The following is a 72,089-nucleotide window of genomic DNA, read 5'->3' on the forward strand; positions in this document are numbered from 1 at the left end:
TAACGTTCAAGGAGAGCTTTGATTATCCTGCGGAGCTTGAGGACCGTCTCAGGCGGGCTGCTTTCAAGGTTATGGGCAATGCTTGGAAGAACTTCAAGACTAAGCTAGTCGGCGAGTTCGTCTACAACTCGGTGAATCCAGATCCAAGAGAGAAATTTCCTTGGATCACGGAACAGGTCTGGGAGGAATTCCATGCGAAGAAGTCGACCCCCGAGTCCAGAGCTAGAAGCGAGGCATATCGCTTGCTCCAGACCAGGAACCAGCATCCGCACCGGCTTGGCACCGCCGGATATGCCGGTAAGGAAGAGGAATGGCAGCGTGAGGATGAAGAAGCATCTCAATCGTGCACACCGCTCGTGTTTGGCGATATCCCACACCCTCGGGCTAGGAACTGGGCCAGGGCCAGGTACCAGAAGAATGATGATGGCACAATCTTCATGCCAAATGCAGAAGATCAACGAGTATACGAAGCTATTGTAAGTGTCTAGTCAAACTAGATGTTCGCATTGTTTCCCATCGTGCAGTTTATTTAACCCCACTAAATTGTAATGCAGAAGAAGTTGATTGCCGAGCAACAAGCCTCGCAAGAGGCCTGCTCTCAAAGACGCGAGGACGACCTCCTCACGAAAGCGTTGGGCAACAAGGAACACCGTGGACGGACACGGGGCGTTGGGTCTTCTGTTCCCTGGAAGTATGGATTTCCAGACTACGCGTGGCAGTACAAGAAGCGGACTTCCAACAAGGCGGAGAAAGATGCACGCCTTAAAGCCAAGATCCGGGAGTCGATAAGAGCTGAGCTGACATCTGAATTCGACGAAAAGCTCGAGTCGATGAGGGCCAAGATTAGGCAAGAGATCCGAGAAGAGCAACAAAACCCCCAGGCCGCCGCTGCTGCTGCGCACGAAGAGTTAGGAAGCCCCACCCAAAAACACAGCAGTTGCGCATCAACTGAGTTGGCGGAAAATCCAACATCGGTCGACAGCACCGTCGACCACATAACGGTAACCGTGAACTTACTCAATACATGAAAGACTTAACGAATCCATATGATATATAATATTCTAAAAAAATTGATTAACCTATCGCAGGAACCAACGAGCTGCACCCTCACAGTTAGGGTGATGCCGACGTTCACGGTTCCAGCAGCCGAGGGACTTGCGTACAAGCCGACCCCAGAGACAAGAGTGCATGGAGCACAACTCAGGGCCGACTGTGCAAAAGTTCAAGTCGATTCGGTGAAGCCCGAATACGAGCTGTTCCCTCTGAAGTATCCACCGAACGACGAGGTCCTCTCACTAGGAAATGCCCGTGGTACCTTCATCCAATGGCCCAAGGACCTCATTGAGATCAGGGTTACAGCGAGGCCAACCACTGCACCAGGCGGTCGTCCACCAAAGAGACCCGCCTCTGCTCCTTCAGCCCCTCCTGCTCAAGATCGTCATGCACAATCTTACGATGTGCAGTTGCAGTACGACACGGATTTTGGGGAGGACCGAACGGAGGCCGACAGCAAGGCGATTCATGAACCCCCATCGATGAAGAAGAGTAGGAAGGCACACTCTTCCCCTCAGAGAATTACTCTCGATAAACCCGAAGCAAAAGGGAGAGGAAGGGGAGGAAAGGTGCATGCCTCGCTTCTAGCTCCAAGGAAGCTAGATCTGGGCAAGGGCCAGGAAGAGAGTAAGGGCAAAGAGGTCAAGAAGAAACACGTCGCTAAACAGGAGTTCCAACTAGGCATGCCATTGGTTGGAGATGACGTGCTTGCCGCAATGGGCACCGCTTGCAAGGACCTTCACTTATACTACATGGAGAAATCTAACGCCAAGAAGCCAAGTAAAGCTACCGATATCCTTGGAGAGCACGATGGAAAGTGTCACGTCCGGAATTTCTATCCAAAATTCCAAACGCTTACATGTGTGTGAACCCTCGTCCAGGAATCAGCCGAGGCACACAATAACAAATTGATAATAGAGTACAAATATTACTCTAATTAATAAGCGAATAAAATGTCATTACAGAGGTAGATAGTTCCTCTCAATCAATAAAGTTCTAGCAGCGGAAATTAAATAAACGGCGCAGACGGCTCCACTCCACAGGCAGCTTGACCAAGGCTACACCTAATCCTCCACACCATCAGCCTCATTGTAGAACCCTTCCTCTGATGAATGATTGCAAGGTGAGTATATGACATACTCAGCAAGCCACGCAGCAAATATGCAAGTGCACAGGATAACAAAGGATGGCATAATAGGGTTTGCATTTGCAAAAGCAGCATTTAGCAAACATTTGAGAATTTAACCAAACAGTTAAGTAATAATTAAACAATATTAATCCAACACTATACAACATACCCTGTTGTATAGGCCCAACCATTCTGATCAACCACCCCGGCTGCACAGTTCTATCTCCAAACCAGGAATGTACCATTCCAAACCAGGAGCTAATCAAATTATTACCAGTTATAGCATCTTTTACTATGATGAGAGGTGTGAGACTAATCACGAAAGACATTGTTAGACCCGCCCATAACCGCGGGCACGGCTATTCGAATAGTTTTACTCTGGCCAGAGGTGTACCACTGTACCCACAAGACACAACCCCACATCATGTCACCATGTGCCTCAATACCACCACGGTACCTCGGAAAGGAGTTGTGACAATACCCCTCGCATAACACAATCCACTGCAGCGCACCTTCCTGGATCATAATCACCCCCTTATAAACAAGGCATGGACTCCCCAGCGACCCCCGTGGGCTTATCTCCGCCACTTCTCAGTCTGGTGCCCCGCAATGAACCATGCTATACAAAAGATAAAGCCGTTGCCCATGCTGGCTTGTGGTTGGCACGATAAATGTTTCACAACCGAAACTCGTGAACCGGTCCTTAATTGCCATGAGCACGACCATCAAAACCATGTGCTCACAACCCACCATTACCAGGTTTTAGTTGGCACATTAATTAATTAACTAATCACGATTGACCATCGTGAACTATCAATAAGCCATCATGAAATAATAGTGAGTCATTAGTTATCCCATAAGTGTACTAATGTTTCTAAGCAGGGCTAAGCAATTATATCTAATATCTAGTTGAACCAATATAAATAAAGCTCAACTAGTCAAATTAATATAACCCAAGGTATCAAGGAATAAGGTAATCAAGTACGAAAGGGCCATAACAAAGAATAGGTCAATTCCACCCAATGACATTCGAAAATAGATGCAATAGTTGAATAGAAACAATAGCTTTAAATAGGATCAACATGCTCAAAGGGTTGTTTGGGATCTGTGTGACTTGCCTTGCTGGCCTTGGAACTCTTCAAACTCTTCTTCTGCGAATACGGACTCTCCGGAAACGACGGAATCTAAGCAGAAAAGAGCAAAATCACCAAAACAGCACATAAACAAGCATGAACAGTACATGTGGATATTTTTAATGTGTAGATCTCAATTTTAGAAAAATTTAGAGACTTCAACCAACTAAATCGGAGCTAAGGTGAATTAGTTATGAATTTTTAAAGATTAAATCGGATTAAAACACTTAAATCGGTTTAAATTGAATTATGACGCAATAATGAATTATTTTTGAAAAGGAAAAGAAGGATTATTGCGTCAGCGGGCTAGGGTTTGGGTGGACCGGCGCACGGGCGGCGGTTCACACGAACGGACGGCCGAGATCTAACCGATCCAAGATGGACGGCCGAGATCGATCGGGTCCACGGCGGTTCACGGCGGACGGCCTTGATGACGCCAGCGATGACGTCACCGACGACGGCGGCGGCTCGGCGGAGCGGACGGCTCGGGCGGCGCACGCTCACCGGCGAACGGCGGCGCTACGGCACGAACGGAGGACACCAACGGGAAGCGGACGGCACGGCGAACACACCGACGACCAAAACGACGGCGGAGAAGCAACGAACGGCGACGGCGACGAGAAGGAAGCGGCGGCTACCTTCGGGTTGTCGACGGCGACGAAGCTCCGGCGGGTTCCGACGGCTGCGAAGGGGCGGACGAGGACGGCGGCGACTTGGCGATGACGACGGCGGTCTTCCCGAGCGGCGGCGACAGCTGGAGCGACGGCGGAGCACGGCTGAAGCGGCGGCGGCGACGGCGAAGCTAGGGCACACGGCGCTAGAGCTCTTCCGGCGACGAGAGGCGAAGGCGAGAGCTGCGACGGGTAGAGGAGACACCGGGGGTCCTTTTAAAGGGGCTCGGAGGCGGCGGCGAAGGCCCACGGCGACGGCAACGGCGAAGGAAACCTTCGGCTTGGAGAGAGGGAAAACCGATCCGAATCGAACTCGTCTCCGACGCTTTCCAAAGCGATTTAACCAAAGATTCCAAAGGAGAAAAGGTAGAGGAGATCCCGGAGATCATTTCCCCTCTATTGATTCGGCCGGAGAAGGAAAGGAACGGCCGGATTGGAAGGAAACAGCGGCGGCGGCTCGGCGGCGGCGCGCTAGGGTTCCGGCCCGAGGAAGACGACGACCGACAAGCGGGACCCACCAGTCAGCGGCAGCGAGGGCGCGCGCGCGGCGGCTGACTGGGCCGGCTGGGCCGAGGAGAGAGAAGAGAGGTTTTGGGCCGACTTTCGGCCCAAAGCCAAAAGAAGACTTTTTAAAACCTTTTCAATTAAAATTATTTCTTAAATGCAATTCCATTTATTAAAAATACTTCCTTAGCTCAAATAAATCCCAGAAAAATCTAGGAATTATAGAATTAAGCAAAGTATTTAATGAAATTTTATCTGGGCCCATTTTATATTGGAATTTATTAATTAAAATTAGATTTTCTTTTCAAGACTTTTAAAATTAATTCTAGAAATTCCATTTAAACAACAATTTATATATTTTGAATTTTCAGGGTGTGACAAACCTACCCCCCTTAAACAGAATCTCGTCCTCGAGATTCAGAAGAACTGGCGAACAGGTGCGGATGAGCTGACTTCAATTCATCTTCTCGTTCCCAAGTTGATTCTTCTTCCGAGTGATTACTCCACTGGACTTTGCAAAAACGGATAACTCGATTCCTGGTTCTTCTCTCACTTGTTTCCAGGATACGGATTGGTTTCTCCACATAAGTCAGATCCTCTTGGACTTCTATTTGTTCAAGATTAGCTTCTTCAGTAGGTACCCTTAAACACTTTTTCAATTGCGACACATGGAACACATTATGTACTCCTGCCAAAGATTGAGGTAACTCCAACTGATAAGCAACCTCTCCTCTTCTACTGACAATCTTATAAGGTCCCACAAAACGCGGTGCCAATTTTCCCTTGGTATGAAAACGATGAACTCCTCGAAGAGGCGTGACACAAAGATACACATAGTCTCCTTCTTCAAAACTCAAATCTCTACGGCGATTGTCGGCATAACTCTTATGTCGAGACTGAGCCACTCGCAATCTTTATTGAATGATCTTTACCTTTTCTTCTGCTTCCCTTAGGATATCCGTCCCAAAAACCTGACGTTCTCCCGTTTGATCCCACAAAAGCGGAGTGCGGCACTTTCGACCATACAGTGCTTCGTAAGGAGCCATCTGTAAACTAGTTTGATAACTGTTGTTGTATGAAAATTCTGCATAAGGTAGATTCTTATCCCAACTTCCACCAAAATCTAAAGCACAAGCTCTCAACATGTCTTCCAAAATCTGATTCACCCTTTCGGTTTGTCCGTCTGTCTGCGGATGATAAGCAGTGCTAAAGTTCAGCTTAGAACCCATCTCTTCCTGAAGTTTCTTCCAAAAATTTGAAGTAAACTGACTGCCTCGATCAGACACTATCTTCTTAGGGACGCCATGCAAACACACAATCCTTGCCATATACAATTCCGCCAAGCGACTTCCGGAATAGGTTGTCTTTACCGGAATAAAATGAGCCACTTTGGTAAGTCTGTCGACTATCACCCAAATAGAATCATGGCCTGATGACGTTCTGGGCAAACCAGTGATAAAATCCATACCTATTTCTTCCCATTTCCATTCAGGAATCTTCAAAGGCTGCAACAAACCGGCGGGTTTCTGATGTTCTGCCTTGACTCGCTGACAAACATCACATACTGCTACATATTCTGCGATTTCACGCTTCATACTTGCCCACCAAAATCTTTCCTTGAGATCCTGGTACATCTTAGTACTACCAGGGTGAATGGAGTATAAAGTATCATGAGCTTCTTTCAAAACTGCATCTTTTAGATCTTTGTTGTCAGGGACACAGATTCTCTCACCCAACCATACTGTTCCTTGCTCATCCTCCAAGAAACCAATAGCTTTTCCTCTTCTCATATTCTTCTTGATCTCTTGAATATCAGGATCATTAATTTGGGCTTCTCTAACTTGATCAATTAGAGTGGGCTTCGCTTCTAAGGCTGCAACGAAACCTCTTCTGACAATTCCCAAATTTAATCTTTCAAATTCCTTACATAATTCCAATGGCAACCGTCGTCCTTCTGTAGCATTGCAATGGCCTTTTCTGCTAAGAGCGTCTGCTACAACATTAGCCTTTCCCGGATGATAATGAATTCCCATGTCATAATCCTTAATTAATTCCAACCATCTCCGTTGTCTCATGTTCAGATCCGGCTGAGTAAAGATATACTTTAAACTCTTGTGATCGGTGTACACTTCTGTACGAGTACCGAAAAGATAATGACGCCAAATCTTCAATGCATGAACGACTGCAGCTAACTCAATATCATGGGTAGGGTAGTTCTTCTCATGCGGACGTAACTGTCGAGAGGCATAGGCAACCACCTTCCCATCTTGCATCAGAACACAACCTAACCCAAGTTTGGATGCATCACAATACACTTGAAAACCCTTCTTTGGATCAGGCAAAATCAAAATAGGAGCTGATATTAAGCGACTTTTCAATTCTTGAAAACTCTGTTCACATTCTTCCGACCACTTGTACTTCACATCTTTCTGAAGCAGTCGTGTCATGGGCTTAGCAATCTTGGAAAAATTCTCTATAAACCTCCGATAATATCCTGCAAGGCCTAGGAAACTGCGAATCTCTGAAACTGTCTTTGGTTGCTTCCAATTGGTTACGGATTCCACGTTACTAGGATCGACGGCAACTCCTCCGGCTGAGATGACGTGACCAAGGAATTTCACTTCGGACAACCAAAATTCACACTTGCTAAACTTAGCATACAGTTGATGTTCTCGTAGCTTCTCCAATGCAAGGCGAAGATGTTCCTCATGCTCTTCTTTGGTTCGAGAGTAGATAAGAATATCATCAATAAAGACCACCACGAACTTGTCTAAGTATTCCATAAACACCTTATTCATCAAGTTCATGAAGAAAGCAGGGGCATTGGTAAGTCCAAAAGACATAACAGTACATTCGAACAACCCATACCTAGTGGTAAAAGCTGTCTTAGGTATATCTTCCTCTTTGATTCTCAACTGATGATACCCTGATCGAAGATCTATCTTGGAGAAAACAGTGGCACCTTTAAGCTGATCAAACAAATCATCAATCCTGGGTAGTGGATACTTATTCTTGATAGTCACATCGTTTAGTGCACGATAGTCCACACACATTCTCTGAGTATGGTCTTTCTTTTCCACAAAGATAACCGGAGCTCCCCATGGTGATGAACTCGGTCTGATGTATCCTTTCTGTAGCAAATCATCTACTTGCCTCTTAACTTCTGCCAACTCATTGGCTGCCATTCGATAAGGTCTCTTATGGATCGGAGTTGTTCCTGGTACCAAATCTATTCTGAACTCTATATCCCTTTTAGGCGGCATACCAGGTAAATCATCTGGGAACACATCAGGATACTCCCGGACTATAGGAATCTCTTCCAAAGTTATCTGGTTCAGTCTTGACCTTAAAGACTCAGATGACAATGCATGAACAGTTACAACTCGACCATCAAAGCTGTTGAGAGTTACTTTTCTGTTGGCACAGTCTATCACACCTTTATGTCTGGCTAACCAGTCCATCCCTAGGATGACATCAAGGTCTTTGGATTTTAACAAGATAAGATTGGCCAGAAATGGTACTCCTTGAATTTCTATTCTGACAGAGGGGGCTACGTTGCAAAGAGAGTGCTTGATTACTTGGGGTATTAACCATCAAAGGACGTCTAAGATCTTCTACTTCCATCCCATGATTTCCCGCAAAACTCATAGATAAGAATGAATGTGTAGCACCAGAATCGAAAAGTACTGTTGCAGGAACTGAGTTAACAAGGAACGTACCCAAAATCACATCTGGAGCATCTTGAGCTTCTGCAGCAGCGACATGATTTACACGAGCCTTGGATGCTGGTACAGCAGAGTTATTCTGGGCAGGGACAACCTTCACGCGTCGGGGCTTCGGACACTTGTCAGCATAATGTCCTGGGTCTCCACAGTTGAAACACACCACGGGCTTGTTGCCTTGCTCCCTCTTGGCAGGTTGTTGCTGTGCTGGAGCTGCAACAGGACGTGGAGCTTGATTACGAATGTTGTTGCCAGCATTGTTGTTGAAGAACTGACGTTGCGGACGAACAACAGACGAAGAACCTCCCTGTGGCATGGACTGGGGTCCTAAAGTAAGACGCGGCTTCTGATTATTTCCCTGTTGTGTCTTGAATTGAGCAATCCGACGTTTCTTCTGCTCCATGCGATTGTACTTGTCCTCCTGACGAATAGCCTTATCCACTAATTTCTGGAAATCAGGGTAATCTCCAACCATGAGTGGGTAAGAAAGCTCATCATTAAGTCCTCCCAAAAACTTCTCCTGGCGCTCTTCATCATTGCGCACATCTTCCGGAGCATAACGAGCAAGACGATTGAACTCGTGCAGATACTCCGTAACAGAGCGAGATCCCTGGGAAAGCGACCTGAACTCCTTCTTCTTGAGAGACACTACTCCCGATGGTATATGCGTCTTCCGGAAAGCAGCGGTGAATTCAAGCCAAGTGATAGGTTCAGCAGTAGTCCTGTTAAGGCGGAAGTGATCCCACCATTCAGAGGCAGGGCCATGCAACTGATGTGATGCAAATGAGACCTTCTCCTGATCAGTACACTGAAGTAAATCCAACTTCTTCTCTATGGCATGCAGCCAATCACTAGCTTCAACAGGATTAGTGGTACTAGAGAAAACAGGCGGCCTCACACGAAGAAATTCTGCTAACTTGTTCTGTGGAGGTGCATGATTATTCCCTTGGTTTTGCTGATTCTGAAATTGCTGCATCATCATGTTCATAAGCTGTGTCTGTTGAGCAAGAACTTGGGCCAGAGTGGGATTCTCTCCATTGTTGTTGTTATTGGGGTTGTTGGGACCATTCCCATTGCTACGAGTGTTCACCATCTGGCATGGACAGGGCACAAGAAGAGAAAACGGGGGAAACTACTTAAGATAGAGAATTACTTTAACTTTTATTGCTCTTAACTGAGTTTCATTATTACAAACTAAAGACTCTCACACCACTAAACTCACCAACTTCCTAACACTCAAAAGCAAACAAACACATGCAATTACATCCCACCACTGATGTAAATCACATGCGAGACACACACAAGCAAACTTTAAGCAAGCAAACTAACACAACGATCTAAGACAACGACTTAACAAGTCACTCTAGTTCTTCCAAGCATCGGAGGTCAATTGAAGGCTCATCTTCATCATCTTGAGTTGCTACCCACTCAATCTTGGAATGGTTGCGCTTGGATTCTTCTTCTTCATCACTACTTATGATGATGACCGGAGGATCCGCTTGAGCTGGGGCAACTTCTTTCTCCACCACACGAACCTTTGGCGCCAGTTGATAGCGAGGGACAAATAAAGCTCTCTTCCTTGCGGTAAGACGAATCCTGGCCTTCTGCGGCGGTGCTTCTCCCTTCAATGCGGCTAATTCCTTCTCCAAACGATCCACCTTGTCTTCTAGCTTGCAAATCTTACCACGATTCCGATCTTCACGATCTTGAGCTGCTAACACAGTCTCCGCACGACTTTCATCCATAGCCCACAACATCTCAACCAAATGTTTCGTGGTAACATCATTCTCAATTCCTTCAGTCTCAAGGTAACTGCCACGGTCACTTCCCTGAGGTTGGCGAGGATGGTAGCGATACTCAGTGTCGGCCAATTGATCACTGTAGCGATCACGGAGCTCTCCTATGGCGATCCTTGCCACCTCCTGACATGCATGGATGTAGTTTCTTCCTCCAGCTTCAAACATCACTGAGGGGACCTCTTCACTATTGCTGTTCAAGGTGACTTTGACTCGGCACTTCTCTTCATGACGATCATGAGGAATCTGGGCATAAAAAGGGGCAGTCCCAAATCCAATGACAAAGGACATCGTGCGCAACTCCTGGACAAAACCCTCAACACCAAACAGGTACTCAGGCTTGTAACGCGGCATCTAAAGACAAGTGAAAGGAGGGAGTTAAGACCTTTATCCAATTAATAGCACAAGTTTTTGGATTAATTTGAATAAAGTTAGAAAATCAAAGTAAAAAGGGAAGTAAATAAAGTAAACCAAGCTTTGCGAAATAAATTAAAACATTTGGAAATGAGGTCACAAATTTTGTAATTTTGAATAACTGGTTTCAAAAGAAATGAAAGGAAATTATAAAATCAACATGCTAAATTTATTTTATTGCAGCAAGATTAAATAAAACAGTATTGTAAAACTTTTGCTGGTAAATGAGCCATTAGTACAGTAATAGATGTACAGTACTAATAACACTGGAATAAATTTTGAATGAGAACCATTAAAAGAGATTATGAAGTGCATGTGCCATTAGTTTGGTTTAATTAAAAGAGAAAGGGAGGAGAACAGTTCTACTTTTCCAATATTTTTCAGAGGGCTTCTATGGGTAACCATTTGGCATAACCTAGGGTCAAAGAGGCTCTGATACCAACTTGTCACGCCCGGAATTTCTATCCAAAATTCCAAACGCTTACATGTGTGTGAACCCTCGTCCAGGAATCAGCCGAGGCACACAATAACAAATTGATAATAGAGTACAAATATTACTCTAATTAATAAGCGAATAAAATGTCATTACAGAGGTAGATAGTTCCTCTCAATCAATAAAGTTCTAGCAGCGGAAATTAAATAAACGGCGCAGACGGCTCCACTCCACAGGCAGCTTGACCAAGGCTACACCTAATCCTCCACACCATCAGCCTCATTGTAGAACCCTTCCTCTGATGAATGATTGCAAGGTGAGTATATGACATACTCAGCAAGCCACGCAGCAAATATGCAAGTGCACAGGATAACAAAGGATGGCATAATAGGGTTTGCATTTGCAAAAGCAGCATTTAGCAAACATTTGAGAATTTAACCAAACAGTTAAGTAATAATTAAACAATATTAATCCAACACTATACAACATACCCTGTTGTATAGGCCCAACCATTCTGAACAACCACCCCGGCTGCACAGTTCTATCTCCAAACCAGGAATGTACCATTCCAAACCAGGAGCTAATCAAATTATTACCAGTTATAGCATCTTTTACTATGATGAGAGGTGTGAGACTAATCACGAAAGACATTGTTAGACCCGCCCATAACCGCGGGCACGGCTATTCGAATAGTTTTACTCTGGCCAGAGGTGTACCACTGTACCCACAAGACACAACCCCACATCATGTCACCATGTGCCTCAATACCACCACGGTACCTCGGAAAGGAGTTGTGACAATACCCCTCGCATAACACAATCCACTGCAGCGCACCTTCCTGGATCATAATCACCCCCTTATAAACAAGGCATGGACTCCCCAGCGACCCCCGTGGGCTTATCTCCGCCACTTCTCAGTCTGGTGCCCCGCAATGAACCATGCTATACAAAAGATAAAGCCGTTGCCCATGCTGGCTTGTGGTTGGCACGATAAATGTTTCACAACCGAAACTCGTGAACCGGTCCTTAATTGCCATGAGCACGACCATCAAAACCATGTGCTCACAACCCACCATTACCAGGTTTTAGTTGGCACATTAATTAATTAACTAATCACGATTGACCATCGTGAACTATCAATAAGCCATCATGAAATAATAGTGAGTCATTAGTTATCCCATAAGTGTACTAATGTTTCTAAGCAGGGCTAAGCAATTATATCTAATATCTAGTTGAACCAATATAAATAAAGCTCAACTAGTCAAATTAATATAACCCAAGGTATCAAGGAATAAGGTAATCAAGTACGAAAGGGCCATAACAAAGAATAGGTCAATTCCACCCAATGACATTCGAAAATAGATGCAATAGTTGAATAGAAACAATAGCTTTAAATAGGATCAACATGCTCAAAGGGTTGTTTGGGATCTGTGTGACTTGCCTTGCTGGCCTTGGAACTCTTCAAACTCTTCTTCTGCGAAAACGGACTCTCCGGAAACGACGGAATCTAAGCAGAAAAGAGCAAAATCACCAAAACAGCACATAAACAAGCATGAACAGTACATGTGGATATTTTTAATGTGTAGATCTCAATTTTAGAAAAATTTAGAGACTTGAACAAACTAAATCGGAGCTAAGGTGAATTAGTTATGAATTTTTAAAGATTAAATCGGATTAAAACACTTAAATCGGTTTAAATTGAATTATGACGCAATAATGAATTATTTTTGAAAAGGAAAAGAAGGATTATTGCGTCAGCGGGCTAGGGTTTGGGTGGACCGGCGCACGGGCGGCGGTTCACACGAACGGACGGCCGAGATCTAACCGATCCAAGATGGACGGCCGAGATCGATCGGGTCCACGGCGGTTCACGGCGGACGGCCTTGATGACGCCAGCGATGACGTCACCGACGACGGCGGCGGCTCGGCGGAGCGGACGGCTCGGGCGGCGCACGCTCACCGGCGAACGGCGGCGCTACGGCACGAACGGAGGACACCAACGGGAAGCGGACGGCACGGCGAACACACCGACGACCAAAACGACGGCGGAGAAGCAACGAACGGCGACGGCGACGAGAAGGAAGCGGCGGCTACCTTCGGGTTGTCGACGGCGACGAAGCTCCGGCGGGTTCCGACGGCTGCGAAGGGGCGGACGAGGATGGCGGCGACTTGGCGATGACGACGGCGGTCTTCCCGAGCGGCGGCGACAGCTGGAGCGACGGCGGAGCACGGCTGAAGCGGCGGCGGCGACGGCGAAGCTAGGGCACACGGCGCTAGAGCTCTTCCGGCGACGAGAGGCGAAGGCGAGAGCTGCGACGGGTAGAGGAGACACCGGGGGTCCTTTTAAAGGGGCTCGGAGGCGGCGGCGAAGGCCCACGGCGACGGCAACGGCGAAGGAAACCTTCGGCTTGGAGAGAGGGAAAACCGATCCGAATCGAACTCGTCTCCGACGCTTTCCAAAGCGATTTAACCAAAGATTCCAAAGGAGAAAAGGTAGAGGAGATCCCGGAGATCATTTCCCCTCTATTGATTCGGCCGGAGAAGGAAAGGAACGGCCGGATTGGAAGGAAACAGCGGCGGCGGCTCGGCGGCGGCGCGCTAGGGTTCCGGCCCGAGGAAGACGACGACCGACAAGCGGGACCCACCAGTCAGCGGCAGCGAGGGCGCGCGCGCGGCGGCTGACTGGGCCGGCTGGGCCGAGGAGAGAGAAGAGAGGTTTTGGGCCGACTTTCGGCCCAAAGCCAAAAGAAGACTCTTTAAAACCTTTTCAATTAAAATTATTTCTTAAATGCAATTCCATTTATTAAAAATACTTCCTTAGCTCAAATAAATCCCAGAAAAATCTAGGAATTATAGAATTAAGCAAAGTATTTAATGAAATTTTATCTGGGCCCATTTTATATTGGAATTTATTAATTAAAATTAGATTTTCTTTTCAAGACTTTTAAAATTAATTCTAGAAATTCCATTTAAACAACAATTTATATATTTTGAATTTTCAGGGTGTGACAAACCTACCCCCCTTAAACAGAATCTCGTCCTCGAGATTCAGAAGAACTGGCGAACAGGTGCGGATGAGCTGACTTCAATTCATCTTCTCGTTCCCAAGTTGATTCTTCTTCCGAGTGATTACTCCACTGGACTTTGCAAAAACGGATAACTCGATTCCTGGTTCTTCTCTCACTTGTTTCCAGGATACGGATTGGTTTCTCCACATAAGTCAGATCCTCTTGGACTTATATTTGTTCAAGATTAGCTTCTTCAGTAGGTACCCTTAAACACTTTTTCAATTGCGACACATGGAACACATTATGTACTCCTGCCAAAGATTGAGGTAACTCCAACTGATAAGCAACCTCTCCTCTTCTACTGACAATCTTATAAGGTCCCACAAAACGCGGTGCCAATTTTCCCTTGGTATGAAAACGATGAACTCCTCGAAGAGGCGTGACACGAAGATACACATAGTCTCCTTCTTCAAAACTCAAATCTCTACGGCGATTGTCGGCATAACTCTTATGTCGAGACTGAGCCACTCGCAATCTTTATTGAATGATCTTTACCTTTTCTTCTGCTTCCCTTAGGATATCCGTCCCAAAAACCTGACGTTCTCCCGTTTGATCCCACAAAAGCGGAGTGCGGCACTTTCGACCATACAGTGCTTCGTAAGGAGCCATCTGTAAACTAGTTTGATAACTGTTGTTGTATGAAAATTCTGCATAAGGTAGATTCTTATCCCAACTTCCACCAAAATCTAAAGCACAAGCTCTCAACATGTCTTCCAAAATCTGATTCACCCTTTCGGTTTGTCCGTCTGTCTGCGGATGATAAGCAGTGCTAAAGTTCAGCTTAGAACCCATCTCTTCCTGAAGTTTCTTCCAAAAATTTGAAGTAAACTGACTGCCTCGATCAGACACTATCTTCTTAGGGACGCCATGCAAACACACAATCCTTGCCATATACAATTCCGCCAAGCGACTTCCGGAATAGGTTGTCTTTACCGGAATAAAATGAGCCACTTTGGTAAGTCTGTCGACTATCACCCAAATAGAATCATGGCCTGATGACGTTCTGGGCAAACCAGTGATAAAATCCATACCTATTTCTTCCCATTTCCATTCAGGAATCTTCAAAGGCTGCAACAAACCGGCGGGTTTCTGATGTTCTGCCTTGACTCGCTGACAAACATCACATACTGCTACATATTCTGCGATTTCACGCTTCATACTTGCCCACCAAAATCTTTCCTTGAGATCCTGGTACATCTTAGTACTACCAGGGTGAATGGAGTATAAAGTATCATGAGCTTCTTTCAAAACTGCATCTTTTAGATCTTTGTTGTCAGGGACACAGATTCTCTCACCCAACCATACTGTTCCTTGCTCATCCTCCAAGAAACCAATAGCTTTTCCTCTTCTCATATTCTTCTTGATCTCTTGAATATCAGGATCATTAATTTGGGCTTCTCTAACTTGATCAATTAGAGTGGGCTTCGCTTCTAAGGCTGCAACGAAACCTCTTCTGACAATTCCCAAATTTAATCTTTCAAATTCCTTACATAATTCCAATGGCAACCGTCGTCCTTCTGTAGCATTGCAATGGCCTTTTCTGCTAAGAGCGTCTGCTACAACATTAGCCTTTCCCGGATGATAATGAATTCCCATGTCATAATCCTTAATTAATTCCAACCATCTCCGTTGTCTCATGTTCAGATCCGGCTGAGTAAAGATATACTTTAAACTCTTGTGATCGGTGTACACTTCTGTACGAGTACCGAAAAGATAATGACGCCAAATCTTCAATGCATGAACGACTGCAGCTAACTCAATATCATGGGTAGGGTAGTTCTTCTCATGCGGACGTAACTGTCGAGAGGCATAGGCAACCACCTTCCCATCTTGCATCAGAACACAACCTAACCCAAGTTTGGATGCATCACAATACACTTGAAAACCCTTCTTTGGATCAGGCAAAATCAAAATAGGAGCTGATATTAAGCGACTTTTCAATTCTTGAAAACTCTGTTCACATTCTTCCGACCACTTGTACTTCACATCTTTCTGAAGCAGTCGTGTCATGGGCTTAGCAATCTTGGAAAAATTCTCTATAAACCTCCGATAATATCCTGCAAGGCCTAGGAAACTGCGAATCTCTGAAACTGTCTTTGGTTGCTTCCAATTGGTTACGGATTCCACGTTACTAGGATCGACGGCAACTCCTCCGGCTGAGATGACGTGACCAAGGAATTTCACTTCGGACAACCAAAATTCACACTTGCTAAACTTAGCATACAGTTGATGTTCTCGTAGCTTCTCCAATGCAAGGCGAAGATGTTCCTCATGCTCTTCTTTGGTTCGAGAGTAGATAAGAATATCATCAATAAAGACCACCACGAACTTGTCTAAGTATTCCATAAACACCTTATTCATCAAGTTCATGAAGAAAGCAGGGGCATTGGTAAGTCCAAAAGACATAACAGTACATTCGAACAACCCATACCTAGTGGTAAAAGCTGTCTTAGGTATATCTTCCTCTTTGATTCTCAACTGATGATACCCTGATCGAAGATCTATCTTGGAGAAAACAGTGGCACCTTTAAGCTGATCAAACAAATCATCAATCCTGGGTAGTGGATACTTATTCTTGATAGTCACATCGTTTAGTGCACGATAGTCCACACACATTCTCTGAGTATGGTCTTTCTTTTCCACAAAGATAACCGGAGCTCCCCATGGTGATGAACTCGGTCTGATGTATCCTTTCTGTAGGAAATCATCTACTTGCCTCTTAACTTCTGCCAACTCATTGGCTGCCATTCGATAAGGTCTCTTATGGATCGGAGTTGTTCCTGGTACCAAATCTATTCTGAACTCTATATCCCTTTTAGGCGGCATACCAGGTAAATCATCTGGGAACACATCAGGATACTCCCGGACTATAGGAATCTCTTCCAAAGTTATCTGGTTCAGTCTTGACCTTAAAGACTCAGATGACAATGCATGAACAGTTACAACTCGACCATCAAAGCTGTTGAGAGTTACTTTTCTGTTGGCACAGTCTATCACACCTTTATGTCTGGCTAACCAGTCCATCCCTAGGATGACATCAAGGTCTTTGGATTTTAACAAGATAAGATTGGCCAGAAATGGTACTCCTTGAATTTCTATTCTGACAGAGGGGGCTACGTTGCAAAGAGAGTGCTTGATTACTTGGGGTATTAACCATCAAAGGACGTCTAAGATCTTCTACTTCCATCCCATGATTTCCCGCAAAACTCATAGATAAGAATGAATGTGTAGCACCAGAATCGAAAAGTACTGTTGCAGGAACTGAGTTAACAAGGAACGTACCCAAAATCACATCTGGAGCATCTTGAGCTTCTGCAGCAGCGACATGATTTACACGAGCCTTGGATGCTGGTACAGCAGAGTTATTCTGGGCAGGGACAACCTTCACGCGTCGGGGCTTCGGACACTTGTCAGCATAATGTCCTGGGTCTCCACAGTTGAAACACACCACGGGCTTGTTGCCTTGCTCCCTCTTGGCAGGTTGTTGCTGTGCTGGAGCTGCAACAGGACGTGGAGCTTGATTACGAATGTTGTTGCCAGCATTGTTGTTGAAGAACTGACGTTGCGGACGAACAACAGACGAAGAACCTCCCTGTGGCATGGACTGGGGTCCTAAAGTAAGACGCGGCTTCTGATTATTTCCCTGTTGTGTCTTGAATTGAGCAATCCGACGTTTCTTCTGCTCCATGCGATTGTACTTGTCCTCCTGACGAATAGCCTTATCCACTAATTTCTGGAAATCAGGGTAATCTCCAACCATGAGTGGGTAAGAAAGCTCATCATTAAGTCCTCCCAAAAACTTCTCCTGGCGCTCTTCATCATTGCGCACATCTTCCGGAGCATAACGAGCAAGACGATTGAACTCGTGCAGATACTCCGTAACAGAGCGAGATCCCTGGGAAAGCGACCTGAACTCCTTCTTCTTGAGAGACACTACTCCCGATGGTATATGCGTCTTCCGGAAAGCAGCGGTGAATTCAAGCCAAGTGATAGGTTCAGCAGTAGTCCTGTTAAGGCGGAAGTGATCCCACCATTCAGAGGCAGGGCCATGCAACTGATGTGATGCAAATGAGACCTTCTCCTGATCAGTACACTGAAGTAAATCCAACTTCTTCTCTATGGCATGCAGCCAATCACTAGCTTCAACAGGATTAGTGGTACTAGAGAAAACAGGCGGCCTCACACGAAGAAATTCTGCTAACTTGTTCTGTGGAGGTGCATGATTATTCCCTTGGTTTTGCTGATTCTGAAATTGCTGCATCATCATGTTCATAAGCTGTGTCTGTTGAGCAAGAACTTGGGCCAGAGTGGGATTCTCTCCATTGTTGTTGTTATTGGGGTTGTTGGGACCATTCCCATTGCTACGAGTGTTCACCATCTGGCATGGACAGGGCACAAGAAGAGAAAACGGGGGAAACTACTTAAGATAGAGAATTACTTTAACTTTTATTGCTCTTAACTGAGTTTCATTATTACAAACTAAAGACTCTCACACCACTAAACTCACCAACTTCCTAACACTCAAAAGCAAACAAACACATGCAATTACATCCCACCACTGATGTAAATCACATGCGAGACACACACAAGCAAACTTTAAGCAAGCAAACTAACACAACGATCTAAGACAACGACTTAACAAGTCACTCTAGTTCTTCCAAGCATCGGAGGTCAATTGAAGGCTCATCTTCATCATCTTGAGTTGCTACCCACTCAATCTTGGAATGGTTGCGCTTGGATTCTTCTTCTTCATCACTACTTATGATGATGACCGGAGGATCCGCTTGAGCTGGGGCAACTTCTTTCTCCACCACACGAACCTTTGGCGCCAGTTGATAGCGAGGGACAAATAAAGCTCTCTTCCTTGCGGTAAGACGAATCCTGGCCTTCTGCGGCGGTGCTTCTCCCTTCAATGCGGCTAATTCCTTCTCCAAACGATCCACCTTGTCTTCTAGCTTGCAAATCTTACCACGATTCCGATCTTCACGATCTTGAGCTGCTAACACAGTCTCCGCACGACTTTCATCCATAGCCCACAACATCTCAACCAAATGTTTCGTGGTAACATCATTCTCAATTCCTTCAGTCTCAAGGTAACTGCCACGGTCACTTCCCTGAGGTTGGCGAGGATGGTAGCGATACTCAGTGTCGGCCAATTGATCACTGTAGCGATCACGGAGCTCTCCTATGGCGATCCTTGCCACCTCCTGACATGCATGGATGTAGTTTCTTCCTCCAGCTTCAAACATCACTGAGGGGACCTCTTCACTATTGCTGTTCAAGGTGACTTTGACTCGGCACTTCTCTTCATGACGATCATGAGGAATCTGGGCATAAAAAGGGGCAGTCCCAAATCCAATGACAAAGGACATCGTGCGCAACTCCTGGACAAAACCCTCAACACCAAACAGGTACTCAGGCTTGTAACGCGGCATCTAAAGACAAGTGAAAGGAGGGAGTTAAGACCTTTATCCAATTAATAGCACAAGTTTTTGGATTAATTTGAATAAAGTTAGAAAATCAAAGTAAAAAGGGAAGTAAATAAAGTAAACCAAGCTTTGCGAAATAAATTAAAACATTTGGAAATGAGGTCACAAATTTTGTAATTTTGAATAACTGGTTTCAAAAGAAATGAAAGGAAATTATAAAATCAACATGCTAAATTTATTTTATTGCAGCAAGATTAAATAAAACAGTATTGTAAAACTTTTGCTGGTAAATGAGCCATTAGTACAGTAATAGATGTACAGTACTAATAACACTGGAATAAATTTTGAATGAGAACCATTAAAAGAGATTATGAAGTGCATGTGCCATTAGTTTGGTTTAATTAAAAGAGAAAGGGAGGAGAACAGTTCTACTTTTCCAATATTTTTCAGAGGGCTTCTATGGGTAACCATTTGGCATAACCTAGGGTCAAAGAGGCTCTGATACCAACTTGTCACGCCCGGAATTTCTATCCAAAATTCCAAACGCTTACATGTGTGTGAACCCTCGTCCAGGAATCAGCCGAGGCACACAATAACAAATTGATAATAGAGTACAAATATTACTCTAATTAATAAGCGAATAAAATGTCATTACAGAGGTAGATAGTTCCTCTCAATCAATAAAGTTCTAGCAGCGGAAATTAAATAAACGGCGCAGACGGCTCCACTCCACAGGCAGCTTGACCAAGGCTACACCTAATCCTCCACACCATCAGCCTCATTGTAGAACCCTTCCTCTGATGAATGATTGCAAGGTGAGTATATGACATACTCAGCAAGCCACGCAGCAAATATGCAAGTGCACAGGATAACAAAGGATGGCATAATAGGGTTTGCATTTGCAAAAGCAGCATTTAGCAAACATTTGAGAATTTAACCAAACAGTTAAGTAATAATTAAACAATATTAATCCAACACTATACAACATACCCTGTTGTATAGGCCCAACCATTCTGAACAACCACCCCGGCTGCACAGTTCTATCTCCAAACCAGGAATGTACCATTCCAAACCAGGAGCTAATCAAATTATTACCAGTTATAGCATCTTTTACTATGATGAGAGGTGTGAGACTAATCACGAAAGACATTGTTAGACCCGCCCATAACCGCGGGCACGGCTATTCGAATAGTTTTACTCTGGCCAGAGGTGTACCACTGTACCCACAAGACACAACCCCACATCATGTCACCATGTGCCTCAATACCACCACGGTACCTCGGAAAGGAGTTGTGACAATACCCCTCGCATAACACAATCCACTGCAGCGCACCTTCCTGGATCATAATCACCCCCTTATAAACAAGGCATGGACTCCCCAGCGACCCCCGTGGGCTTATCTCCGCCACTTCTCAGTCTGGTGCCCCGCAATGAACCATGCTATACAAAAGATAAAGCCGTTGCCCATGCTGGCTTGTGGTTGGCACGATAAATGTTTCACAACCGAAACTCGTGAACCGGTCCTTAATTGCCATGAGCACGACCATCAAAACCATGTGCTCACAACCCACCATTACCAGGTTTTAGTTGGCACATTAATTAATTAACTAATCACGATTGACCATCGTGAACTATCAATAAGCCATCATGAAATAATAGTGAGTCATTAGTTATCCCATAAGTGTACTAATGTTTCTAAGCAGGGCTAAGCAATTATATCTAATATCTAGTTGAACCAATATAAATAAAGCTCAACTAGTCAAATTAATATAACCCAAGGTATCAAGGAATAAGGTAATCAAGTACGAAAGGGCCATAACAAAGAATAGGTCAATTCCACCCAATGACATTCGAAAATAGATGCAATAGTTGAATAGAAACAATAGCTTTAAATAGGATCAACATGCTCAAAGGGTTGTTTGGGATCTGTGTGACTTGCCTTGCTGGCCTTGGAACTCTTCAAACTCTTCTTCTGCGAAAACGGACTCTCCGGAAACGACGGAATCTAAGCAGAAAAGAGCAAAATCACCAAAACAGCACATAAACAAGCATGAACAGTACATGTGGATATTTTTAATGTGTAGATCTCAATTTTAGAAAAATTTAGAGACTTGAACCAACTAAATCGGAGCTAAGGTGAATTAGTTATGAATTTTTAAAGATTAAATCGGATTAAAACACTTAAATCGGTTTAAATTGAATTATGACGCAATAATGAATTATTTTTGAAAAGGAAAAGAAGGATTATTGCGTCAGCGGGCTAGGGTTTGGGTGGACCGGCGCACGGGCGGCGGTTCACACGAACGGACGGCCGAGATCTAACCGATCCAAGATGGACGGCCGAGATCGATCGGGTCCACGGCGGTTCACGGCGGACGGCCTTGATGACGCCAGCGATGACGTCACCGACGACGGCGGCGGCTCGGCGGAGCGGACGGCTCGGGCGGCGCACGCTCACCGGCGAACGGCGGCGCTACGGCACGAACGGAGGACACCAACGGGAAGCGGACGGCATGGCGAACACACCGACGACCAAAACGACGGCGGAGAAGCAACGAACGGCGACGGCGACGAGAAGGAAGCGGCGGCTACCTTCGGGTTGTCGACGGCGACGAAGCTCCGGCGGGTTCCGACGGCTGCGAAGGGGCGGACGAGGACGGCGGCGACTTGGCGATGACGACGGCGGTCTTCCCGAGCGGCGGCGACAGCTGGAGCGACGGCGGAGCACGGCTGAAGCGGCGGCGGCGACGGCGAAGCTAGGGCACACGGCGCTAGAGCTCTTCCGGCGACGAGAGGCGAAGGCGAGAGCTGCGACGGGTAGAGGAGACACCGGGGGTCCTTTTAAAGGGGCTCGGAGGCGGCGGCGAAGGCCCACGGCGACGGCAACGGCGAAGGAAACCTTCGGCTTGGAGAGAGGGAAAACCGATCCGAATCGAACTCGTCTCCGACGCTTTCCAAAGCGATTTAACCAAAGATTCCAAAGGAGAAAAGGTAGAGGAGATCCCAGAGATCATTTCCCCTCTATTGATTCGGCCGGAGAAGGAAAGGAACGGCCGGATTGGAAGGAAACAGCGGCGGCGGCTCGGCGGCGGCGCGCTAGGGTTCCGGCCCGAGGAAGACGACGACCGACAAGCGGGACCCACCAGTCAGCGGCAGCGAGGGCGCGCGCGCGGCGGCTGACTGGGCCGGCTGGGCCGAGGAGAGAGAAGAGAGGTTTTGGGCCGACTTTCGGCCCAAAGCCAAAAGAAGACTTTTTAAAACCTTTTCAATTAAAATTATTTCTTAAATGCAATTCCATTTATTAAAAATACTTCCTTAGCTCAAATAAATCCCAGAAAAATCTAGGAATTATAGAATTAAGCAAAGTATTTAATGAAATTTTATCTGGGCCCATTTTATATTGGAATTTATTAATTAAAATTAGATTTTCTTTTCAAGACTTTTAAAATTAATTCTAGAAATTCCATTTAAACAACAATTTATATATTTTGAATTTTCAGGGTGTGACAGAAAGCCATTCCTTGGTCCAACAAATTATATCGTGGTCGACTTCAAGGATCTTTTCGACCTCTATAGGCTCCGAGCGGTGGACACAAGCCTCCTTAAGTGCTACTCCTTGTAAGTATTGTCGCCCAACTCAATCTGGTAATAACAATCGGTTTAACTTGCTTACAAGATCGTTTATCCTGTGTGTAGGTTAAGTTGGCAATGGTGTCAGAAGCATGCACCGGAAGTTGCCTTCCTTGATCCACAAGTGGTCACTGTCACAAATCTCCAAAATGACCGTCAAGGAATGGTCAACTACATCTACGACACCTTGTGGTCCCGCCGAGACAAGGAGTACATTATGTGCGCCTATAATCAATAGTAAGTGTGTTAGCTAAATATACACAACAGCATGACACATTCCTTGAGTACTTAATTAACTTTCACTATATTAATGCCGCAGTGCCCATTGGATCCTTCTGGTCATAACACCTAAGTGGAGTGCATGTCACTACCTGAACTCCAGAATTGATAAGAACGCATATGATTGGACCCCAATTCAACTAGCGATAGATGAAGCGCGGGCCCAATACGTGCAAAGAGGAGGCCTCAGGAAGACAGGACATGACACCCTCATCCACAAAAAAGACTTCCCGGTGAAGCAACAAATAGGTGACCAGTGCGGATTCCATGTATACCACAACATGCGCCTTCTGTATAGAGAAAAGGTGAAGACTTTGGCTGAGTTTGAGGTCGGTGGTCTCAATTGTGATAGACTAACTACATTTTAGTACTTATATATGATCGATCAACTAATCTGGAATTATGACAATGTAGGGCACAATAACCAAGTCTCTGCCTACCAGCTTTGAGGAGGTTCGCGAGGAGATAGCCAGCTTCATCCTCCGCGAAATAATTAACCCCAAAGGAATGTTTAGGCTTAAACTAAAATGATAAACAATGCTGAACTTTTATGTTTAGGAAATGATGAACACTTATTATGCAACTGTGATGATGTAACTGGATGTTTATATTTATGTATATATTTCATATGTTTATGTTAAGACTTGCTAAATAAATATTTGTTCCAATTAACTCGGTTTTGCAGGTGAAACATGATAAATATTTGAATGGATGTGAAATATGTGAATGGATGTGAAATATGAGATGGCTGTGAATGTGTGGTTGTGTGAAATATGTTGATGTCTGTGTATGTGAATGCATATGTATATGAATGGGTGATGCTGGGGAGCTGGGGATATTGGATATCTGTGTTTGTTTCTGTCATTTTTATAGCGGGCATGGCTAGCAAAGGCCTGAAGCTAGCCAAAAAACAAAATTTATTTTTTTTGTGTATTATAGTCATCTGTGACGGGCCATAACTAAATGCCCGAATGAGATGAGATCATCTGTGACGGGCTCTAGTTTATACCCGATTGAGATCAGTAGTCATCTGTGACGGGCTCTAGTTTAGGCCCGATTGAGGTCAGTAGTCATCTGTGACGGGCTATAGTTTAGGCCCGATTGAGGTCAGTAGTCACCTGTGACGGGCTATAGTTTAGGCCCGATTGAGATGAGTATCATCTGTGATGGGCTCTAGTTTAGGCCCGATAAAGGTTAGTAGTCATCTGTGACGGGCTCTAGTTGTGGCCCGATAGAGATAGGTCATCTGTGACGGGCTATAGTTTGACTGGTCGTCTGGGTCAAAGCTATTTTTGACGGGCTTTACTTAGGGCCCGATTGAGATATATTCATTCGTGACGGCTATTTGCCCGATTGAAATGACTCTTCACATCAGTGACTTCTAGCCTGTGACGGACGCTGTGCCCGATTGAGATGGGGCTTACCGCCCGATTGAGATGAGGGTTTCCGTTCTAGTGCACGGTTACATACTTGGAAGAACATGAAGCGCAGATCGATCGGACGAGAGCATCAACTGATCAGACAGTTGCGTCCGAAAACAACCACATTACTCGTTTCAACGGATGGTTCTAGAATCATATTACCCTCGGACAACACAAGTGAAATCCTGACGTGGTGTTCATATTGTCTTCCATGGGATGTTAACACTGGGAAAGGATCAGGGTTTACGATTCCGACAGGCCCTTCCGTTTCGGGCACTGGTGGAATTCGGAATTTCGCGAAATTTGGTGGAAAATCGGTAAATTCCGAACAAATTTTATAAACCAAAATTTGAATACAAATTCTCTGAGTTTGCCGACAAGTTATCGAAAACCGGTCGGTTTTGGCGAAATTCCGATCGAAATCATCGAAAATTCGATCAGTGATTTGTTTTCCTTTTTTTAATTCTTTATTCTTTTCTTTCCTGATGTAAGTTTTAGTAAATACACACAATACATAATTTTTTTCGAAAATTTATATCCCAATAGGTACTATGAATATCATAGTATTTATAATATTTTATTTTATTTTTTTTCTTTTTTTATCAATTCAATTTTGAATTTGAATGAAACTTCTCGAAATCTCATACGGTTTCTACTTTCGAGCCTCGTCGAAACGTCGAAATTTCGCGAAATCCGGTCGGATTTCATCATAATCATAAACCTGGAAAGGATATGACATCAATCAAGTCATCTTTTACACTACCAAGCAAGACGACAGAAGCAACATGCAGAGTGGATTTGGTTTAGATGCAGTCACAAACTCACAATAGTGACCACAACTTAAGCAGTAGCAGTACACACATTGGATACAAACCAGATGGCACAGATCACGCAGTGTACTGTCCACAGCACTGTAGCAATAAATACTATAGCAGGATTAGTTGATTCCTTTTGTTTTCTAGGTGCAGTGGGGAACAAGACACATCTTCAGTTTTGTCGGTTATTGTGTTGCTTCACATACGGTGGTTTCCTTTTCATTGACACTGTTTGTGTACTCCCTCCGTCCTAAATATCTGATGGCATTGACTTTTTTAAACATGTTTGACCGTTCATCTTATTCAAATACTTTTGTGAAACATGTAAAACTATATATATACATAGGAAAAAAATTAATAATTACTTAATTTTTTTATAAGACATGGTCAAAAATGTTTTAAAAAGTCAACGGCGCCAAATATTCAGTGATGGAGGGAGTATTTCTTAATGGTGGTTTCCCCATTGATTGGTTATAAGTCGTTTTCTGGGATGGCAGTAGGACGACTATCAATCAGAATGATAAAATCAAGAAAATTTTGTTTTTAATATTTCTAAATATCAGTAACAATAGCCGTGTAACGTCTGGGTTGACGACTTGTCCTATTGGTCGGTGGTGATAGTTTACAAATGCTTTATTAATTAACAGTTATATAGTTTCCTGACCCAACGGAAGGAGATAAGCAATCTATCTATTAGCATCAGATAAATAAAATCTAGTATAGCATCGGATCAAAGGCTGCTGTCACAAAGCAAGGCTGCGTTCGGCATACCAAGTTCCCAACTTGTCTCGTTTTTCGCGTGCACGCTTTTCAAACTGTTAAACGTTATGTTTTTTACAAAAAGTTTCTATATGAAAGTTGCTTAAAAAAATCAAATTAATCCATTTTAAAAAAAAGCAAATAATTAATTAATCACGCGCTAATCGCTGCTTTGTTTTGCGTGCCGGGAAGCGAGGGTTCCCAACCCTCACTCCCGAATGCAGCCTTAGTGGTGTCACTCATTGAAAAATTAAAAGGGTACCTAGGCCGTGTTTAGATTCAATTTTTTTTTCAAACTCCCAACTTTTCCATTACATCAAAGGTTTGGACACATGCATGGAGCATTAAATAAGGACAAAAAAAAATCAATTGCACAGTTTGCATGTAAATCGCGAGACGAATCTTTTGAGCCTAATTACACCATGATTTGACAATGTGATGCTACAGTAAACATTTGCTAATGACGGATTAATTAGGCTTAATAAATTCGTCTCGCAGTTTACAGGCAGAATATGTAATTTGTTTTGTTATTAGTCTACATTTAATACTTCAAATGTGTGTCCGTATACTTTAAAAAAATTGGCACACAAACTAAACACAACGCTAGACTAATATGGAGGTCATTGGTGTCATATGACACAACTCCATGTATGCTATCTCTGCCCCTGCTTGTGGCTACTGCCCAAGTGTGAAGGTATGTTCCATCTTCCATGTAAAGGTCTACTATGTCCAAAGCAACAGTGAGCAGCTGTTATTCTGCCCAACAGTGATTCGAAACCCAAATACAATAAAAAAAATGCATTTTCAGTGCAAAAGAAATGTTAATGTGAGGTAAAATGTTGTGATAACCACACCTGAAGAAATGAATTAACTGTGTTAAGCACAAAAAGCAGGAAACTGAAGCTGCAAATTTGAGATTATATATTCCTAGGAAGCAGCCAGTGCCTTTACCAACTTAGAAATCTGTTTTCTATGATTGTGGGGACAAACGGACTGGTGGATTGGAAACCAACGAAAAAAATGAGGCAAGAAGTGCCTTCAAGACTAAAAAGATGAAACACTTGGAACAACTTTTTTTCTTAGGGCAATTTCGTTCTTGCCCCTACTTTCATCTTCAATATTGATTTTACCTATGTTTTTTAGGATTTTCGTTTTTGCCCCTACTTTTTTAAAATTAAAGCAAATTTTACCCCTACTTTGGATGGACATGTTAACGGTGTTACATCTCTGGCGAAAAGACAATCATACCCCTATTTGATATTGAATATTTGTCTGAATGTTTATTCAATAATTGTGCATTTGCCCCCATTTTTACATTGCATTTTTCACAAACTTTTGCAAATATGACAATTTTTGATAGAACATTAAAAATTTTGACATAATATAATTTTGCGACAAATTTGATAAAATTTGTATATTTTGCAAAAGAAAAAAAAGACAGAATTTGGGCATGGTTTTTACACAGCTAACAAAAGACATGTAATAGCAATCATCACAAAATCAAGCAAATCCAAATCATGAGGTCAAAAAAATCCAATCTAGTAGCATGTTGCTTCTTCCAATTGCCAGGTTGGTGCTGCTTGCCGCAGCGTGCACCTCCGGCCGTCCGCCGCGCCCGGCCTGCTCGCCATCAGCTTGCAGCGCCCGTGAGACCTGCTCGCTGCGCGCGGCCTGTTGCTTGGCGTGCTAGCCGCCACCGCTTGGCCGGGCCACTGCCGTCGTCGCCTTCCCGCATGAAGCCGCCGATGCCTAGCTGAGACGCCGCCGCCACAAGCTCCTCACGATAAGCCGCTACCGCCTGGACAAGAGCCCATCGTCCTCTCGTCCCCTTGTCGAGCCGCAGTCGCCTGGCCTGCCTCGACACGCGCGGCCTTCTGCTCGTCACCATAGGTGGGATTGGGGAAGGCAAGGACCGGCATTGTTTGGTTATGGCTCACCAGGGGTATAAAGGTCCATCAACGAATTAAAAATCATTACTTCTTTTTTTCTCTACTTCTTCAGCTCCATAATCCCAGGTTGACTAACTTCCGTTAAAAATAGGGGTAAACGTCTACTTCATTTTCAGAAAACAGGGGCAAAAATAAAAACCTTAAAAACTAGGAGCAAAATCGATATTGGATATCAAAATAGGGGTAAGAACAAAATTATCCCTTTTTACTTCTTCTTTTTTTTCATTTACAGTTCCACCATTCTGCAACAGCTTAGCAGCGAATCTTCAGTAGAAGTCCCCGGCGAAAAAATAAAATCTTCAGTTGCGCCCATAAATTAAGACCTGCTACTGTCATTTGTTAGGCCTCATCTGTAGAACAACAATAGGGAGGATTCGAAATGCGTGAGTGAAATATTTTTAATGATAAGCAGAGTACATCCAAGAGAGCGACACAGTGAAGAGGATAAAAAAGAACATAGATACAAATTCTCCATATGATAGACAGATAGAGTACCCACATAGTGAGGGACAGAGTAAATCTTTCTTCCTCATGGATTCAGATTAGCTCGGACTGTCAGAGTGGAAGCATAATCACAGAGAGAAGGATAAAACTTAAGGTCAGTGTAGTTGCGATAAGGCCGCGGGAACGCCCAATGCTGCATTGGCACGTGTTTTCTTGAGACTTCAGAAGGATCTTATATACAAATAAGGTGGGAATAAGTTCATTCTAGGTCCCTCAATTTGTCGCCGAGTCCGAAAATCATCCCTTGAGTGCAAAACCGGGTACAACACATCCTTTAACTTACAAAACCGTGCAAAAGAGGTCCCTCGGCAGTATTGTGCCCGGTTTTGGATGACGTGGCTCCTTTGACTAGGTCTTCGTCCCACGTGGCATTGACGTGGCGCTTACGTGGCAATTCTCGATCTCAAGAAAAAAATAATAATCATGGGACCCACATGTCAGCTACACACAAAATAATAATAAATGGTGGGACCCATTTGGCCCCACATGCCATCCCTCTTCTCTCCATCCTCTCTCTCTCTCTCTCCCCTAGGCGAAGTAGGTCTGAGCGGGGTGGCCAGAGCAGGCGACGAGCGGGGCGGAACGGCCGGCCGGCGGAGCTGGGCGGGCGGTGGCCGAAGCTGGCCGGCGGAGCTAAGCGGCGGCGGCCGGAGCAAGCCGGCACATGCGACAGGCAAGGGGTGGCGGCACTGCGGCGCCGAGGGGTGACGGGCGTAGCAGAAGGGCGACGGGATGAGGCCGAGAGGACGCCGATGGCGAGGTTGACCGGCGGAGTTAGGGTGATTTCGTGTGCGGCCATCAGGGCGAGTACGCCGTCGAGGCTGTGCCCGGTGACGGACACCCGGACATTCTTGTCTTGTCACCGAAAATGGCCGACCAGCCGTGTCACCTCGCTGACGACCTGCTCCTGCGCGCTGAGATCGCCATGCTTCCTCCTGCTGTCCATGGACGCGTACACCTTGTAGAACCCCTCCGCCACCTTGCCGCCGCCGCCGTCGTCGGTGTCCTCGAAACAGTATGGCTTGTCCACACCTTTGAGGAGGGGGAACCCATCGAACAGCGCCGGGATTGCGTCAATGGTGGCGTAGATGTGGGTAGTGGCCGTCTTTGGGTCCTTCTCCTCGCGCCGCGGCACCGCCTCACGGCTGTCGCCATTGTCGTCGTCGTCTCAGTCCCCGCCGCTGTCGACGAAGAGGTGGGGGACGATGTTAGCTAAACTCCGGCAGCTGTAGTGAAACCTGCAACACACACACACTTGGACGCGAGAAGAACAAAGCAATCAGCCAATCACTGTTAACACATGAAGACGGGAGCTTTTTGGCGCTACGTATTACGTCTTCATGAGTACTTGCTTGCAACATTTTCTGTTTCTTTCCCTTTTATTCATACGAGATTACAGAACGTGGGCACGATGACCCAACATACGCGGACATGATCCCTTCTCAAATGGATGCCATCCCAAATGCTAGGATCGTGGCCACGCGGCGTCGTCGACGCCGCCGAGCTCCGCCGACTCTGATCTGGGGAGCGAGGCTGCCGTCTCCTCCCTTTGGATCCACGGCGACAAGAGGAGAAGGGAAAAGGGAGAAGGAGGTGCCTTCGTTTGTGGGCCGTTGCTTGACGTCGTCCGTGGCGCTGGCGTCGTAGTCGTCGTCCTCCGCCGCCTTGCCCCTTGCCTGTGCCGTGGCCTCCGCCTGCTGGAGTTGCGCGTGGAGCACCGCTGCGGTGGAGAGGGCGAGGAGCTCGCCTGCCGCCGCCCGCTCTAGCCGCTCCCTTCTCTCCTGTATCTCACCAGTCGCCGCGCGTCGCTCCCTACTCTCCCACTGGCGCCGCGCGCCGCTTCCTCTCCCGCCGGCGCCGTGCGCCGCCCCTCCTCACTCGCACCTGGAGAGAGAACAGAGGAGAGGGGAGAGAGATGAAGGGGAGTTGCGGGGAGAGGAGGAAGAAGATGATGGGTGAGAATGACATGTGGGGCCCACGTGGGCCCCACCATTTTTAAATTATTTTTTTTGGTGTAACTGACATGTGGGCCCATATTTTTATTATTTCCCAAATCAAATTGCCATGTCAGCGCCATGTCACTGTCACGTCATATGAAGACCGAGTCAAATTTACCACGTAAGTGCCACGTCAGCGAAAACCGCCATCAAAACCGCCATGGGACCTATATTGCACCGGTTTTGATAGTTGAGGGATCTGTTGTATCTGGTTTTTTGGTTGAAGGACGAAAATCGGATTCGTTGACAAGTTAAGGGACCTCAAGTGAACTTAGAAATGAACAGACTCTAGAAGATGAAAAAGCCAGTAGTATAGAGTCGGCCATTATGAAAGAGAGAGAACGCCAAGCGACTGCAGAGGAGGACTCGTTCTTGGGCTGATTTTGTTATTGGGCTGGGCTCACCAGCGGGAAAGAGATAGAATTTTTTCATATTTACATTTTTATTTTTTAATATTTACAGAAATATTATACCGGCGAAAATATTTACAAAAGTAGACCCTGCCACCCCAGGGTGACGTGAGGGACAGACAAGGTGAAAAAAACACTAAAAAAATACATTTTTGGCCGGTGAAAATTACATTTACCCCCTTGCAGCCCTTACAGAGGGCGGCAAGGGACCTCAGTGCAAAATGCGCACACCTTGCCGCCCTCTACTTGGGCGGCAGGGGACATTTTTGTAAATATTTTAGATGGTATAATATTTCTGTAAATATTAAAAAATAAAAATTTAAAAATGAAAAAAATTCGAAAGAGATCATGTGCATCGACTCAAGGATCAAACATGTGTGCTGTAGAAAATTGATCTAACGGTTCTCCTATTTGAAGTGACGTAGCTGCACCAGGAAGCATGAAAATATTAGATATCTTAAACGTGCTAGATTCGCCGTGAGCTCAGCCAATCCACGCCATCGAATTTTGCAGAAAACCCCTCGTCTTTTCGGTATTTCGGATTAGGTTAGGTTCAGCTGATCAGAGCCGTTCTTTCCCACGCGTGTACGAAATCTAGCCGTTCATTCTCTATGTACGGCCTTTCCTGGTCGTGGAATCGGTGGGCGGTGTGCGCTCCCCACGCCGCCTCCTCGATCCCCTCTCTCCCCTGTCTCCCCGATCCCCTTTCTCTCTCCCTTCTCCGGCGCCGCTTTCCTCGCCGCCGTCCCCTTCCGGTGCGCCGCTCCCCCTCCCCTACATCCCGACCTCCACCTCCACCGCCCTGCCGCCTCCTCGGCGAAGGAGCACAGACCCTAGCGACCTTCCAATTCGTCGCCGCCGCCCGACTCGCCGCGTCTCCACGCCGACATCGAGGTAAGAGCTCCCCCCCTTCTCCGGCGAGACGTGTCTTCTATGATTCTCCCCCCATTGTCGTCGCCGATTGGCCGGCGATGGATTACTGGCTCGTCTTCTTCCGGGGCGCCGGGGACAACATCTTCGACGCCATCGCCGTCGCGGCGTCCGACCACCCCGCCGCGCTCAGGTCGAGGCGGGACGCCATCGCCCAGCGCTTCTACACGGCGTACCGTTGGCGGTGCCTCCCACGGGGGGCACCGCCACCGAGGCACCGCCGCCGCAGCTGCTCCACCCCGAGGGCGCCGCTAGCGTCCCTAGCATCTGTAGCTCCGACCGCGCCAATGTCATCGCCGACGACGGCGGCGTCCCTTGCCATGAGGACCCCGTCGCCGCCGAGACCGAGCGCATCAAGGCCGTCCTCCTCAACGACCAAGAAAAGGTCATCCTCCTCTCTTTCTCCCTCCTCCACGCCGCCTCTACCTCCGCCGCCTACTGAATTTGTTCCGCCATGTTGTTGCAGTCGGAGGCGACGTTGCTCGAGCTGCTCCGGCGTCTGCAGCAGCTGGAGCTCACGGTGGACACCTTGACGGTGAGGCGACCGCTGCCGCATCCATTGATCGATTCGTCCATGCCAAACCAGCTCATGTGTTGACTAGGTGTTCATGCTGATTCGTCTTGCAGGTTACTGAGATTGGGAAAGCGGTGAGCAGCTACCGGAAGCACAACTCCAAGCAGATTCGTCACCTTGTTCAATTGCTCATCGAGTATGGCCATGTGTTCCATCTACTCTTGGATTGTTTATATTCAAATCAAATTTGTTTTCTTAGCCAGCTGCATTCCTTGACATGTTTGTTGTGAATCACAGAGGTTGGAAGCGCATACTCGATGAGTGGATGAGCAGCTGAGACGCCATTGTAGGTAGGAAGCAAGCAAGAAAACTTAATCGTTTCAAGTTTCAACCTCTGTATCATGATTTAGTAGAGAATTAAGCATTCTGCAATGATATGATCTACAGATCATACTCCTCAGTCCATGCATCCCTCCAGCTTGGAGCAGCCGTACATGCACTAATTGAATTGTTATTATTATAGAGAGCAATCTTCTATTGGGTCATAACTTCTTGCTTGCGTTCCTGCATGAGTGAAGCTAAAATGGACTCTTGCATTGATGCAAATATTATCTTTAGCTGACCTTCCATTTTCCATCAGTTTTGAATGCAGTCTTTAGCTGACCTTTCATGTTCCATCAGTTTCCAGTTGTGTTATCGTGCTCTGTCAACCATTTCCATCTATTTATTTCTTCTTTTCGGACATACAAGTATGAAGCATTTTCTGTGTAAACATAGTCATGTTTCGTACATACGTCTTACTGAAATGTAAATGTACTAGATTATATGTGAAATTATAGATTGGGTGGTTGACAACAACCAAAGAATTGGTTGTTGCCCTTATGTCCTAATGAAATAACAAGCTACTAAAGTTACAGTATGTTTGAGGTTGGTAAGTCCAAACAACTAACAGTATTGATCTTTCGAAAGGATAGCTACACAACTATCTAGATAGTCTGAACATGGAATGGAATTGTTTCAGTGCAGGATGCCAACAATGATGTGGCTGTAGACTAGTGATGTACAATCTGTTTAGACGGATATGCTTAGTTCAGTGGTGGCATTTTGTTTTTACTTTTTTATTTTTGGGTTGACCTCCAGTCACCGATGAGCTGTGGTAGATTCAATTTAATCGCCATGACTTGTTTCCTTATCTTTTCTTTTTTAAGAAATTTAATCTTACACATTCTTGTGGTGCAGTGCATTGGATGGAATTGTTACTTTGTGGCAAGTGCAGCCAAAAGGGTAGGCCTCATATTATTCTGATTTCTTATCATACTGTATTTTAAGTTGTTAATGACTAATTTTGCTGCTAGGCAATGTTTTTACTCCATGGTTATATTGACATGAGGCCTGAAAGTTCTTTCATGTGATTGGTATTGGAAATGTGGACTTAATCTTTGTCTATGAAGCACATATTGTGAAAGCATTCTTAAAACCCCGCCTTAGCACTTATGTATTCTTTTTATCTCACAAAAAAGCCAAGTTAATTGGTCAATCCTTTCACTTTTCCTTTTTTTCATTGCCTCGTGAACCACATATTGTGAAAGCATAATTAAAAACCCATCTTAGCACCTATGTATTTTTGTTACCTCACACAAAAGCCAAGTTAATTGGTAAATCCTCTCACTTTACCTTTTTTGCATTGCTTCGCCTGATGCAACTTCACAATGCTGAGCTATTAAACCCAACAACTTATGCAACATAAGTGGCTGTAAAAGAATATGCCAACGCTTTCTACCAAGTGACATTTTTAACACTGGTACGACCAAATCCCCCAAACAGCTCTTCCAAATGTGTCAATGAACAGTTGGCTTATGAATCTAAATAAATTGTAATCCCTAACTTAAACATAGTATGGCGTATGGACATTGAAGTCATGACTTCATACACTACTGTTGACACTAAATGACTTCTTTCTTCCTGAATCTCATAGGACATTTAGCAAAAAATATCTTATGTGAAAATATAAAATAGTAATTCATGTAGCCGTAAGAAACTATAAAGTGTGCAATCTTACCACAACCGCATCTTTTTGTCCATTGATTTTAAGCATGATTTTAAAATTACATATATTTTACTTGCAGACCAGCCATCTCCTTGCTTAGCACAACAGATTGCTTTTCTCCTAAGCATAGGTGGCCTGAAGATGTAGCTTGGCATCCAGATGGTGAATTAATTTTTGCAATGTACAGTGCTGATAACGGCGACTCTCAAGTTTCACTGATGAATCATAGCATATCAGGACAAGTAAGAACTCTGCTAGAAGTAGCACACTTCTTCACATCCATTGCAAGGTTTTCTCCATGTGTCGAGAATGCTCATTAGTTGTTATAATCCAATTAAATTGGTTCCACCGACAGTATAGTTGCATGAAGTACTATCAGCTTAGCTTAACTTGACTGTGCAAATTGATCAAGAAAATATAACGACACCTGAATGTTTTTTCCTGGTGGCATTCTGTCTGCAAATTTGATTCTAGATATCTAATCATCTTAAATCTGGCTACCACATGATAGAAATAAGAGATGTAGTCTTTTAAGTTATTCATGTAATCATGCTCAGAGCTTCACCTCTTAGCATGTAACTTATTGCCTGCTAATTTGTACTGTTTTTTGTGCTTGATCCTATCACGATTGACTGCTGATACTGTCTTAATTGAATTAACAGCCACATCATAGTAAATCTTTCTAAATGATCACACAAAAGTCATAAATTATTTAACTATCTTGTGCTATTTTCCCCTGGGAAAGGATGCATCAAGGGCTACTGTAATGTGTTCATGTCATTTGAAATGCTGAGGAATCCATCCTAATTTTTTTTATGGTACCATTTTCTTAAGAGTAACATATGACTCTGTATTGGATCATTACTAAAAGGTGTTTCTTTAACTAATCCTCTGAAACAGAAGAAAGTTAGTTTTCTACCAGTGAAGCCTCATACCAAGGAAATTATTAACAACATTAATTTTATGCCATGGTCTGATGTATGCTTTGTGACTGGTGGAAGTGACCATGCTGTCAACAAAAAGATGATTCATGGAACCACACAAAAGTGCACAAGGATTTGCATTCTTCTGCTGTCATGGGTGTTGCTGGATTACAGCAAAAAAAAATGCAATATTATCAGTTGGCAGTGACAAGAGGATTATACCATTTGATCTGGCAGCTAGAAGGGCAGGGTCCAAGATTGTATTACAGATCCATGCGATTTCAACTTGTTATGATTGTAGTCTTATAAGGTTGTTTTCCTTCTTTGTTCCATACCTACTCTGCTAAAAAAAGAAGGCTAGCATGACGGTCACATTCTAATAGTCGACGGCTTAGTTTTCTGTAGAGGACGTGGCAAAACGCATCTGGCCATCTGGTGTGGCTAACGGCTCGCTATTCATAACCTAAATAAATGATTCTCTGATCTTGCGTTTGCCTATTTCCTGTGAGTTCGTGGCTGCGCGGCGTAGCGCGCGTAATCATTCTAGTAGTATTAACGACAATGGGGATCAATTGTAGAGTACTCCACTTGAAAAGTGGTGCAAGTACGTAGTTGAATGTTCAACTTCTCGCTAGTCCTTACACGAAGACTAGAGTAACGGTCATACGCAAATAGTTTGGCCTAAAATTGACATTTGTATATTTTGATGCTGGGGTCACTAACACTTTTGACTCTTTTGACAGCACAGGAGATATTCTTGTAATACCGGTTCTCAATGAAAAGTCAGCTAGACTCTTCAAAAGTCAACGGGGTTGCTCGACTATTCTATAGCCACTGCTGCAGGCGGCACTAGTTGACGACTACTGCTATATGCTTGGAGCTGTTGTCAACAGCCACAAGGCCCACAACCGTAGCGGTTGTCATAAAGCCCATGGAGCAGGTGCACGGTCCGGTGAGTTTGTGTTGATCCAGCTGGCCAGGACCTCACTTCGGATTTCTCTGATGAGGTCTTGTCAATTTCGGCGGTGCGGGCTCACCCCATCCTAGTGGAGCTGCCTCTCCCCTCTCCGGTGCAGACTCTCTCCTCTCTTCGATGGCGCTGACAACAGAACTAGAGCGAGTTGTCCTCTCTCCTCCTCCGAGCGACGTGTGTGGATTGGGAGGCGCAGGTGCAGATTGGAGCGTCGCAGCATGGATCAAGGCGGCACAGCGAGCGCTCTCCACTCGACAGCGTCTAGAGCTCCGATCTGCCGACGGGTTGAGTAGCAGCAGCGTCCGATCGAGGAGGCCATTACCGCCTCGCCGTGCTCCTTAGCAATGCTACCGGTGCGACTCCGGCGGCAGGGCGGGGTGGGGTTGGCAATGAGGATGGCGGATTGAGCGCAACCTCCCGATGACACAAACACTCTTCCTGGCAGAGAGCGGAGAAGGAGAAAAAGGCGAGCCATCATAGGGAATTTTCGCAGGGAGATGACCTTGTCGATGTGTGAGGTTCCTAAGTGGTGAGCAAGGGATATGCACTTTTCATTCGAAACACGTAGTTATACTATTTTCATTCGAACACTTGGTTATATTATTTTTCATTACTAGTCTAGAGCCCGTATGTTGCAGTGGAAAACGATTTGAGTTTATAGCTCACTAAATCAATTAATAAGCACTTATTTAATCTAAGTTATACTATGATTATTTTATTGAATAAGTAGGTGGTTTTAAAATCTAGGGAGCCAATAATGAAATGTGAAAGGACTCGTTGAAAAGTGATACAATATTATAGTAGGGTTCAGATGTTAGTGTTAGGGGTAGTGTGAGAATGAACACCACTGGTGGTGCTGGTTCTCTACACAACCTGTAGGTGTCGATTGTGGCATCATAGGTACCAGCAAAAATGTAGAACCGGCATCTTTAAGGCATCCAGGACATCCCCGAGATCATTATTGGTGCCTGTTCAAGAACCAGTACCAATGACCCAAGTCATTGGTACTGATCAATTGTTGTCGGTCCCAAAACCAGTACTTATGACCTTTCCTACAATAGTGACCACTACTAATAAGTTGTATAAACAAAATACTACTAGTCCACCATTTCATACACTAGAAGTCCAGAACAATCTATATGTCCTAGTAAGTCCTGCGCAAAATACCACTGTTGAGTTCAATCGTTCTAGACAAATAAATTGGGAAAATCTGTCACCAATGTGTTGCAGACGGCTACTGTCCATCATCCTTCACATATATCTTCCTGCACTTTTCAGGACATTATATTTTTCGTCCGGAGAATTGTAATTCTTTCTCAAAAATTTCATCACTTTCAGACATTCAGTACTAATTCCAGTTGGGGATTCTTCAATATTCGGCATTCTTTCCGGACACAACCAGGAAGCAACCGAATTCAGTAATGAATCACAAACCAGTGAAGCCATGTATCCTGCTGCATGTTGGGGTGGCAACGCCCATGAGTTCTTTCACAATCCCAGTTAGCCCTCACATAGTCATATATTTAGTTCAAAATAAATAAAAATTTAGCACACCCTATTTTAAGCCTAGCCTTTTAATTTTGTAGGCTAGTTAAGCTCTTTACCACCCTTAGCTACGCGATAGCGATCGGGTGTTGGCCTTGGGACTGTACCTCTCGGGCACAGTCCCGGGTGTTGGCTATCCACACCGTAATTTTTGTGATGTTGAAAGCTGACATAGTATTACTGTATAAGTTTCCCATTATCTATACGATGTTATTACTATTTTTATAAGCAACAATGGGTATGTTCAGTTGCTGGTTCGTGGCTGCAGCGCAGCCAGCACCAACAGTGACGCACGCATGCGGCGCAACTGCAGCTGTAGACGATGCAACAGCAGGCTTGCCGAACAGGCCAAATGAAGTTTGACAAAATTTACTACATAATACTCGGTTTGTGATCTTTACTATTGGACAGCTAAAAAAATATAATATGGCATGAGATACCAAAAACCTGGTAATTTATTGATGGTATAAAACTATTATTTTATTATTTTTAACTAAATAGCAAGAGAAACATTTAGAAAATATGGGTTTGCCCCTGTTCAATAGCTTGTTTTGGACAGGATTTTGGGAGAGTCAATGTGTCTTTTTCATGTGGTCCATCTTTCTATTTGGCTCAAATATAATAAACTACTTGTGGATACTCCGTATGTTGTAGCGGAAAATTTAAAAATACTTCAAAGAAAACTTGAAGAAAACAATTTATAAATCGTGTACACGTAATATCTATAAATGGACACTATTTGTTCTATAATAGTTGATGTGAAATTGTAATTCTACATGACACTTAGATGGTTATGTATCAAGCATAAGAGGGATCCAATATCTATTACTCCCTTCGTTCCATATTGTAAGACTTTTTGGTCTTACATAGATTCATCCATTGATAAATGCATATGTTTTATATGTGTCTAGATTTATTACCATCTATATAAATGTGAGTAATGCTAAAAAGTTTTACATTGTAAAACGGAGTTAGTAGTTTTCTATGCACATTAAGCTTTATGTCAATAACTACATTTTGTGGGTTATAAATGCATGAGAGGGATCAAAGGCTATTTTTAGATGATGTGACTTAATGCATATAAAACTTTTGGTCCTAACTATAGAGGATTATAGATTGGATGCAGTATCTCTCAGACTTGGGAAATTGCCAGTTTAGAGGCCGGTATTCTGTAGCAACATTTTGCCACGAAGGTTATACTTAAAAACATAATGTACTAACCATTAAAAAGGAGAGGACATCAGAAACACGCTAGATATATATTTAGGTGGTGTTTGGATTCAGGGACTTAACTTTAGTCCCTATATTTATATACTAATTTAGAGTATTAAATTTAGACTACTTACAAAACTAATTATATAAATGAAAGCTAATTCGCGAGACAAATTTTTTAAGCCTAATTAATCCATAATTATAGAATGTTTACTGTAGCATCACATAGGCTAATCATGGATTAATTAGGCTCAATAGATTCGTGTCGCGAATTAGTCCAAGATTATGGATGGGTTTTTATTAATAGTCTACATTTAATATTTATAATTAGTGTCCAAATATCCGATGTGATAGGAACTTAAAGTTTTAGTCCCATCTAAACAGTTCTTAGTCTTTATTTACCTTGTAAAGTGAGGAGATTAAGATTTTTCCTACCCTACTATTTATATCAGAACAGATACCTACTGACCAGTAAAATAGCTGAGAACAATGCATATTTCCATTCCTCCCAAAGATAATTCAGCTGATGATATTTCCATATCTCAGAGTCTGGTAGGACGTCCTGTGAACAAATTGGAGTGCCAGCTCCAAAAACATGAACATCCATCCTTCGTCGGCATTCCAAAACATCTATTTCTCCTGCCTTCTGCCTGCCGGTCTACACACGGCAATGCAGAGAGCAACGCAAAACGCCAGCACAGTCGCAGTACAAATAAAGCTTTAGCCTTCTCTCTATTAGCACAGCACACTGCTACTAGCTCCATCACAGCTAAGCTAAGCTAAGCCTACGTACGGTGGTCATGGCGTCCAAGACCATGGTGGTGCTGTTCGTCGTGGCGGCGTCTCTCCTCCTGCTCTCGCAGGACGTGGCGTTTGCCGCCAGAGAGCTCGCTGATGCCAGTGGTACGTTTGCTTTCTTTTTTTGTTATGGGGGTGTACATGTTTGGCTAACGCACTAGCTATCTAATCACGATTTTGCTATACATCCGTCGATAAAAAAAACTATCGATCGGATAGTCTAGTATACAAGAGTTACTACTAGATGTTTTTTTAAAAGAGGATTTAGGTTGTGTTCGGGAGGCGGAGTTGGCTGCACGAAAAACGGAGCAATCCATTAGTACGTGGTTAATTAAGTACTCCCTCCGTTTCAGGTTATAAGATGTATTGACTTTATTCAAAGTCAATAAACACCTCTTACAGAAAGTCAAGCTGCTTTAAGTTTGACAAAACTTATAGAAAAATAATAATAATATTTTTGACCAAGATAAGTTTATTATAAAAATATTTAATTATTATTTTAATAAAACTGATTTGGTAATATAGATATTACTATATTTGTCTATAAACTTAGTCAAACTTGAAGCAGTTTGACTCTGACTAAAGTCAAAACATCTTGTAACCTGAAATAGAGGGAGTATTAGCTAAATTTATTTTGAAAAATAGATCAATATGATTTTAAAACAACTCTTGTATAGAAAATATTTAAAAAAACGCACCATTTAATACTTTGAAAAGCGTGTGCGTGAAAAAAACGAGAGTAGTGCGTCGGGAAATTCAAGTGCCGAACTCAGCCTTAGTTATCATAAAAGAATATGTTTTGTGGTTCTGAAATTGAGTTGATAAACAGGCGAGGCGAGTAAGGGAGGCGATAAGAAGGACGACATCAGCATCTCCATTGGAGTGACCGTAGGCGCCACGCCTGTAGTGACCATAAACACCAAGCCCAAACACCATGGGAAGACGCCGAGCTATGGCCACTCTCACCCATGACGCTCTCTCAGCTATTGACACTACAATGACTCTGTTCAATACAGTGATGATTCGATGTTAATTTATATTTAACAGAATGTGCTCTACGTGAAGAATATATATGTGTAAATCATCATGTCTCTCACGCTATATAAAAGTTTCATTTAGTATGTGTAAACAAAACTGTTTCCCGTATCAAATTGAAAATCAGATGAACGGTCAGTCTCCATGAAGACGAATTCTCACGAGTATTGCTTGATGCTACGTTCTTTCCTCGGGGTTCCAACTCCTCGTCCTCGTTTTCCGCGTGCACGTTTTTCAAACTACTAAACGGTGTGTTTTTTTCAAAAAAGTTTCTATATAAAAGTTGCTTAAAAAATCATATTAATCTATTTTTTTTAAAAAAATAGCTAATACTTAATTAATCACGTGTTAATACGAACATAGTTTTTCGTGCAAACTCCAAGGAATCATATACTCGAAAGTAAAGAGACAAAAATAGTTATAGGTGTAGCATTCTTTCGTTCATTCTCTTCTTATCACTAGTGTATAATTTCTCTTCTCCTTCGCTCTATCTATTTTTTTTGAAGGAAACCTTCGCTCTGTTTATGTCATATAGCCATACGCACTTCCTAGTTCCTAATTAGTAAGTGGGCCATCGGTGAGCAAGCTGGGCTAGTCTTATTCGGCCCACGGTTTCCCAGCACTCCCATTGACCCTCACTGCACGATAATCAAAACTCCACCAAAACCCAGGGGAACAAATTTAGGAAAAGAGTACATATTATATATGCTTGTGATAGTATACATATTGTTTCATTAAAAATCTTGATAAATAATCATCCAAGTGAAAAGCGTATGATCCATCCAATTAATCATCTTAATTTTATAAATTGAATTTAGGTATTTTGATCTTTCATGTCAAGTTTCAAATGAATTACTGAAACTCTTCCTTTAAATTTTTCATTTCTCTAAACCTCATAATTCCGGTTTCTCCCACAGTATATCATATCGAAAGAAAGATGTTGTCCACCGCAGCTCCCTACCACATTAGGGCATCTAGTGTGCCAGAGTCATTTAGCAACTCTAATTTCCTAACGTTTCTTGACGTAGCCATAAGGTTCATTTTTTTAATTTTTTTACAAGGATTATGTTTTTAAAACATTATTTACAAATGTTTATATGAAAAAAAGAGCATCACCAATAGTCCTCACAAATTTTGAGGGATTTTAGTTAAAAAAACCACTTCAACAGATCACCTACTCCTTAACATAATTTTTGGAATTCCCTCCCTTGAAAGATTCGCTCGGTTGATATGCGGGAGAGTGTGCTCCCCTAACCCACTCCCAATATTGCCACTCCCACGTTCCTCCTCTCCTTGCCAAGATCCTCCCGCGTGTTAGATAGAGGAAAACGGGAGAATTTTATTAGTACTTTAACAAAAAAAGGCACAAATTTAGGATTTAGGGATAAAAATTAGGATTTCTATTAGAGAAATCAGTTTTTTAATTTTCTATTTTCAGTTTAGGGGAAAAAAATTGGGGAGATTATATGTGATCTCTTAATAAGAGGTCCTACTCGAATTCCTTCGAACATGGGCCGGGCCCAGGCGGGCCAAGCTTTTCCCAGCTGTCCGGGCTGGCGGTGACTTCTACTTGGCCCATGCAATGTTTGGTTGGTTTCAGCCCACAACAGCAGAACAACTCACCCGTGCCCTCCACCAGATCCACCACCCCTTTTTTTTTCTCTCTCTTCCCCCAAAATCCCCCACATCGTCGGCGGCGTTCGCCGCAATCCCTCCTGCGCCGCCGCGGCGACCTCCTCCCTCCCCTCGCCGTCGTCTCCAACGCGGGCGCCCGAATCGAGATTGGGGTTTTGATGACGGGGAATTGATCTCGATCGTTGTCGGAGCCGGGGGAGATGCCGTGCTGCAGCGCGGTGCTGAGCGCGGCGGCGGCGGCGGCCGCGGCAAGCCGCACGCCGCCGTGGCTGCACCGCCTCCACGCCAAAGGGGGCCTGTCTTTCCCCTCCAACCTCCACATCGACGACCTCCTCTACGGCCAGCACCACGCCCTACCCCATCCTCCGCCGCCGCCGCCGCCGCCGCAGCCTGCGAAGGAGCCACCGCCGCCTACCAAGCCGAAGCATCCGAAGCCCAAGCAGCAGCAGCATCCACCGCCGCCGCCGCCGCAGAAGCCACCGCAAGGTAGCACCAATCTCTCCCTACCAAACCCTAGCGGAAGCGGAAGCGGCAACGGCAACCCACCACCATCGCCACAGCTGCAGCTCTCCACCGTCATCGCCGACGTCTTCGTCACCCCCTCCTCCGCTCCTCCGCTCATCGCGCCGATCAAGGCCTTCCGCAAGCAGAACCACCCGCGCCCTAGGCCCGACAAGGCCTCCCGCCCCAGCAAGGAGAACAAGGACAAGGCCTCCAAGGTCAAGGTCAAGAAGCGCCGCCGCTCCGACCGCGCCGCCGATGGCGACGGCGAGAGGTGTAGCAGGACCGAGGTCACCGTCATCGACACCAGCACCGATGGGTGGAAGGCGGCGAAGCTGCTCCTCCGGAGAGGCGCCGTCTGGAAGGTGAGGGACAAGGCCTCCGGGGTCTCTGAACCTGAGGATCCCACCAAGATGAAGAGGAGGGCCGGCTTGGTCTCCAAGATTCAGAGGGACAGGGAGAAGCAGAAGCAGAAGGAGAAAGAAGCAACCTCATCGGTGCGTGCTCTTTGTGCCCTGGCCTGCAGTTTTATGTCTCTACTGCTTAATATGCATGTTCTTGGATCACAAAATCTCACATCTAGCTATTTGATTCTTTGCTTGTGGAATGCTTGTTCTTTAACCGGAATGTAGCATATCATGTATCCCGTGATAACAGCTAATAGGTGCATAGATCACATTTGTTTTGTTTAAGTTCGCAAATTTTATTTTGTTCTTGCATGTATTCAGGAGTAGCTTTTTATTGACTTCTTGAACTAAATTATGATTCTATCGGAACGAAGAACGGTGAATTTGGTCAGTGCAGATTGGCATTGGATGTTTTGTTGCCATTGTGTGTGGTTGTGTTGCTATACACAACCAGGCACATTTAAGCCTGCACTCTGCATAAAAGTGCGTGTGTAGATAGAAACAGATTCCAGAAGTTCCTTTTTCTTGGGTTATGTGTTATATGTATGGAAAAAAAAAACATATATTTTGTAGTGTGGTAAGTTATTATCCTACTTCCGCAGCCCTACCTGTGTTTCTTTGTGTTTTTGGTGTTGGAAATATACCAGTAATGCATGGTGCTTGCTGAGGAATGGAAAGAGGATTTCAAACTTGGATGATTTGAAGCACAATTATTTGCTATTTCTGATATTGGAATTAAGTAATATTCCTTGAATGGTTTGTCCATGCAAGAATAGGTCAGCTTGCATTACAGAGTCTAGTATCACTTATGTTGTTAGTTCAACTTGATCTTTTGGTTTCAGCATGAGCATGAACACAAATCACACGTGCACACTTGTGTAATCTAGTTTGCGGGTGCAGTACGCTGTAATTTCTAAGGGAATGTAGGAACAAGGGTATTTGCTGCATTGCTCTGTAGTTTCTAAGGGAAAGTAATTGTTTATTGTTATGTCCAAGGACGGAACGGAACATAATCGTTGCAGTTTTCACATGGGAATATTCACCCTCTGGTTGCAAAGGAGTGTCACTCTAAGTTAAACCTTTAAAGTTTGGTTGTCGTTAATATCAATGAATTTGCAATGAACATCTTTGTAGTTATTTGTGGTAAAATGTTCCTCTCTTTATAGAATAGTTAACACTGCACATGTAAAAGTGATATGTGTACATGTTCATCAGAAGCAATACTCCCACCATTTCAGAATGTAAGATGTATCAGTATCAGAATGTAATATATTTGTTCCAGTGATAGTCGAACTTGAAGAAGGTTGACTTAGGACAAAAACCAAAACATCTTCGATTCTGGAATGGAGGTAGTATTCATAATATTGGAAATCCATTATGTTTGATATGCACGATAATATAGATATTGGTAGTCCAGTATAAGTTATATAGATGGTGTCACTAGCTAGAATAATAATAGCATCATTGGAAGCATTTTAACTATAGCAACTTCAGGGGATGGAATGGTGGATAATGAATACAAGCTAGTGTGTATGCCTAGTATATTTTTCACTAATTCTTTGTATTATGTGTTTTTATTCTAGGGAAACATTCATGCTAGTAGTGGAGATGGGATGAAAGAGCCTGATGGTCCTATTCAAGCACTGAAAAGGTAAACGTTATTGCAGGCTTGCAGCCCAAAAGTGAAGTATCGATGTCTTTACTGAGGTGCTAAAGCTATTTTCTTTTACATGCATTAACATTGCAGATCTAGAGGTCCTGAGCCAGAACCAGAAATTATAGCGCTTCTTCATTGAAAAACTACAGATAGAGGCTAGAAGAATGGATTACAGTAGACTTCCCCAACTTAAGAGGGAATTGAAGCCAATAATCGCATCTTGACAACATTGTCGCGTTGCTTCAAAATGAAAAAAAAAATCCAGTTCGTCTTACCCTGTACATCTGTTGGTGTTTCTGATTGATGCCTGTTAGATATTCCAATTGTTGATATCTGGTCTTTTTTTTTTAGCGTATCATGTTTTAAAATGACACCTTGCTAGGTCTTCTAAAAATGTTTTTGCTGTTGGTGGGGGATTGATTCATTTAGTTTGTTTGACTCCTCATGCACTAAACTAAGATGGGTAGTGTAAATGTGATATTTATGTTGGTAGCCTAGTTGCTGCATAATTTAGTTTCCACTGTTGGCATTTGGGTAACTGTTTCGTGTAAGGATGGAGATTCATCCAAATGGTAAAGGTTGAAATGCTATTGCTGTGAGATCTGTGCATATTTGTAGTAATCATGCTGGCGTATCTCTTTAGTTGATCTTTGCAAATTTTAGTTTTGCCTATGTTGTCGGTCAACGGGCTGTCCTCTTTAGTTGTAAATACTCCCAACTAGCATGAGTCACAATTCTTTCGGCCTGTTTGGCACAGCTCCATCTCTACTAGAGTTGAAGCTTAGCCAAACAGTTTTAGTTTCAAACTCCTGGAACTAAGTTGGAGCTCTATCAAAGAGGCCCTAACTTGCAAACATTGAATCCACTGGATTCAACCCTGCTCTGCAAAGCAAAGGTTCCTTATGGAATAGATCCAGATATTGCAGGATGGATTGATGTGAATCTGCAGGATAGATTGATGAGCTAGCAAGTTTTATTCACAAGGAACTGAAAAGGACAGGTCCTTGCCACACTTCTATAGAGCAACTGAAATACTGAATGAAATGCCAAGTGGAAGGGATAGTACCAACAAAGGAAGCACATTTTGGAAATCACTGCAATAGGAAAACGGAGGAATAAAATAGAAATATACTTGTAAAAAAAGAGGATTGAAAATTAAAGGAAAAATATTAGATATGTTGTTTAGATCACAGGAATGAAGTAAAACAAAACATTGCATCTAACTATGCATAATGTATTTTATATGCTCAATATGAATGTGATTGTTTATTTGGAGGTCCATACATTGATTTGCCTTAGACTTCTCAATTGATGTCAAATTTCCTATGGAATTATTATGAAATCAATTGCAGAATAAATAAATAAATAAATGAAATCATATAGGAATTGAAATCCTCCAATTTTCCAACAAAAACCCCCAGTCCAAAGGTGCCCTGATTTAATTTTTAGATCAAGGTTGGCCCGTTCATTGCACAGGCGTTGAACACTTTATCACATTCTGGATACATCCACGAGCACACTGTCGGCCTAGGAAGATCAAATAAGCAACACACTCACTTGCCCTAGCCAACAAATAAGCCACCTCATTTGCACTAAGGTTTACAAGAAGAAAAGAAATCGAAACAAAGTTAGTTACTAAATACTTTTTCCATATTTTAATGTATGACGCCGTTGATTTTTTTTTCAACGTTTGACCATTCGTTTTATTCAATTTTTTTTGCAAATATAAAAATATTTATGTAATGCTTAAAGAACATTTGATGATAAATCAAGTCACAATAAAATAAATGATAACTACATAAATTTTTTGAATAAGACGAATGGTCATACATTGGTTAAAAAGTCAACGGCGTTATACATTAAAATATGGAGGGAATACTTGATATCAGCCACAAAAGGACATGTCGTGGGTCAGTTTCTTCAAGAACTATTCACGTGTCGGGTTAGCATCAAGCAATCGGACTACAAAATCACATTGTAAAAACTTCCATCGAGTGCAAAGATCACCTCACACATCGAAGAGCGTGCTTCTGCTATCTCTGGTATAGAGATGCTTTAAAAAGACTGCTGGCATCCCAACAGACATCTTCCCATTTGTTTAATTAGTGTGGGGCAGATAAACACGTAGTCAGTGATTCTGTATAAATCTATAATATCAGATAGAGGATAGTCTAGATCAATTTATTGATAAATCTCTCTCTATATAGATAGGTATCTCTGTGGATAGAGATAAAGATAGGGATCCCTATAAATCGAAAAGTGCACTTTTTGACTACTACTACTATTTCTTAGACTTTTTCAAGGAAACATCGTTTTTTCGATTTTGACTGAATTGGTCGGAGCGTAGACGAGCGAGCAGAGCCCAGGAAAGAGGTCAGATCGTCATAGAGCAGTCGACTATAAGTATAAGACTGCTGGCCTGAGAGAAGGCAGTCTCTCTCAGGAAACATGGCCCATAGTTTGCTTGCTTATTGGTCAGATGACTGAAATTTTGTCTTGGCAGTCCATGTTGTGGACCGTATGATGCAGATCCAATGGTTAGAAATAAAAATAAACCTAGCATTCTTCCCTTCCAACAAAAGTAGCAAGTGCTCGTTGAAGCCGTTACAGGATCATTGAATGCTTTAATGGGCCTGCAGCACAAAAGGCTGAAAAATCAAATTCCTAACACACGTCTTTGTTTTCGGCCTTCTATATCTCTGTGCTCTGTAGCAGCTTAGGCCTGGTTAAGTTAACTAAAACTTTTACCAAAAAACATTACATCGAATCTTTGAACACATATATAGAGCATTAAATATAGATTAAAAACACTAAATGCACAATTAGGGAGAAATCACGAAACGAATCTTTTAAACCTAATTAGTTTGTGATTAGTCATAAGTGCTACAGTAACCCACATGTACTAATGACGGATTCATTAGGCTCAAAGGATTTGTCTCGCGATTTCCAGGCGAGTTATGAAATTAGGTTTTTAATTCGTGTCCAAAAACCCCCTTCCGACACATCCGGTCAAACATCCGATATGACACCCAAAAATTTTCTTTTTACGAATTAAACATGCCCTTATATTTAGGCTTTTTGTGTAGGGGTGTTTGTTAGTTCACACGCAACTTCTTGTCCTGCTCATCAAACCAAAAACAAAGAAAATGGGAGGGCAAGGAAACAAGAAACAAACCTCATCAACGTCGAAGGTGCATCACGACATGCAAATTCAAAAGAGGGATTGTGCTGCATATTGCACAAACAAATCCACCAACAACTATGAATTTTTTTATTCACAAATAAACTAGGATGCATGTAAAAAAATGCACATCTATATACACAAAAACGCACATCTACATGCATGTCATTTCCACCGGTCTCTGCCTCAAACACTAAGAGATCTACATGCACACATGCACAATGTTATCCCTTCTCTGCTGAATTCAGAGTCCAAACAAAGGATCAGAGTTATAAAACCACTCTCTTACACAAAAAGTCACACTTTCGAAGATACAAGTACAAAAAAAGATTTCCTCTTCTGTGGCGAACCAAAGACCTTCTCCCAAAAATTGAGCTATAGAGTCCAGCAAAAAAATAAATAAAAATGAAAACATCCTTTGTAAACAAATGTGGCTTCTTTCGTGACAAGCATACATAGACACACAATAACATAAACATGCAAGCCAGATTTTTTCGTTGAGAACATAGATGTCAAAATAGAAATTCAGTCATGAGTATAGGATCGAATTACAATAACTAAGCCAACCAGAGGGGGGGGGGGGTGAATGGTTGGCATACCCAAAAACCGAAAACTTTTAGTGGAAATACAAGTTACCCTCGAATTCGACGGAGATCGGTCTGACCAAGATTGATCTGCCGGTCTGACCGTGCCTGTGTCGTCGGTCTGACCGGTATAGATTAACCAGTCTGACAGCCGAGATCAGCTGCTGCTTGCTATCCCCGCCGCCGGTCTGACCGCCTGTATGCCACCGGTCTGACTGCCGCTTGCCACCGGTATATCGCCGGTTAGACCGCCGAAACCCGGTAAAACACAAATCGAAGAACTCTTAAAGTGGATGACGACTTTATTGATTCTCTCTGTGTTTACAAAGTGCACCAACAGCACTCCTTACAAAAATCTCGACGAAACTCGAAACCCTAACTAAACTAGCAACTCAATTGCTCTCAAAGCGATGCCGGGAAGCCTCACGCTCCCCCTCTATTTATACCCAAGGTAGGCAGCCTAAAGCCACGAACCAAACAAATACTAGAAGTCCTAAACACCTTAGGAAACCATCTAGTACAAGAAATAAACTTTACATAACCAATCATACCAAATTTGGACTCCTTCCAAATTCGACTCGGCATCCCATACGCACACAATACCTCCATCGTATGCCAAATGGAATCTTCATTAACCACGTGCATCAACTTTAGCCTCAGTATCCCACATGATATCTGACCATCACGGACATTGCCTTACCACCAAGTCGACTCCTGGTCCATCACCGCAAATACTCTCCCGAGGCATCGAGTCACCTACACATGAAACAAAAAAAAGAAACCATATTCCAAGACCAAGCTATCTCCAACTTGACTCATTAGTAGCAAACAACAGTATTATATACGTATAGTATCCATCTAGAAGTCATAACCATGAAACAATCATGGATATCCAAAGAAGCAACCCTAAATCGAAACCGATACAGAGTCGGCCGGTCAGACCGCAGGCTAGCCGGTCAGACCGCTCGACACAAGCCGGTCTGACTAGCAACCACCGCCCGGTCTGACCGGTCCTGACAAAACAGCAAACCCTGTTCATCACCTGAAAATCAATTATCTCCAAAACCACTTCGACAATAATCTCCAAATATCAAAACCAATAATCACAGATGCCAATTGTTCATCACATAATAAGAATCAAAACATACGTTGATCTTACAATCTCCCCCTTGATGAAAACATTGGCAAATCCATTAAAAATGTTTTGGTGTTTGGAAAAATAAAAACAAAAGTGGAAAGCACACTTCGTACAAATGTACACATCGTGCTCAAAAATCCAAAAGAAAACTTCTCCCCCTTTTTAAAAGAAAGAAATTCCCAATTGAACATTCCCAATTGAACCAAAAACATGCTCTCCAAAAACTCTTCTTTTCTTCCCCTTTTGACAATGATTTCATCAAACATAGGAATTATGTTCATTAAAGTATAAGAGCTTAGCATACATATAGCATATCATGTCATGTGTTGCAATAAAAAGAAAATGAACCCATCTATAATATAGCAAGCATGCATTAAATTATAACCATGAACCAAAGATTTCACAATTAAGCTTGAATCAACAATCAAAATTCATGATTTCATACGATTTATAATGCAACATATTAACAAGCACATAGATTGAAAAATAAACACTAAACACATATACCTATTGCATTTATCACTCTTTCTCAAATTAGCTTTAGCACAAAACAAGAGAATTTTTTTAAACTTTTTTCTGTTGAGCCTTTTTGCTCATATTTTTCTCTTTTATTCCGGGTACGTCCTTGTCGTCAAGACTGTTTCTAGAGATTTTGCACCCATTATTTTGCTCACATTGAATACGTCCTTGTCATCAAGACTGTTTTGCACCCATTATTCATTTTTTTCATATTTTTATTCTCTTTTCACAATGAGCAATTAAAGCTATTTGAGGAATAACAATTCAATAAAGCATATAGAGCATTTAGAAATCAAACCATATGCTCGCATCAACATTGCATATTTGCTTAATTCAAGTATAGAATTTAAGTGTCATGCATCATCTCCCTTAAAAGAAAAATCTAAATCTCATGAAAAGACTAGAATACATACAAGCTATGCTAGAGACAAATAAACCTTCAAAGTATTGCTAGCATGCACAAGAAAACACCATATGTATAGAACAAAGCTCTCTTTTCTCAATTTTTCTCATTGTCATATTTTTGCTTGATAAAACCATGAGGTACAAACTCCCCCTCAAAACATGCCAAAAGGAATTATGAAAAGCACTAACTCCCCCTCAAATTAACCTCCAATTCTCCCCAAAGAAAAATCAAGAAGAAATCAAAGATTTTGAAAAAGACATCCAATTGCCAAAGATATCACCAACACTCTCAAGAATTGACATACATCCAAAAGTATTAACCAAAACTACAACCTCAAATACTAGCATATGAAAAAGCTAATAAATTAGAGAGTAGAACAAAATTATGTCAATCCAAAAGTAAAGTGATGTTACCTTGCAACGCAATCGTCATCTCAAAAATTGAACACTCATGAGGAGTATGCCACCAAAATACCTATGAACGAGAAGATGTCGAGGCCTCCATGTTGGGGTTAGAAATAAGAAATTTTGGAATCCAACACTGAGTCACACGACCTATAGAACCAGAAGGTACATATGCACTGAAAAAAATTAGAATCAGACTTACCTGAAAAATTACCTTTTCGCTTCACAAAAGTCTTATTTGAATTTCGCACAAAATTGCCCCGAGGCCGGCCTGACCACCGCTGCACCTGCAGTCTGACCGGGCCTGGCAACCGGTCTAACCGCCGGTTCACCCGCGGTCTGACCGCTGGCCGGTCTGACCGACTAGTCATTGTCGGTCTAACCGTGCTCCTCGAATTAAAACCCGATTTTTGCCAACGTCGTTTTGCAAAAGCAATTTCTCTTTCCTTTTTCTGTTTATGGGCAAGTCTAAAAAAAAACCAACCAAATGTCCATCTTTTCCACAAAAAGAACAAGTGTACTTCTCACGACAAGTTTGTGAAGTAGATGGTTTTGAAATCAATGGTTTTGCATCAACAGAAGGTTTCGCATGCACAACATTAGATTTTGAAGAAGATGCACTCAAAGTAGACATGATGCCAGCAGATTGAAACACAATGTTCTTAGGCTCAGTTTCAATCAAAATTTCACCTCTCCTAGCAGCACCCAAAATAGTAGGAGTATATCCAGTATGATAAGCATAAGAATCAAAATCTAAACCACGATTGTGTGTGCTAACTTTAGATTGATCAAGAATCATGTTGAGGTTCTTTTTACCATCAGAAAATCTTTGCAAAGAACTTTTCTAATAAGAAACCTCTTGAGTAAGAACAGCACAATTTTTGCAAGCATCCAAAAGACCTTTTTGTTTTCTACAATTTGAGCAAGAAAACACCTCATCCTGTTTAACAATTTCTTCCATGTGTTTAACACGCCCTAAAGCATCTTTCAACTTCATCTCATTCAAAACACACTTTGAACAATCTTGAGAAATCAAAACACCTTCGTTTTGTTTTGCCTTATTCGCACATGAAGCATTGACTAAAGAACTTGCACAAAAAGCAACTTTGTATTTTTTCAAAACATTCTTTGTCAAAATCAACTCATCAACAACACGAGCATGTAAAGCAAATCCAAGAGCAAAATTAAGTCTCCAACTTTTTAGATTTTTCAATTTCAAATTCCAATTTCTTGCAATTAACAGAATTGACATCTCGCAAAGCATTATTTTCAGAAAATAAAACTTCACAAGATTGACAATTATCATCATCAGGAATCAAAGATTTTAATCTATCAATTTCAGCATTTAGAATCTCAATAGTGTGATCCTTCTCATCAAGCACAATAGAACATGTTTGAAGTTTCTTAGCAAATTTGTAAGCAGCATGTTCTAATTGATCATAACTAAGCTTTTCTTCACTATCACTATTAGATTCATCAATATCAGAACTTGCATTACGAGCAATAAAAGCTAAATCAACAATTTGCTTACCTTTGCTCTCATCTTCATCCTTTGATTCATCACAAGCTCTTATTAATTTTTGGATTAGCCACTGTACGCAATTCTTCTTCTTGTCCTTCGTGATCTTCTTCTTGTTCACGTCATCTTCCTTGACTCTACCATCATCTTCCTTCTTGCCTCTCCCAAGCTTAGGACAATGTGAGCGAAGATGATCAAGTGCACCACACTCAAAACAACGATTCGGTCCTCCTCTTTTCCTGTTCCTAATATTTTTCATAGCTCGAGAAAATTTGTTAGATAGCAAAACCAAGTCCTCCTCCTCGAATTGTTCGAGTTGATCATCGGACATGGCATTAAATAAAGCAAGGACAGAAGACTTCGATGAAGAAGCACCAACATCCAAAGAAGTCGAGGAAGAAACCAAAGCCCTAGACTTAGAATCAACTTTACGAGAAAGAATATTCATCTCATGAGTTTTCAGTTTTGTGTAAAGCGAATCTAAAGTCAAAGTAGACATGTTAACAGACTTCTGAATAGATGTAACTTTCATCTCCCAAATAGACATATCAAGACCATTCAAAAAGTGGCGAGAAATCTCAGATTGTGGATAATTAGCATCATAAGAAGAATCAACAGATCTAAGATCACTCAAAATTTTATTAAGCCGAAAAAGATAGTCATCCAAAGCTTCTACAGGTTTCATCTCAAATTTAATGTACTCCTTTTTGAAAAGATCACGACAAAATTCTTTAATGTTATTTGTTCCCTAATGAAAATTACTCAAAGCAATCCAAATCTCATGGGCAGTTTGAAGATGAGCAACACGATCATAATCCGAACGAGAAATCCCACTCAAAAGAATATTGCGCGCTTTGCAATTTTGTTCAAACTTAGTTTTTGCAGCAGCGGTATTAATTACTTCAGAAATCACACAAGGATGAGAAACTTTTCTCCAAATATCATAATCTTCAGTCATAATGTAAGATTGCATTCTACTACACCAATGAGGAAAATTCGTTCCATCGAAAACATGAGGCTTAGTTGAAAATCTAACAGGAGCAGCCATGGCAAAAACTCTAGATCGATAAAAATCCAAAAAAGAAAACAAGGCTCTGATACCACTTGTAGGATTGAATCACAATAACTACGCCAACCAGAAGGGGGGGGGGGTGAATGGTTAGTATACCCAAAAACCGAAAACTTTTAGCGGAAATAAAAGTTACCCTTGAATTCGACGGAGATCGGTCTGACCAAGATTGATCTGCCGGTTTGACCGCGCTTGTGTCGTCGGTCTGACCGGTGTAGATTAACCAGTCTGACCGCCGAGATCAGCTGCTGCTTGCTGTCGCCGCCGCCGGTCTGACCGCCTGTATGCCGCCGGTCTAACTGCCGCTTGCCGCCGGTCTGACCGCCGAAACCCGGTAAAATACAAATCGAAGAACTCTTAAAGTGGATGACGACTTTATTGTTTCTCTCTGTGTTTACAAAGTGCACCAACAGCACTCCTTACAAAAATCTTGACGAAACTCGAAACCCTAACTAAACTAGCAACTCAATTGCTCTCAAAGCGATGCTGGGAAGCCTCACGCTCCCCCTCTATTTATACCCGAGGTAGGCAGCCTAAAGCCACGAACCAAACTCATAGTAGAAGTCCTAAACACCTTAGGAAACCATCTAGTACAAGAAACAAACTTTACATAACCAATCATGCCAAATTTGGACTCCTTCCAAATTCGACTCGGCATCCCATACGCACACAATACCTCCATCGTATGCCATATGGAATCTTCATTAACCACGTGCATGAACTCTAGCCTCAGTATCCCACATGATATCTGACCATCACGGACATCGCCTTACCACCAAGTCGACTCCCGGTCCATGACCGTAAATACTCCCCCGAGGCATCGAGTCACCTACATATGAAACAAACAAAGAAACCATATTTCGAGACCAAGCTATCTCCAACTTGTCTCTTTAGTAGCAAACAACAGTATTACATACGTATAGTATCCATCTAGAAGCCATAACCCGAAATCGAAACCGACATAAAGTCGGCCGGTTAGACCGTGGGCTAGCCGGTTAGACCGCTCAACACAAGCCGGTCTGACCGGCAACCACCGCCCGGTCTGACCGGTCCCGACAAAACAGCAAACCCTGTTCATCACCTGAAAATCAATTATCTCCAAAACCACTTCGACAATAATCTCCAAATATCAAAACCAATAATCACAGATGCCGATTGTTCATCACAGAATAAGAATCAAAACACACGTTGATCTTACAATGAGATATCTAAAATTATGTCCTATATATTTGTATGGTGTATAAGGTGCAGAATCGAAGACAACATGTGAATATGACACATTATTCACATCATCACTGGTAAAAAACTCTTAAAAAATATTCACTAATTCTGATCAAAATTACTATGAACAACATGTTCGAAAGCATATTCACCCTGGATTAGCTATTGGTTTAGTGAAATTGATCCTCCTGGATTAATTAGCTAGCTATTGCTAGGTATACATACTCGATCGATCGAGAAATCTGCATGATTTTGGCATGCAACTACCCTGAAAGTGACACACCACTGACCTGGCTAAGTTCAAGTGGTACCACGCGAATGGACGAGCAATCAGGACACCAGTTTGCAAATTAAATTGATGTACGTGATTAATTAATTAATGCGATCTTGCCGACCATTTTCATATGGAGGGGCATGGATGGATGGAACACGTCGTACGACCTTAGCTTTGTGAAAACGGGCACGGGAAAAGTGAGACGGACGTACGTGACGACTAACGAGTCAAGTATACTGATGATCAGTCGCAGCATTGCTGCATCCGTGCGTGATCGTGTTCAATGGGCGGCAAATCTTAATATGGTTATTATAGCTGCTGAAATTAATATTGTGCTTCAATTCCCGGCTCTGTATGGAATTTGAGATTTGTCATTAATTGGAAGTTTTCATTCTTTTTCTAGCAATATTCGATCCATGTAAAATATTGGACTATATCTTCTTATATATCTATCAATAATTTTTCTCTCTAAAGATTTGTCAAATATAAATACATTATAATTACATAGTATTTTGTTTGTAACTACGTACAACATAACTTCAACATAATTTGATGTAGATCGAATATCCTCAGCCCGCTAGACTATGATTTTTTTCATTCCATGCTTTTACGAATCTTTCATTCCAAAGTTACGTAAAAGCTGTATAAGTTATATTATAGTTACATAAAATTTCTAATGTAGTTATACTACAATTATACTCTTCTTACATTTGATAGATTTCTTTTTTAGAAAAATTGTCAACAAATGCATAGCAAAATTGTTTGCGTTGATTTCTATAAACTTGTCATAATTAAACTTTTGTGTAATTATATTCAAAAAAATTCTTTTGACATATATATACGAGTATATGATAATCAAACATGTGAGTTGGATATTGTTTTCAAGTTCTAATAAAAAACATGTACAAAAAGAACATATTTTGAGTGCTAAAAATAGAAATATATACTATTTTATTCGAGCCCACGCAATGCAATAACATGTCATACAACATTACAAAACATTTTACTCTATCTAATCTAAAATAAGTATAATTCTATATTCAAATATTTTTTACCAGAATAAATGCTATAGTACTATTGGTCCTATCAATCACATCCCATATTCCCATCAATTTTCTCCCCATCTCTCAATCACCTATCCTCTCACTCACAACTATCCTTCGTTCAATAGAGGGCATATTGGTCATTTAAACTCTCTCGATTGATCCTCTCACTTTGGAAAATGCAGTTGTTTAGAGATATAGGTACGTAGTAGTAGAATTTTAACTAGTTCCTCTAATTTTTACTGACATTCCAATAACTACGTTCCATTGGAAAGAAAACAAAATTCAATGATCACATTTTATCCTTAGCTCTGAATTAGTACATATCCTACAAGCAAGAAACAAACACCTTAATTTCTCTATGTACAATTAATGTTCACTGTGATCTGTGAACCATGAGAACTCATGACACACATCCATATCGACCTAGGCTTTGTTAGTTAGCAGCTCTATCTCCAAAGGATAATTCTAGTGAGATATAGCTGAACGAACGAAACCTCTCCCACAAGATAACACTGATTAGTAGCAAAGCAACTTTGTCGTGCACTCGATCTCGATCACACGAAAATCAAGAGATGAATGTCAACGCCCTCCTCTACCGGGACAGTAATCAAGTTGATAATGAGATGTCCATACTCGATCTAGCTAATCCCAACAGCCAACCGGCCGTATCACTGCACTTGATAATGAAGGTTGAAATTAACTTTGGCTCCCATCCACTAACCCAACGGTTGGCACACGTACGAGCGAGCCTGCATGGATGCGATGCCCCTCTTCATCTATAAATAGAGATCGGCTGCAGTTCTAACTCCTCAAGCTAAGCAAGCTAGCTCGATCAAATTACAAATAAACTCATCAACAAAAACTAAGCAATGGCTGCTAAGTCTCTAATTCTGTTTGGTGTCCTCCTTGCCTCCCTCCTCCTCGTCTCCCAGGATGTAGTTGCTGCTAGGGAGCTCACTGAAGCCCATGGTAATAATCCAACCCGATCTGTTTTTCCCTTTGATCACATATTCACGAATGGTTTAGTTTTGCTACCTCACTGAATAGCAAATTAAATACTTCACTAGGCACACCAGTTATCTTATTTTGTCGTTGACTATGGTGTTTATATGCAGAATCCGAGAGAAAGAATGTGAAACCTGAGGTTGAACAAAACAATTGGGGAGGTGGATACATGCATGGTGGAGGATACGAACACGGTGGAGGGTATAGTCAACCCAGGTATGGTGGCGGTTACGGACAGCCTGGATATGGTGGCGGTTATGGCCAGCCTGGGTATGGTAGCGGTTATGGCCCTGGCTATGGTGGTGGGGGCTCTGGACCCGGATATGGTGGTGGATATGGTAGCCCAGGATATGGCGGCGGATATGGTAGCCCTGGCTATGGTGGTGGTAGCGGTTACGGCGGTGGATACGGCGGTGGCTACGGTGGTGGATATGGCGGTGGCAGTGGCTATGGTGGTGGAGGTGGTTATGGAGGAGGTTCTGGTGGAGGAGGTCAACATGGTGGATGGCACTAAAATACATACATAGCTACCTCTACATGTTCTGCAAATAAAGGCTCATCCGCACGCCATCCATATCCTGGATAATATAAAGTATTTTCTGCGCTTGTGTTCAAATTGCACAAATATGTCCATGATTAAGAAAAACAGTTGAGCTACACATATGGTGTTTTGTGCCCGTATGAGATGTATGATTGATTAATTTAGATGTTTTAAGGATGGATCATGTTGTAAGTATCTTTGTCCAAATATATAAATAAATAAATGAATGAATGAATGATAGGTTTGATTTGCCAAAAAAACTGATGCATTTATTTTGTCTCTCCAGGCTTCGGCATTTGTGGTTACTCAAACAATAGAACACACTATTAAACATGTACAAAATTTTTGGTAAATTGGATGTCGAAAATAAATTATTCTTATGATGGAAGAACACTCCAACAGTAAAAAAACAATATCCCAACAGAATCAGCTCATCACCCCCGGTTTTTCTGTTGGCAAATTTTTACTACAGGATATTCTGACTGTGATTTTTACTATAGGATACCATATGAAGCAACTTTTAGGGGAATACACTCTTATAGTGTGGAAATTTGTTTCTAGACACCACACCCATTAGAATATCATTTCTGATCAATACAAGAGAAAAACTCCATGAAAGTTCTGAAATACCCCTTAGCACAACTACTATCAATTCCTTAGCGATCCTGGCAAGAGGAGATGCCGCTGTCGGGGTGCTACTAGATGGCTCCTCCCACTGTATGTTCAGCCAACAACAGTCGTCGTAGATGGCACAACCATTGAGGTTCCAAGCATGCTCAGCGGCCGCTCGAGTTTGAAATGGACCGGAAGCCTCCACATATGTTCCTATTTAGCACACTTCAATCTTTCTTTCTACTCCATATCCATTAAACAACTGGTGGAGTAGATACTCATCCACTAGGTGTACTAGATGGCTCACCATGACATAGAGAATTCGATTAGCATTGGAAGCCATGGTGAGTGGCTCTGATACCAAGTTATCATGACCCGAGATCATAATGGGATAACCACCTCCGGGAAGATAGCCGGACGATGTCGGCTTGTGGAGAAGAAATTTAGATTTAGGCTAGGGAAGAGAAGAACATTACTAGGAGGGATAGATTAGACTCGATAATAGACACAATCACATTCTTATATAGATGGAATAAGTTTAATCTTATCTCTGTGTAACTAATAATATTATGTCTAACTTAAATGATATGGGCTGCCTATGGGCCTTGGCCTTAAGCATGGCCCAATGCGTATGACATTACTATTGCTAGTATATGCAAGCAAGTCAGGCTGGACAACCAGTTGACCATACTAATTCTTTTTTTTTGAGAATTATACTAATTCTATTGTTTGACAAATAATTAAAGGAAAAACTACATCGAAGGTCCAATATCTTGTCATCGGATTACAAAATCGTCCCCAACCGCAAAACCAGATATATGACACCCCTCATCTCACAAACCGGATCACTTTGGGTCCTTAGGCGGTTTTGATCCTAGTTTTATCCGATGTGGCAGCTGAGTTATCGTGGGACCCACGTGGGCCCCATATGTCAGTCTGTCCACAACATCTCTCTCTTTCCCCCTTTTCTCCCTTCCTCCTCTCACTCTTCTCTAGGCAAGCAGGGTGGCAGGGCAAGGTGGGAGAGGAGGAGGGTGGCGGCGGCTAGCGACAGGCGATGCAGCGGCGACGGCAACGTGGGAAAGGGGAGGCATCACATGCGCGGAGGAGGGCATCGGCCACCGGCAACGGGCAACACGCCGACGACGGCAGCGCAGGAGTAGAGGAGGAGGCGGCAACGCAGGAGAAGGGTCATCGATGATGTGGTCCAAGATGGCCGCAGCGTGCGCGATGGCGTCCCTGCGACCGAGACGACAAGTCCTCTCTACTCCGGTTGCTGGAAGTCTCGCCGGTTCAGTGGCAATGGGTGCTGACTCCGGCGCACCTCGCCAGCACCATCGGCTGGCATAAGAACCCCCTCGAAGCCGTCCATCTCTACGCCGATGCACCACACCACTTCCTTCCTTCGGCCACCTCCATGACATCGCGCCCGCCGTCGATGACCCCCCGTGAGCGTGCACTCGTCCTTGTCTTCGACGGCCCGGGACTCGATGCTCCTTGCACTTGGCAGGGTCGCCGTCCACGCTGTCCCCAACCCCTAGCCTCCACGAGCTTGATGTGGGCCTAGGCCTGGTCGATGTAGAGCTCGGCTGTGGCGGGGTTTGAGCTCGGCGGCGAGTTCAAAGTCATCATCGAAGAAGGCCGCCATGGCCTTGCTCTCCAGATCCAACGCTCCGGTGGTTGCCATGGCGGCTTGACTTTTGTGGCTACGGTGAGCCGCCCGCCGCGCCCCCAGCTTTGGCATATTCTTCCCACCATTGAAGGGGGAGGTCGGCAGTGAGCGCTCACGGAGAGGTGGGGGGTGAGCTAGTGAGGGGGGTGGGGAGGCCGGCGGTGAGATACGGAGAGGGAGGAGGCGTGGCTGTTGAGGATCGACCGGGGAGGCCAGCAGTGAGCGCGCATGGAGATGGAGTAGGTGGGGCCAGGGAAGGAGGCGGGGAGGCCGGCGGTGAGTGATGGAGAGGTAGGAGGCGAGGCTGGTTAGGGGGGCCGCTGGCGAGCTCGCCCGCTCTGACTAGTGCTGTGTGGCGAGGAGAAAGGAGAGGAAGGAGAGAGGAGGAAGTAGAGGAGGATGACATGTGGGCCCACATTGGGGCCATCAATCTTTTCTTATTATTTTCTAATATACTATCATGTGGGCCCCATATAGACTTAGTTAAAACAGCCACGCAGGCGTCACGTCAGCCAAAACCGAGGATAATACCGCCGAGGGACGTTTTATGGTTCAATGACAATTTTGTAATTTGGTGACAAGATGAGAAGTGTACTTTTCCATAATTAGAAGGCATGTATACAACAAAAATTGGCGAGTGAACGATCAACAAGTTGGACCTATTAGTAAGCAATCAAATATAAAAGGTACTCCATGTGACCCGTGCTAGCAACAGGCCAACAGTCACTGGTGGAGAAACCCTTTGTAGTCCCGGTTCGTAACCCCCCTTTAGTCCCGGTTTCCAAACCGGGAGTACCAATCCGGGACTAAAGATCGCTATCTTTAGTCCCGGGTGAAATAACCGGGAGTAAAGATCTATCTTTAGTCCCGGTTGGTAACACCAACCGGGACTAAAGATGGCTCAGCCGGCCACGTGGCTGAGCCATCTTTAGTCCCGGTTGGTGTTACCAACCGGGACTAAAGATAGATCTGACCTTTTTTTTTGCATGGCCCTGTTGCTGCATGGTTTATATATATATATATATATATATATATATATATATATATATATATATATATATATATATATAAACCATGCATATATATGTTTCAATACATATATATGCATACATATATATATGTATATATATATATATATATATATATATTATATTATATTATATGTATATACATGCATAATATATATGTATTTATACATATATATGTTATGCAAATGCATATGTATATAGATATATATATGACCAAAATATATTTACATTATAGAAAATGTGTACACATGCATATAGAAACATATGTAGTCATGTATTAATTACAATCCATTATATGTCCTAGCTAGCTACGATTTCGACGTAGTAGTACTCGCTGCTAGCTCAGAAGCTAAGGACCGGTGAATTGTGTTTCCGTCGTAGTAGAATTCACCCTTGGGATCAATGATTTCTTCGTTGATGAATCCCATGAGTTGTTCTTGAACCGCCGTGATAAATTCCTTGTGTGTGGTCAGGTTATCCCTCATGCGAATAAACTATATGAATGTATGAAATTGATTAGTAATTAAACAAGAAATCGCTACGTAATGAAATTTTGAATTTATTTGTACGTACATCGAGCTCTCTTGTGGTGATGATTTGGTCTGCAAGGCAGTGGCAATACTCGCACACGTAATAGCCGCACAAGTTAGTTCCCTGCTTTTGCTTTGCGCACTACAAATAAATGACAAACAACGAGAGATCTAATTAATATACACTTGTATGTATTTGAATCGGAGAAATATAAATGTAGAGCATGTGTACTCACAGGAAATTTGAACTTCCGCCTAAGTCTTTCTCTCCATTTGCCGCGGACCAAATGACGGAACCGATACCAAGCCCTACATGGAGTTTAAAGCTATGATTCGTAGTAGCAATTAACATAACAAGATTTTCTTAATTAACAAAGGAACTTATGACGGTACCTGTCTATAAGTTCGAAAACCTTGTCAAACGTAGACTCTTTTTTATCCATTGAGTCATATACGTTGACGGTGCAGGCCTCCAGGTCGAAGAGTAAAAGCACCCAGTGGAATCTGCAATGTGCGTGGGATGCATTACATATGAAACACTTAGCATGTTCGTACGGGAATGAAATTTGGTATGTAGGAAGACAGTAAAATTAAACTAACTCTGTGTTGTATGGCAACAGTATGAACGTCTTGTAATGTTGCGCCTTCAGGAGATGGACGAGATTGTCCTCTGTTTCTTGTGGATATTGGTCGAGCATTGCGACGTTTACTTTCCGAGGGTCGATGAATCCAGTATCGAAAACCCTCCGCCGTCGGGCCCTTTGAATCTCCATTCTACAACGATAAAAGGGAGTATATTATTTTCTATAGTCTACTTATATACAAGGACCTAATTAATTAAAGGAGACGTATAGTAAGAAATCTAACTGAACGATATACTTACAAAATCCAGCAACTCATAATAGAGACGTCGAGGGCGTCCAGCTGGTATAGTTGGTAGATTCCCCTGAAATTGATCCAGAGAATGTCATCTCCTTGCAAGAAGTCCATGTCCCTGATCCTCGCTCCGATCATCTCTCTACCGGTGGCGCTCATCTCCATGTACAGCTGATGGAACTTGTACATTTGTGTGGGTAGGGACTGCAGCAGCTCAGGCTTGACAAGCGGTTTACCGAGTTCGTACATGTATTTCACTTCCGCCTTTTCAATTGGTGCGACTCCTAGCAATTGATCCGTAGTTAGACCGGTGTCAATAATAAATTGTTCTATCATCATTTCTTTACCGGTCACCAACGGCTCGATCTCCTGGTTTGGTTGCTCTCCAAGCTGAGGGACTGGTTTGGACTTTCCAGAAGATGCTTTCTTCAGCGTTCGCTCATAGTCCGATAGCTTGATGGCCTCCTTGACAGATGCAGACATACCCCTGAAGAAGTTCCTGACACTGGGGTCTATAGGAATCTTCTTTTTTGGACTTCGAGGCTTGAATTGTCTCTTGACTTCTGATGCAACGTAAGCGTCAAGCTCCTCTTGCGTGCAATCGTACCCCGGGTCCTTGTTCTTGGCAGCGTCAACTTTTGCCTTCTTCGTTGCCCTTGTGTGGGCAGGCGGTGGAGCTGGGGAGGCCCTTGACTTTGAAGGTGCCGGAAGAGGAGCTTGCGGGGGAGTAGGTGTAGGAGCACGAGGAGGAGTCGGTGCAGGATCCTGAGGAGGAGTCGATGCTGGAGCCTGAGGTGGAGACGGTGCTGGCGGAGCATGAGGAGGAGACGGTGCAGGATCCTGAGGAGGAGATGGCGGAGCCAGAGGAGATGGTGCACGAGACGCCGCTTGTCGCCCAGGGAGGATGATGTACCGCCTGCGCCATAGAATAATGGCATGGCATGTGTCTCGTAGATGCGTCTCACCGTCTCCTCCAGGGTAATCCAGCTCGAGGTCCTCGTACGTGCCTTCGACCAACTCAACTTCGACCTTCGAGTATCCTGCTGGAATCGGCCTGCAGTGGTAAGTACCTGAAGGGTCCGTTGGGATGGCCATGCCCGACGCCACCTTCATGTTGTGAGAGATTATTTATTAGTAATCAACATATATAAGCAGCAACTAGCGGAATGGCTAAATCTTACCTTTATTGATAAGTTCTTGAAAGGAATATGCAGCTCACATGGTGTCCGCTGAGTGATGTCATCAACGGGACAGGTCGATTCGTCCTGTGTTTGCATGGCGTCCATGCTCTGTGATCCTACCTGCCCCGTTGAGGCGCAGCTGCTACGGTTTCCTGACGGGGTCACCATTGCAGGAGGAATGGTCGGCTGGGGATCATGGGACCGATGTGCGGCCATGCGTTCATCAACCTTCCTTGCCACCTCCTCTTGCATGTTGAGTTCGTAGCTCGATACCCGGAACTCTAGGTCTGCAATCTTCGCCTCGGTATCTCTCTTGCTCCTCATCCGACTCCTGTACGTGTGGATGTCCTCCTTGAAACCAATCTTCCAAGGAATCACCCCTTTCCCTCGTGTTCGTCCTGGATGCTCTGGAGTCTGCAGGGCGAGTGTCAGCTCGTCCCTATCTCTGTCTGGTCGGAACGTGCCCTGAGAGGAGGCTTTCACTGCATCTGTTAGTCGTCGCGCAGCCTCCGTATCTGATCGCCGAAGACCAGTGAGCCATCAGCTGGGTTGAGCGTTCCACCATGAGCATAGTACCAGAACTTCGATCGTTCCGGCCAATTTGCTGTTGCCGGTTCGATACCCCTCTCAATCAAGCTAGCCTCCATCTGCTCCCACTTCGGCATCGCGACGCTATAGCCTCCTGACCCCAAGTGGTGATGGTACTTCTTCTTGGCGGCATTTTCTTTGTTTCTTTCCATCATCGCCTGCCCTTGTTCACCTGTCTTATATGCAACGAACTCGTCCCAGTGATCCCTTAGCTTTGGGAATGTGTCGAAGTTCGGTGTCTGCCCCTTCAGTATATACTTCTGGTACAGATCTCCCTTGAAGCTCTGAAACTGTTCTGCCATTTTCTTCAGAGTCCACCTTTTCACTTTGTCCTCTGTACCCGCAGGAAGGGTGAATGTCTCGAGCATTGTGGTCCACAGCATCTCTTTCTCCGAATCTGGGACAAAGCTCTCATGATCTCCGCGTGCCCTTGTTCTTCGCCAGTACACCGTACTGACAGGCACGTTATCCCGCACAACCCAACCGCTGTGACGTACATAGTTCTTGGCGGCTTCGGCCGGGGCACTAGGACGTCCATCTTCTTCCACTTCCGTTATGATGTGCCGACCCTCAAGCTTCTTCGCTGCACCTCGTTGCCCGCGTGCCCTTTTCTGTCCAACGGAGGGTTGACTACCACTAGCCTCCTCCTCCTGGTTCCCCTCCACATCCCTTTCCACGTGCCCCTGCTGGTTCCCCTCCGCATCCCTCTCCACGTTCCCTTCCTCGTTCAAGTACTGGTTTGGATCCTCGTTCCCCTCTTCTTCATTCCAGTACTGGCTGCTTCCCTCCGCGATTGTATCGTACAATATCTGTTCCTCATCGCGGTCAGCCATCTGTTGATACAAGAAACATCTGCTAAGTCACGAGACATTTATGTTTTAACAATCTAAGTCATGTATACTAAGTGTAAATGTCGTACATTAGAACCCTACACAACCTTACGTGCTAAGTCTAATTACAAATCGTGATATAAGCTAAGTCTAGGTGACGTATATTATACAACCCTAGCTAGTAAATAATTATATACTAAGTCTAATTACAAATAAAATAATCTTATATTAAAACTCAAATAATATTACATGCTAAGACTAAAATAGTCATGTATATGCTAAGTGTTTCGTGCGTATATGCTAAGTCTAATTAAGACTACAATAGTCAATTGCTACTTGTCGCACCAATTCCGTAGTCAATAATTACATACTAAGTCTAATTACAAATAAAGTAATCTTATATTAAAACTCAAATAATATTACATGCTAAGACTAAAATAGTCATGTATGCTAAGTGTTTCGTGCGTATATGCTAAGTCTAATTAAGACTACAATAGTCAATTGCTAGGAGTCGCACCAATTCCGTAGTCAATAATGTCATACTAAGTCTAATTTGCAATAAAATAATCTTATATTAAAACTCAAATAATATTAGAACACTACACAATCTTATATGATAAGTCTAATTACAGGTCTAATAATCTTAATTAATTGCATTACAAATATAACAATCATTTATATTATTACGTCACTTGCCTGCTCCAATTCCTTCTAGGGCTAGCTCTTCCACTCAGGCTTGACGGACGACTCCGACAACACGTCTTTTCTGCAAGATACAAAAAGATGTATTAGGATAAATGCGAAGTAACATATATATAAATATATATATATATATATATATATATATATATATATATATATATATATATATATATATATATATATATATATATATATATATATATATATATATATATATATATATATATATATATATATATATATATATATATATATATATATATATAGATATACATATATATATATATAGATATATATAGATATATATATATATATATTGCATTTCACGTTAACGTTCGTCCTCGTTCGTTCGCTCGTTCACGTTCCCTAGCTCGTTCACGTTCGTTCGCTCGTTCTCATTCACGTTCGTTCGCTTGTTCTCATTCACGTTCGTTCCCTCATTCTCGCTTATCTTCGTTCGATCGTTCTCATTCTCGCTCTCGTTCGTTCGATCGTTCTCGTTCTCGTTCACGTTCTCGCGGCAACGTACGTTGACGTGTTCATTCTCGCTCTCGTTCGTTCGATCGTTCTCGTTCTCGTTCACGTTCTCGCGGCAACGTACGTTGACGTGTTCGTTCTCGCTCTCGTTCGTTCGATCGTTCTCGTTCTCGTCCGTTAACGGCGGTGTGGCGGCATCGGGGCGGCGGTTGGCGCGGCGGCGTGGCGACGGCGGCGGCGGCATGGCGTTGCGGGGCCGTGGCGGCGGCGGCGTGGCATGGCGGCGGCGGCATTGCGCGCGCGGCGGCGTAGGCGGCGGCGGCGTGGCGACGGCGGCGGCGGCGTGGCGTTGGCATGCGGCGGCGGCGTTGCGCGGCGGCGAAGGCGGCGGCGTGGCGCGTCGTCGTCGTGGCGCGTCGTTTTCGTGGCGCGGCGTCTCGTGGCGGGCGGCGCGACGGAGAGAGATCGAGATCGGAGAGATCGAGATGCATGAAGGGAGATCTGGCGGCGGCGGCTCTTATCCCAGAGATGCGGCGGCAGCGGAGGAGGCGGAGGCGGCGGCGAGGACGACGAGCTCGAGACGACGGCGAGATACGGCGGCGTCGGCGCGGGGATTTGCCCTAGGCAGTGGCGGCGAAGGAGAGAGGCCGAGAGAGATCGATCGGCCGAAAACGTCTAAGTGTTGGTGAAGAAGACGAGGGCGCACCGGGAATATATATACCCCCGGATCTTTACTCCCGGTTGTTGAGAACAACCGGGACTAAAGATATCTTTAGTCCCGGTTGTTGAGAACAACCGGGAGTAAAGAAAAGATCTTTACTCCCGGTTGTTGAGAACAACCGGGACTAAAGATATCTTTAGTCCCGGTTGTTCTCAACAACCGGGAGTAAATATCTTTTCCCGCTATTTCGAAATTCTTTTTAAACCCGGTTAGGGTTAAGAACCGGGACTAAAGATTATAGCACTGCATATGATTTTCGCTTACATATGTGTTTATAAAATAGAAGTTAATGCATTAACATTATTTAAAGTACAAAGATTAACGACAATTACTTCGAAAAATTATTTTTGTCTGTAATAAATTAAGTGGATAAATCGTAATAAGCAAATATAATTAATAAAAATTCCAATAATCATATATACTTAGCATATATATGAATGATATTATTATATTGGTAAAAACTCTAATTAAGATATGTATGTACATACTGCATGATTTAAAATTAATAAAAATTGTAATCATCATATGTACTTAGCGTAGGAATTATATTAAATTAAATGCTAAAAACTCTAATTAACATATGTAAATGCCACATGCATGATTTAAACCTATTAAAAATTCGAATAGTCATATATAAGTAGCATATGAAAGATAGTAAATTAAATTGTGAAAAACTCTAATATATGAATGATAGTTTTAAAAATATATTAAATTTAATACTTTTAAAAATTCTCCAGTCAATTATAATTAGCATATGAATGATAGTAAATTAAATGTTAAAAACTCTAATTAACATATGAAATTGCCACTTGCGTGATTTAAAACTTTTAAAAATCCTCTAGTCAATTATAATTAGCATATGAATGCTAGTAAATTAAATGTTAAAAACTCTAATTAACATACATATGAAATTGCCACCTGTGTGATTTAAAACTTTTAAAAATTGTAAGTATCACATATAACTAGCATATACATGATTTAAACTTGTTGAAACCTCTAATAATCGTGCGTAATTAACATATGCCATACATCAATTGATTTATATGGATAATCAATACATCCAAAATAGTTTACATCGTGTACACAATAATTACGGCACGTACTTTCTCCTCACTATTGTTCCCTCCTTGTGATCGCTGCGTGAGTAAGGGGTGTCTTCATTTGATAGGAGGATGCTAGGGTCAATCGTCACCGTGAAAGGGGGTTGCCCATCCAACTGATCGTAATCCTCGTCAGTCTTGTCCTCAACTCCGACGATTTTTCTTTTGCCTGGGAGAACCACTTGACGCTTAGGCTCATCAGGCCCTCTGCCCTTCTTTCCTTTGCTAGACATGTCCTTCACGAAAAAGACTTGCGTTACATCATTGGCAAGGACAAAATGTTCGTCCGAGTATCCAACCTTGTTAAGGTCAACAGTTGTCATCCCACTGTCATCAATCATTACGCCTCCACCAGTCAACCTAACCCATTGGCACCGGAACAGAGGAACCTTGAGAGGACCATAGTCAAGTTCCCATATGTCCTCGATGGCACCGTAATACGTGGCAGTTGTTCCATCGTGTCCCATGGCATCGACACGAACAGCGCTGTTTTGGTTCGTGCTCTTCATGTCTTGGGCTCTCGTGTAGAATGTGTACCCATTGATCTCATATCCCTGGAATGTCGCGATCGACCTAGACGGTCCCCTCGCCAGGAAGGCAAGTTGTTGGTTGATCGACTCGTTACCCATGAGATGTTGTCGTAGCCACGCGGGGAAAGTATGAATGTGATGCCGTGTAATCCATGCATCGGACTTACCGATGTTCCTGGCGCGAACTAGAGCCAAGTGCTCCTCGATGTAAGGAGCTACCAATGAAGAGTGTTGCAGAACAGTGAAATGGGCTTTACGGAATAAATTGTTGTCTACCGTCGTTATTGCTTTCCTTCCAAGATTTCCCTTTCCCCGTAGTCTCCCTTCATGGCGTGATTCAGGTACCCCGATTGGGCGAAGGTCTTCGATAAATTTTACGCAAAATTCGATGACCTCCTCTGTTCCATAACCCTTGGCGATGCTTGCCTCTGGACGAGCACGGTTACGAACATACTTCTTCAGAACGCCCATGTACCTCTCGAAAGGAAACATGTTGTGTAGGTACATAGGCCCGAGAATACGGATCTCTTTCACAAGGTGACAAAGCAGATGCGTCATTATATTGAGAAATGAAGGTGGAAATATCAACTCAAAACTGACGAGACATTGCACCACTTCATTCTGAAGGGCTTCTAATCTATCCGGATCGATGACCTTCTGCGAAATTGCGTTCATGAATGCACATAGCTTTGTTATTGTTGCCCGGACATTGTCTGGAAGGATACCCCTTATTACAACTGGTAGCAGTTGTGTCATCAACACGTGACAGTCATGAGACTTTAGGTTGGTGAACTTCTTCTCCTTCGTGCTTATTATTCGCTTGATATTCGTGGAGTATCCAGACGGTACCTTTATGCTCTCCAAGCATTCAAACATACTTTCCTTCTCTGCCTTGCTAAGAGTGTAGCTGGCTGGACTCAAGTAATGGCTTCCTTTCTCCTTTGGTTCCGGGTGAAGGTCGCCGCGTTGTTCCATATGCTTCAGATCATTACGTGCTTCCAGTGTATCTTTCGACTTTCCGTATACACCTAGGAAGCCAAGAAGGTTTACGCAAAGGTTCTTAGTGAGGTGCATCACGTCGATTGCGTGGCGTACGTCCAAGAATTCCCAATATGGTAACTCCCAAAATATAGAGTTCTTTTTCCACATCGCCGCGTGACCATCTTCGCTCTCTATATGCTGGCTTCCAGGCCCTTTCCGAACACTACTTTAAGATCTTTAACCATAGCAAACACTGTTTTCCCGCTGCGATGTTTAGGCTTCGTACGGTGGTCGGCCTTATGTTCGAAGTGCTTGCCTTTCTTCCGTACCGGGTGGTTTGCTGCAAGGAATCGACGATGACCCATGTAGACAACCTTCCTACAGTGCTTAAGATACGTACTTTCTGTTTCATCCATACAGTGAGTGCAAGCCTTGTACCCCTTGTTGGACTGTCCGGATAGGTTGCTAAGTGCAGGCCAATCGTTGATGGTTACGAACAGCAGCGCTCGTAGGTTAAACTCCTCCTGTTTGTCCTCGTCCCACACGGGGACACCTTCCTTCTTCCACAACTGTTTAAGATCTTCGACCAGTGGTCTTATGTACACGTCGATGTCGTTACCAGGTTGCTTGGGGCCTTGAATAATAATCGGCATCATTATGTACTTCCTCTTCATGCATAGCCAGGGGGGGAGGTTGTAGATACACATCGTAACGGGCCAAGTGCTATGGCCGCTGCTCATCTCTCCAAAAGGATTCATGCCATCCGTACTCAAACCAAACCGTATGTTTCGTGCGTCCTTTCTAAATTCTTTAAATTTTCTGTCGATGTTTCGCCACTGCGAACCATCGGCGGGGTGTCTCAGCATCCCGTCCTGTTGACGCTTTTCAGCGTGCCATCGCAACATTCTAGCATTCCCCTTGTTCCTGAACAAACGCCTTAGCCGTGGTATTATAGGGAAATACCACATCACCTTAGCAGGAATTATCTTCTTTGTTAGCTGCCCGTCAACTTCTCCTGGATCGTCCCATCTAATCTTGTATCGTAGTACTTTGCAAACAGGGCATGCTTCTAGGTTCTCATACTCCTCACCGCGATATAGGATACAATCGTTCGGACATGCGTGAATCTTATGAACTTCCAGTCCTAACGGGCAGACTATCTTCTTAGCCTCGTACGTTGTCTCGGGCAATTTGTTTCCCCCCGGAAGAATGTTCTTGACGAGTTTCAATAAATCGCCAAATGCCTTGTCACTAACCCCATTTTTTGCCTTCCATTGCAACAACTCCAGAGTGGTATCCAACTTTTTGTGCCCCTGCTCGCAACCTGGGTACAACGAAGTTCTGTGGTCCTCCAACATCTTGTCCAATTTATGGGTCTCCTTTTCACTTTCGCAGTCCTCCCTGGCGTCCTGCAACATCTGACCAAGATCATCCGCAACGTCGTTACCATCAGCAGCTATTTCCTCCTCGCCCGTTTGATTTCCTTCAAATCCAACATACTGAGCAAAGTCCGGAATATTGTCGTCTTCCACTTCATCTTCTTCCATTTCAACACCTTTCTCTCCGTGGCATGTCCAACAATTATAGCTTGGCATGAACCCTGACTCAAACAAGTGGAAATGAATAGTCCTGGATGCAGAATACTCCTTCTGATTCTTACACTTATTGCATGGACAACAAATAAAACCCCTTTCCCTGTTAGCTTCGGCCACTCTCAAAAAATAGTGCACGCCGTCAATAAACTCTTTGGACCGCCGGTCAGCGTACATCCATTGCCGATCCATCTACATGAGTCAAAAAAACCGTACACAAATAATTATTCTTACAATAATGACAGTCATACAATAATTATAAGATATCTTTATTCATACAAAAATCATAAAATATTACACCAAATAGTTCTTAAAAACTATTTGTAAAGTTTTAAACTAATTTTAATGTGTTTTACTTCTTTTAATTTTCATTTTAGTTTGTTTTCTATTATTTAAGATTAACTTTCACTAGAGTTTTCCTTCTCAACTATTTTATAAAACCTTGTTTAGCAAATGAACTAAATTTCTAT

General features: G+C 43.3%; 3 protein-coding genes and 2 pseudogenes across 3 annotated transcripts; 4 read left to right on the forward strand and 1 right to left on the reverse strand.

Moving 5' to 3' along the window:
- Positions 1-4,927: 4,927 nt before the first annotated feature.
- On the reverse strand, positions 4,928-18,952 carry LOC136356985 (uncharacterized; annotated as a pseudogene).
- Positions 18,953-31,742: 12,790 nt separating this feature from the next.
- LOC9267176 (probable mediator of RNA polymerase II transcription subunit 26b) lies at positions 31,743-36,027 on the forward strand (annotated as a pseudogene).
- Positions 36,028-39,957: 3,930 nt separating this feature from the next.
- Positions 39,958-41,241, forward strand: LOC4340874 (uncharacterized). Its single transcript, XM_015788022.3, has 2 exons — positions 39,958-40,162; positions 40,887-41,241. Exons 1-2 carry the CDS (start codon positions 40,060-40,062, stop codon positions 41,027-41,029), a joined length of 246 nt encoding a protein of 81 aa, XP_015643508.1. The 5' UTR covers positions 39,958-40,059; the 3' UTR covers positions 41,030-41,241.
- A 1,497-nt stretch (positions 41,242-42,738) lies between these two features.
- LOC4340875 (formin-like protein 15) lies at positions 42,739-45,913 on the forward strand. Its single transcript, XM_015788020.3, has 3 exons — positions 42,739-43,725; positions 45,219-45,286; positions 45,383-45,913. Exons 1-3 carry the CDS (start codon positions 42,928-42,930, stop codon positions 45,429-45,431), a joined length of 915 nt encoding a protein of 304 aa, XP_015643506.1. The 5' UTR covers positions 42,739-42,927; the 3' UTR covers positions 45,432-45,913.
- An 11,526-nt stretch (positions 45,914-57,439) lies between these two features.
- On the forward strand, positions 57,440-58,394 carry LOC9267746 (uncharacterized). The gene is made up of 2 exons (XM_015786145.3): positions 57,440-57,622; positions 57,769-58,394. Exons 1-2 carry the CDS (start codon positions 57,523-57,525, stop codon positions 58,170-58,172), a joined length of 504 nt encoding a protein of 167 aa, XP_015641631.1. The 5' UTR covers positions 57,440-57,522; the 3' UTR covers positions 58,173-58,394.
- Positions 58,395-72,089: the final 13,695 nt, after the last annotated feature.

This window comes from Oryza sativa, chromosome 6 (assembly GCF_034140825.1).
Source record: "Oryza sativa Japonica Group chromosome 6, ASM3414082v1".
NCBI lineage: Eukaryota > Viridiplantae > Streptophyta > Magnoliopsida > Poales > Poaceae > Oryza > Oryza sativa.

Bases quoted from the DNA above. Each gene is read 5' to 3' on its own strand.
- LOC4340874 (XM_015788022.3), top strand. From the start codon at position 40,060: ATGGCGTCCAAGACCATGGTGGTGCTGTTCGTCGTGGCGGCGTCTCTC. The intron at 40,163-40,886 runs GTACGTTTGCTT...GTTGATAAACAG, and splicing joins AGAGCTCGCTGATGCCAGTG to GCGAGGCGAGTAAGGGAGGC.
- LOC9267746 (XM_015786145.3), top strand. From the start codon at position 57,523: ATGGCTGCTAAGTCTCTAATTCTGTTTGGTGTCCTCCTTGCCTCCCTC. The intron at 57,623-57,768 runs GTAATAATCCAA...GTTTATATGCAG, and splicing joins GGAGCTCACTGAAGCCCATG to AATCCGAGAGAAAGAATGTG.
- LOC4340875 (XM_015788020.3), top strand. From the start codon at position 42,928: ATGCCGTGCTGCAGCGCGGTGCTGAGCGCGGCGGCGGCGGCGGCCGCG. The intron at 43,726-45,218 runs GTGCGTGCTCTT...TTTTTATTCTAG, and splicing joins AGAAAGAAGCAACCTCATCG to GGAAACATTCATGCTAGTAG. The intron at 45,287-45,382 runs GTAAACGTTATT...TTAACATTGCAG, and splicing joins CCTATTCAAGCACTGAAAAG to ATCTAGAGGTCCTGAGCCAG.